This window comes from Chenopodium album, chromosome 5 (assembly GCF_948465745.1).
Source record: "Chenopodium album chromosome 5, dcCheAlbu1.1, whole genome shotgun sequence".
Classification (NCBI taxonomy): Eukaryota; Viridiplantae; Streptophyta; class Magnoliopsida; order Caryophyllales; family Amaranthaceae; genus Chenopodium; species Chenopodium album.
In genome coordinates this window covers 55,850,693-55,922,781 of record NC_137838.1, presented here as the reverse complement: position 1 = coordinate 55,922,781, position 72,089 = coordinate 55,850,693, and the positions used below count along the sequence as shown (strand labels likewise).

The 72,089-nt window shown below is 35.3% G+C and overlaps 1 protein-coding gene and 1 non-coding gene across 2 annotated transcripts; both read left to right on the top strand.

The window, feature by feature from the left end:
- Positions 1–3,490: 3,490 nt before the first annotated feature.
- LOC145633351 (small nucleolar RNA R71) lies at positions 3,491–3,596 on the top strand. Its single transcript, XR_014112682.1, has one exon. It is a non-coding gene; the product is annotated as a small nucleolar RNA R71 (small nucleolar RNA).
- A 12,294-nt stretch (positions 3,597–15,890) lies between these two features.
- Positions 15,891–31,175, top strand: LOC145632918 (exopolygalacturonase-like). Its single transcript, XM_081685242.1, has 5 exons — positions 15,891–16,088; positions 16,859–17,173; positions 19,563–19,852; positions 30,441–30,678; positions 30,957–31,175. Exons 1-5 carry the CDS (start codon positions 15,891–15,893, stop codon positions 31,173–31,175), a joined length of 1,260 nt encoding a protein of 419 aa, XP_081541368.1.
- The last annotated feature ends 40,914 nt before the right edge of the window (positions 31,176–72,089 follow it).

The following is a 72,089-nucleotide window of genomic DNA, read 5'->3' as shown; positions in this document are numbered from 1 at the left end:
AGCGTAAACGCTTCTCCCCCAAGCTAAAATGAAGCATTGTCCTCAATGCTTAGAAGGAGAAAAGAATACTTCAAAATATATTTATTATTATTATTTTTTTTTTAAGGATAGTTTGTTGTTCTCTTTGTTTTTGGGTTTGCATTTGCCTTCTTGCAACCATTTGAGCCTATTACCTTCTTTTCAAGCCACATCTTTAGTTCTTTGGCCTTTTGTTTCATTTTCTTTTAATTTGGTTTTTGTGAATCAAATTGATCATGTATGATGGAGTTTGTGGTGGATAAGTTGGAGATTTGGTTTTTACGAGTGCAAGTTTGTGATAAAGTTTTCTTTGTGAATAATGGCAAGTGTTTGAGTGAAAGCCGTCCTACTTCATAAAAGGCATGGACTAATAAATTGCATTATAGAAAAAGACGTCCGAATTTAGCAAAAGGCAAGGACATTGCAAGTTCAAGTTGTGAAAAAGAAAATAAAAAATTGAGAAATTCAAAATTCAAAAAAAAAAAAAAAAATAATAAATATATTTTGAAGTATTTTTTTCTCCTTCTAAGCATTGAGGACAATGCTTCATTTTAGCTTGGGGGAGAAGCGTTTACGCTTTTTGTATATATTTCTTTTGAGTATAGCTTCAAGTAAGCTTGGGGGTGTTGTTTTTGTTTGGTAATTTCTTGATTGTGTTGTTGAGGATTGATCACCCTTTTGCTTCACTTTTTAGGAAAATCACCAAATTTTAAATTTTAGCCTACCTTCACCCTCTATGCCTTACGTTACAACCTTGGGGAAAGACCTTTCGACCTAGATAGTTGAGTCACTATTCGGGGGAGGGAATCATGGGTCATTGCCTAAGGAAAGGGGATGCATAGTCAAGATTGTCGAGTAGCCTAAATAAAATCTCTTTTTCCGGTTCCTTCGAGGAATCATTGGGATGCTCACTAAGGGGAGATTTGAGACTAGTGGGGAGAACGCGGTAAGATCGTTTGGGATGAACGTGGATTGTGATGTCTAGTTCCTATGCCTAGCATACCCTATGTTTCAATCAACCTTAGATATCTTGAAAAGTGCATACCTCAATTACTTGAGAAAGACTTTCATTCATTTGCATTATAGTCTCTATGTAAGTCCATTTCGCAAAGGTTTTGTTTTCATTTTCTTTTCTTTTCTTTTTATGGATTTGCCTCATTGATGTTTGGTGGAGAGTTATGGGTCAAACTCTTAGGATACCCTTATGAGACCTCACTCGTCCTCATAGGCGACTTTGGGGTTTAAAGGGCTTGTTGTAGCTAAAACCAACCGTGATTCCGACGACAGTGAGTCTTAGTGTACATTCTTATCTTGAGTCTTTGTTTTTCATTTTCAATAAATTTTTCATCCTTGTTCTTTCTTGCTTTGTTTTGCTCGAAGACAAGCAAAAGTTTAGCTTGGGAATCATAATTTCCTCTTCACTAACCTTCATGCTATCAAAACTTGCAAGAACATCATCAAAATTCTCAAGAGCATTGTTAGTAGAAGAGTCAATCATACATACATTATCAATAGAACAAGAGGAACTAGCACACATCATATCTTGCACAAAAGATAAAGATTCATGCATTGGTTTCAACTTAAAACTCTCCTCTTGCTTACCACATCTCAAAGTAATGCGGCCTCCTTTCACATCTATCAAAGCTCCCGAGGTAGCTAAGAAAGGTCTCCCTAAGATGATAGGAATATGTTCATCTTCCTCAATTTCTAACACCAAAAAATCTACGGGAAAAACAAACTCCCCAATCTTAAGTGGGACATCCTTAACTCTCCCCTTAGGAATCTTGATAGATCGATCGGCCAATTGAAGGGTTATATTGGATGGTAGAAGCTCACCTAAATCAAGTCTTTTGAAAACCGAATAAGGCATGATACTCACACTAGCTCCTAGATCACAAAGAGCATTCTCAAACATCATTTTCTTGATCTTGCAAGGGATAGAAAAGTTTCCCGGATCCTCCATTTTCTCCGGTAGCTCACCATGGATAAGAGCACTAAAACATTTCCCTTCTTCTGCCGAATTTCCCTCATTACATTCCTCCTTCTCTTATAGAATCTCCTTAAGAAACTTGGAGTACCTAGGCATTTGGGGAATTGGCTCGGTAAAAGGTGTGGAAACATGAACTTCTTTAAGCACTTCAAGGAACTTCCCAAATTGCTCATCCATTTTAAACCTTAACAACTTTTGAGGGTAAGGTAGATCGGGAAATCTCTCCTCCTCACACATCTTCACAACAACATTCTTTTCCTTTTCCTCTTCCTCACAATGGATCTCCTTGGACACAACCCTTTCAACTTCATTCTCCAAAGCACTCCTCTCCTCTTTTCCCTCCATTGAACAAGAAACTCCCTCACTAAGGTCACTCCCACAACTAGTGGTAATAGAATATACGGGTTTCTTCGGTTCAACACCTTGGGAAGGCAAAGAAGAAGGACTAGCATAGTCCTTGAGAGTGTTTGCTAATTGGGTTATTTGGGTCTCAAGCATCTTATTGCGAGTCATCATCTCATTGAACTTCTTATCACTAACCGCCATGTAGGTGTTAATGATCTTAGTTTGATTGTCAATCAATTCTTCCAAGTTCGTTTTAAAAGATGATGGTTGGGAATAAGAACTCTCACCATTGGATTGGGACTTTGGAGCAAAACCGGGAGGGGGTCCTCTTTGATTATTATTTTGAAAATTTCCCCTATTTTGGTTGTTGTTCCAACTTCCTCTTCCTTGACTTTTGCCATTGTTTTGGTAATGGTTACCAAAACCTTGAAATTGGTTTTGATTGCCATACCCATGGCTTGTGTTTTGATTATTATAACCTTGATGGTTATAGTTGCCTCGGAAACCTTGGTTTCCTTGGTTCCTATATCCTCCATTGTTATAATTATCAAAACCTCCTCCTTGAGGGTGAGAATTCCTATTACCAAAGTTCTTAGGTCCTTCAAACCTTTGACCACCATTAGCATTAGACACAAAGTTCACATGTTCACATTCATTATTTTCAACATCATCACATCCATCAACAAAAGCTTGTGAACACATAGAAGAATCATGATCATAAGATCCACATAATCACAAAACACACAACCACTTGGCATGTTATTAGAAGTAGAAGGAGCAGAGTTAGAGATTGTACCTCTCCCTTTGGTTTGGGAGGGAAGACTCAAAGAATTTACGGACACACTCTCAAGCTTTGCTTTGATTGATGTCATCTTCTTCCCTAGATTTGAAATTTGGGATGACAAATTGTTGATTGCATTGAGGTGATCCACCGAATAGATCGTTAAGCCACTCTTGCTTGTAGACTCTCTCTCTCCTTCTTGCCAATCTCTATAGTACCTCACAACATCCTCAATTATGTCTACCACTTCTTCCTCCGTCCTATTCATTATAGGACCACCGACTCCTCCATCTAGGCATGACTTACCTTGAGCACTCAAACCTCCATAGAAAATTTGAATCACTTGATAAATAGGAATCCCATGATGTGGACATTCTCTTTGGTAATCCTTGTACCTTTCCCATGCTTCATAGAGATTCTCATTAGACCTTTGCTTGAATCCTTGGATTAATGCTCTAGCCTCCGTCGTCTTCTTTTGTGGGTAAAATCGAGACAAGAAAGCTCTAGTAACATCATCCCATGTCCTAAGCGAATTAGGCTTAACCTCTTTATCCAACCATTCTAAGGCACGACCAATGAGAGAAAAGGGAAACAACTTAAGCCGAATGAACTCTTGAGAAATGACGTTCACCTTGATAGTATTGCAATACTTTTCAAATTCCGTGAGGTGATTCAACGGACTCTCATTCTTAGCTCCACTAAATTGCCTCCTCTCTATTAATGTGATCATGGCCGGTCTTATCTCGAAATCATTCGCCGGTGTTGTAGGTGGAGCAATCCCACTCTCGAACCTATAAGCACCGGGAATCCCCAATTCCTTCAAGGCTACCCTATGATTCTCTCCCATTCCTCCTTCTTGCATCTCTTCTTCAAATTCCTCTTCACTTGAAGAACTATATTGCAAAGATCTATTTGCTATTCTTCTCCTTGAGAGTGTTCTCTCAATTTCCGGATCAAAAGGCACAATAGATCGAGCACGAGCACTATGCATGCAAAATCTCAAAGAAATTGTTAGAAACACGGCTACAAGTGTAGCCTAAAAGAAAGAAATAAAATCTTTTTGTATTTTTTTTTCAAATAAAATGGAATAGACTCAACAACAATACACAATCAAGACACCATTCCCCGGCAACGACGCCATTTTGATGGACGGTGAAACGGTAGGTCGTTGGGCTACCTTCCCCAGTCAATCAAACAAAATTTATATACTCAACTAACCCCTATACTAGTATAGTAGCAAGTCAAGGTCGAACCCAAGGGAATAGTAATTGAGAGTCCACTGTCTAATGCTAAGCTATTCCGAAGTCAAGAGCGGGTTTTTAAGCTAGAACTAAAGCTAAAGATGCGAATAAACTTGTATGAAATCAAAGGTGATAAACACTAGGGCTAGGATCCACATGTATTTGTAATAGAGAAGGATAATTGGGAGGTCAAATCAACTAAGTCAATCGATGCGAGGGAAGATCAAACATGCAACCAAAAGAGCATATCAAGCTATTTTCCTAGAGGTCTAACTAGCATCAACTACGATAAACTCTAGCTAGGAAACATCACAAGATACCTCAATCGAGTAAATGCAAGTCACAAATCAATGGTCCGTATCAATGTGAGCTTACAATGCAATCTAGTGCAACAATTAAAGGTGGCCAAACTTCAATCAATCACACACATGCACATGAATCATCAACCAAGTTTAATCACATCATCAACTCCATTAATTATCCCCAATTACTCTAATCCATTACTCATTCATGCTTCACCATTACCCTAGCAAGCAACCTACTCACTACTCATAGTAATTGAGATCAAAACACAACTAATCAACAATTTCATCATCAACATATTAAAAATCTAAAGATCAATACAAAAATCAATGAAACTTCAATCAAACTTCAATCAAACATCAAACAATCAACAATCATATGAAAAACAAATGAAATCAACTAAAATCAAACTTATATTGAAATCAAAGATGAGTAAACCTTACAAAACTTGATCAAAGATCAATTGCAATGAAGAAATCTTGAATCATCAACAATACACCATGAATTTCTCTCTCTTAAAACTTGAGTTTCTCTCTCTACAAAGTATGAACAAGCTCTAATTCTCTCTCTAAAAATCTAATAAAAAACTAATCAAAATGAATTCTAATGTAAAAATTATCCAAAAATAGAAGGAAATAACTATATATACAAGAGAGAAGTCGGTTATGACGTCCAAAAATAGACCCACGCCGGTGCGGTCGCACATAGGAGAGAGAGGGGGCACACGGGCACAAAACCCACATGGGTGCGCCCGCACGCGCCACCTGTGCGGCCGCACAGGACCCTTGTGCGCCCGCACCTAGGAGGGTATTCCCTCCCCTTCTTCATCCTTGCTCATCTAGTGCACACGACCTTTGGTGATGGTGATGAACATCGAAGTAGGCAGCAAGTTATGGCAATTTTGGTGGGTACAAGGCATAGATGGTGCCCCCACCACTTGCGTGCACCGGTCTTGAAACTTGCATTCGAGTTCCTCTTGACCTGAAGCTCAAAATACTAGCACAAGGCATCAAAAGCAATGATAACCGTTGAAGGGAAGCTCGGAAATCTTTGGATGATCGATCATAACCTACAAACAAAAGAAAAGAAACAAATAATAGAGAAAAACAACGAATAAACAAGAAAATGCACAAAGTAAAGAAACAAACTACGAAAAGCACAAAGTGAAGAAATAAAGAGCAAAACTAAGGAAAACTAAAGAAAAGAGCTATAAAATGAAATAAAATTCATCCCAAAAGAGATCAAATGAGTTCCATAAATGTCACTCATCAACCACATTCACAAGATCTAGAAACACCTAGCCAAGTTCGGAGTTGCCTTCGCCCTAGACGTGAAAGGTTTATACTTTTCTGAGGGTTTGGTCCCAAATCCAATCTAAACTTTTTAACTCTTTCTTTCAATTCTTTAATTTAATTCTTTGATTTTATTATTTTCATTGTAGTTTACTAACGTGTGTATTTTGTTATTAGAAAGAGGTACGAGGCTTCAAAGTAATTAGCTTACTCCCTATTTTATTTCAATGTAGAAAGCATGTTTAGATTTGATAAATTCCTAGTATCATGTTAGGATGTTATTATTGCTTCCTAGTATCATGTTAGGATGTTATTATTGCTTTCTAGTATCATATTTAGGGTGCCTCTTATTATTTCTAATATCATGTTAGGGTTAAAGCTTTGATCTTTGATGTATAGTGACATGTTAGGATTTGTTATTAATCTTGTTAGTATCATGCCTAGGATCTTGCTATTGTATTTATGCTTTATTATTAACATGATTATTATTATCATTATTATTATTATGATTGTTATGATTATGATTATTAAATATTATGTTGCTTGATATTTATTATTGTTATTTCTTGATCACGCCTTTTATTCATGCATGTCTAAAGGGAATTTGTACTTTGAATCACGCTTAATAAGATAATCAATAATTTGGTTTAGGATAATATGATTTTAATTCAAGTGATCGCCAATAATAGTTTTATTTGTGCATTAATATTCAACCAACATAGATAAACAGGTTTAAGGCTACTATAATGTTTGCATGTTAGTCAAAAAGCGCACATGAATACGAGTAGAATAAAGTAGAGGCCTATTTTATAGGGCGGGTTCTCTCTTTTGTAGATTGGATTCGTACCCTCATCCCCGAACCTTATTTGGTTCTAGAACTTTTGGAGTTGACGATCTCGTGGATCGTTAAGGGTGTAACCTTCCCTCTGTGAATGGTTTACAAGTTCCTAAAAGTGGTTGGCGACTCTTTTGCTCTTGTTTCTTTCCCTTTGGACGCCACCATACGTAAGTGTATGATCACAGTGGGGTTCAAACTTGGGGTTAGTGCTTGAAATATTCCCTGCAATTTTTGGCGACTCCACTGGGGAGGATTTCTACTTTGATTCCTAAAATTTATTTTGGCAATGATTTAGAATGAGCGGATGAGACACGAAAAGTTCTAAGTTTTCATGTGCATAATTTGACTAACATTATTGTCATATGCATAAAAAAGGTCCTCATTGGATAGACCATCTTAAATGAGTCAAAAACATAGGATTTTTACACGTAGGAAATTTGAGAAATATCTTTCACAACTAGAATCGAAATAGTACTGCAAAAACTGGAAAATTCTAAGAACACAGAAAGCTGTTGAGGCATGTAGGAACTAGCGTCAGAAAACAGGGCTTGTCGCCTGTAAAGTTCTGTCGTCTAGCGACAGGGGTACTTTTGCGGCGACATTCCATGTAGTCTGCGCCAAGTTCTTCCAATACCGAGCCAGAAGTCTGCCTTCTTGTTTTGACTAGTTCTAGCACTGTTGGCTCGATTCTACTTCCTGATTGAGTTTTTCTCACTTTTCTGAAACCCATATGTGTTCTACATATGGCCATAACCCTCTGGTGGTTCACGCTCCATCTACCCAATCGAACGCTCCTGGCAACGACGGGTACATCCGAGTTTGTGAATCCACCAAACCGTGGAAGCAAGTTTTTAACTTGCGGGGTCCCATCCATACGCGCCAACCCTTCCAAAGGTAAGGCTTCCACGTGATGCATCCGGACTCATAACCATGGACCCTCTTTGACTAACCCATATCCTTGAACTTTAGAGAATTAGAGCCATGGTTAGGTTGCAAACTCATTGCATCATATCGTGACTACTTGACTACTTGTGCATTCTTTGCTTGTGCATAAATTATATGTGCTAACCGTTTGGTTTGACTTGTGATCATAAATATGCTTAAATAAACTAACCAATGACTAAAGGACTTTGTTTAATTAATTGATTAATCAATTTAAACTAATGAATATGCCTTAAATCGAGTCATAGTTCCTTTTAGTCAACCCGGATTTTTATTCCCGTATACTCCACAAGCGTCAACTTGTTTTGGTCATATCCAGAGTTCTAAGAAGAACCACGAGTCGTACAACCTATGGATCTATAGCCCCAAGTTTTATATTTAATTTAGCGTTGGTTTCATCCCAATCAAAGTCACAGATTAAAAGTTATGACTAAAATACCATAGCCTGTCCAGTTTAATGCATATACGTGAGGTCTTAGCTTATTCTTTGCTTGAGTCTAGTCACATAGTCTAGCCACATGGTCATGACACAAGTCTCAACATGTCACCTACACTCACTAATCGTAGCACACACTTTGTGAATATGTTACCATGACCATGTTCTAGGTTCATGCATGAGTCGTTTTTCCGTCATTTGAGTTGAGGGTCCATCCCATTCCTATTCTCTTCCATATTCTCTTCCTACCCATTGCATGTTGAATAGAGCTTGAGTCAAACTAATTTCCCTTTCCACAGTACTTGGTCAAGGAGAGAAGAGTATTTAACCAAGACAACACTTTTGATAAAACAACTGTAATAATGGCTAGTAAAGAAGAAATCTTTTTAAGTAATAACGCGTCAAGTCTGAAAGAGGACGTTCATGAACTACGGAACACTATTTTCATACTTATGGGTGCGATAGAAGGACTAGAAGACCGGATAACAGGCGTTGAACAAAGTTCTCATTGTCAACACAACTTGAATACTTTCAAAACCATCTATGACATAGGTACAGACATCGAAGATGACCTTGCAAAACCAAAAGCTACTAATAATAGTAACAACAATGGCTAGACAGGAAAGAAGAACGACAATCCTTCTTCTTCCGAAAACACCTACTCTAGTAACAACGTTGGTACCTTTGACCATAACTGTGTCTTAGTCATGGATAATCGAGGACTTAGAAAGCAACTAAGAAAGGATTTCACCCCTATTGGGATTAGCTACGACGCTGCTTTCGATCAACTCCATGCTGAGGGACTCATTACTCCCATTGGACCTATCCAAGATCCCCCACCTAAGATGAGATTGCCTAGTTGGAGCCAAAATGCACACTACAAGTACCATCAAGGTAGAGGCCATACTACTGAGAGCTGTTGGAAGCTAAAGGAGGCAATCCAATATCTAATTGACAATAATAAGCTTTCTATACCTCTAGTCGGCAAGAAAACCGAGTGATGATAAGGCACAAGACAAGAGGCAAGCATTAACGACAAGATTTTGTGACCTCTTTTTTCTATTTTCTTTTTTATTCCTTCCCCCAATAAGTCTAGCAATAGACACCTTTTATTATCCTTAGACTTTATTTTGTAGGATTTTACTTTTTCCCTTTTAATAAAATGAGCATTTTATTTCTTGCATATGATCATTTCATTGCATTGCAAAAAAAAAAAAAATGCCGAATTAAGCACAAGGTATACCCATGATTAGAGACACCCCTTGTAACCATATCATATCACCATTCACCCTTCAAATATACAATCTTTTCTTCATACTCCACTTTGAGCCTCGTCTAACGATAGACCTTTCTTTTTTCAACCTACATCTACCTAACCTTGGGATAGGGATGGTGTGCAGCTTATGCAAGTTCGAAGAATAAAAGCTTGAGTAATTCAAAAGATTAAAGATGGCCAAATATAGAAATAATAAAAGTGTACAAAAAGGGCAAGTGTTCCAATGTCTTTGATATAAAAATATCTTTGATAAGAACACGTCTCAGATTGCATTTCTTATCGAGTGCTCGGTATCGTGCCTGAGAAACATGAATGCCAAGTGAGTGATAGACCGCATGGTCGGGATTGCCCACACTTATAAAAATAAAAATGCAAAAGCAAAAGAGAGAAGAAAAAATAAACAAAAAAAAAGAGAAAAGAGAGCTCAAAAGAGTTAAAGGCCTCAAGCATAAAAACATAAAGATTCAAAAGCAAGGTTGCACACCTAGGGGGCTTATCTAGGGTCTTGAGCCTTTATCCCCTTCTTCTCTAACCTTTATCCTAACCACGTTACAACCCTTAAAAAGACCTTTTTGAGGTATAAATACACTTGTGCGAGGTTCGGCTAGAGCTACGTTCGGCCTGATTCCTAAAGGATACGTAGGCAACCTCACATTGAGGTGCGACCGTAATAAAAATGCATTCATATTCACATTCACATTCACACACTCACACCATGATCATATCAAGGGATCTCTGATGCTCATCCCTATCTACTTAGAGCTAGACTTGGGGGCTTGATCCCTACATCATTAGCCTACCTAGCCTAAGAGTCACCATCATTTGACTCTTCTCGAAATAATATTTTTTCCATACACTTAGCCTTTGCAGCCTAACTTAGTGTCACTTGCACACACTGCACAGATACATGACCAAATGATACTTCCCTTAGGAACCCTTTGTCATGAATTCTTAACACAGCATTGAAGCATACATGCCTTGTCAAAATCACTCATAACTCATCATTGCATCACGAACTATGAAGTGCTTAGCCTCTGTGCCTAAGTTACCCAAATACTTTCATCATTGAGTCAACAATTGAGATAGCTTAGGAGGATTTAATCCTTGTACCTTTAGATACAACGTCGAAACATACACTTGACTAAGATCATTCAACATGCACCCTCAAACATTCACTTTGATTCTTTTTTCGGGTCTTTCTTTTTCGGGAGTAGTCGGTACCCTCCACAAAAATGACGAATTTTTTTTGCTTTTCTACATTTTTCGAGTCATATGGAACAATCACAACACAATGCACACACGAGTCACACGTAGTGAGTCATCATTAAATCAAGTTTACACTGTGAGTCATGTCAAGTCATATGTGTCAAACGCTTTGAGTCGAGTCATGTCAAGTCAATGAGTCAAGCAACATTAAGTCTTAGGTCAACCCTAAGATAACTAAAATATGAGCAAAGTCCTATAGTCCAAAATATAAATGCAGGTATACTAGGACGAGTAACCTTTACAAAAGATTTGAAGCAAAAAAAAAGGACCCAAGAAGCTTAGCAAATCAACTAGAGTTGGCCCGATTGCAGTTGGATTGACGATCGGCCTGACAATAATCAAGCAACAATCGGTCATAATCGCGAATTTCCCAAGATAGAAGATCTCTACGGAAATTAATTCTGACTCGGTAAAACCTTAAAGGATAAGGTTTACCACGGAATTTCAAGGTATAGGAAGCTATCACTTCCAAAGAACAAGCAAGCAAGAACATTCCCGGATTTTTGAAAGTTCGGAGTGAAACCGGGCAATGAACAGCAGCAGCAGCGGAAAAATGAAGAACGAATTAAAAAACTCGACCTTGTCGCCAAACGACAAGGCTGTCGCTTGGCGACAAAGCCTATCGCCTTGCGACAAGCAGAAAGCGTGGCGCCAAGCGTTTCTAGCTAGCACTGGAGCGGCGATAGGTCACGTGACCCCATAATATGGGTATGCAGACCTCGTGCAGCAGTTTGGGTTCCTTGGTACGCCAGTTAGCCCATTTAAGTAATTGACATGATTTAGTAGTTGGTCTGATTACAATCACCTTAAGTGATCGACCTGATAAAAGATCATCTCACTTAGCTTAAAGCGCCTAAACATTGGCTCATTGCAAAGGCACCAACATAATGGTTCATAAATAGCCGAAGCACCGACATAATGGTTTACAAGCAGCGAAAGCGCGCCGACGTGCTGGCGTAGCAGAATCAAAGTTCAAGCGAACTTTAATGGATTGACAAGCGTTGATCTTCGGTAATTTTCTTCGGAATATTATCACAACAAACTGAAGATGGCTGCAAGCGGAGTTATCTTCGACAACGTTCCCTAGGTTGTGGAGACTTGTCACAAACAACTGAAGATGGTTTCAAGCGAAGTTATCTTCGATCATGTTCCCTGGCTTGCGGAAGATGGTCACAAAGCGGTAGAAGGTAGTTTCAAGCGAAGTTATCTTCGATCATGTTCCCTGACTTGCGGAGGATGATTATAAAGCGATAGAAGGGAGTTATCTTCGATCATGTTCCCTGGCTTGAGGAAAATGGTCATAAAGCGGAAGAGGATCGTTTCAAGCGAAGCAATCTTCGATTGTGTTCCCTAGCTTCGGAAGATTATCACAGCGAAAATTGGAGGCATTTACAAGCATAGCAGTCTTCAGGCGGGATGATGTTCTCTAGCTTGTGGAAGGTCGTCAAAACAAAATGCAGCAACAAATTGGTTACCTAGAGACGTGTGCTCGACAGTGCAAGATACGCGTTTCTTAAACTCTCTTTATCTGTTTAACTAACGCTAGTTTGCAAGTATCAGCATTACAAGAATGATTTGGGATCGCAGAACGTTCTGAATCATTCTCCGTCCCTATCGATACTTTGACTTTTGTTTTTGAAACATGCGTTTCTCCAAACTCAGTCAAAGTGGGGGCATCTGTAGACACCCCTTTGTGTCTCCCCAAAACCAAACCCAGTGATGAATGCCTTTCGCGTCGAATCATAATCGAACAAAGTTAAAGTGTGAAAGGTCAAGTATTGCGGTTAGTTTTTTATTAAAATCTTTCTTTCTGTTTTCGAAAACCAACTCTATTTTATGAAAATAGCCAATACAATTTATTTTGGTTCTTGATAAGGGTCCAATAATAGTGTAGTTGGATGGGGCTCGCAAAGAGCTTTCCGACGATATATTATAAGCCCAATTCTGATGAATATTGTGAAAGTTATGGCCAAAATACTAAACTGGGCCCGGTTTGATCCTTACATGCAGCCCAATAATCTAGAGGAGGGCCTAATGTCAATTATCATTCCTAAAGCTATTAGGATTGATTATAGCCTTCTAGAATTCTCTAGAAGGTTCTCTTAAATCCTAATAGAATTAGGATTGGTAATTGTGTTTTTATTAGTTTTACTTGGAATAAAATATTGTTTTATGTAAAATTACGTTTTTAGCCTTCGTACGGACTCCACGGATTAATTTTGATTGACAAGTGGACTCCGTGTTGAAAGCGCGTGTAAATCCAAGCTGTCGCCAAACGACAGGCTTGTCGCCACGCGACAAGTTAGAGTTCTGGCGACAGCGTGGAGTTTTATCCCTTATCAAATTCTACCTTTTTTCCGGACTATTTTCCTATAAATAGGGTCCCTGGACCTCCGTTTTCAATAAACCAATTCTCATTAAGAATTCTTCTCTTCTGTCTTGAGCAATACATGCTTTCCTTCTCTCTCTTTCAAAACTAGCTTTTCACAAACACAATACCGCATTCACAAGATCTAGAAACACCTAGCCAAGTTCGAAGTTGTCTTCGCCCCAGACGTGAAAGGTTTATACTTTTCTAAGGGTTTGGTCCCAAATCCAATCTAAACTTTTTAACTCTTTCTTTCAATTCTTTAATTTAATTCTTTGATTTTATTATTTTCATTGAAGTTTACTAACGCGTGTATTTTGTTATTAGAAAGAGGTACGAGGCTTCAAAGTAAGTAATTAGCTTACTCCCTATTTTATTTCAATGTAGAAAGCATGCTTAGATTTGATAAATTCCTAGTATCATGTTAGGATGTTATTATTGCTTCCTAGTATCATGTTAGGATGTTATTATTGCTTCCTAGTATCATGTTAGGATGTTATTATTGCTTTCTAGTATCATATTTAGGGTGCCTCTTATTATTTCTAATGTCATGTTAGTATCATGTTAGGGTTAAAGCTTTGATCTTTGATGTATAGTGACATGTTAGGATTTGTTATTAATCTTGTTAGTATCATGCCTAGGATCTTGCTATTGTATTTATGCTTTATTATTAACATGATTATTATTATCATTATTATTATTATGATTGTTATGATTATGATTATTAAATATTATGTTGCTTGATATTTATTATTGTTATTGCTTGATCACGCCTTTTATTCATGCATGTCTAAAGGGAATTTGTACTTTGAATCACGCTTAATAAGATAATCAATAATTTGGTTTAGGATAATATGATTTTAATTCAAGTGATCGCCAATAATAGTTTTATTTGTGCATTAATATTCAACCAACATAGATAAACAGGTTTAGGGCTAATATAATGTTTGCATGTTAGTCAAAAAGCGCACATGAATACGAGTAGAATAAAGTAAAGGCCTATTTTATAGGGCGGGTTCTCTCTTTTGTAGATTGGATTCGTACCCCCATCCCCGAACCCTATTTAGTTCTAGACATTTTTGAGTTGACGATCTCATGGATCGTTAAGGGGTGTAACCTTCACCCTGTGAACGGTTTACAAGTTCCTAAAACTTGTTGGCGACTCTTTTGCTCTTGTTTCTTTCCCTTTGGACGCCTACATACGTAAGTGTATGATCACAGTGGGGTTCAAGCTTGGGGTTAGTGCTTGATATATTCCCTACAGCTTTAAAGTAAATATGTGTAAAAAAAAATTATGTGCAAGTACTTATACCTCCGAAGAAGGAAGATCATAATTTTCTTGCTGTCATAAACTTCAAAGATGAAACAATTGATCATTTAGACAGCACTTTATACGAGACTAATGAAGAATATGAGCCTCTACAGTGTTTTATCTTAGAAATGGTATAGCATCAATAGATTAACAAAGTGTCTTTAGATTCATTTTTCAATGTATCATATTACATTAATATTCATTCTATTAAAGATCATACAAATGCAAAAGTTGTTTAAAAAAAGAAAGCATCCAAAGGAAAATGATATGTTGTCCTACAAGCTGAGAATAATTGAACTTCCATTCCAAAAAGAAAGAGAAGAAAATTACTCAGGAAGCTATCTAATGCTGCACATGAAGGTGTATGATGGTGTTAATGGATAGGATTGGGAACCATAAAAGAGATAAATTACCATACTTATTTTTGAAGTCCTTAAATTTTGTAAGTTATCTGGATTACTTAATGCATAATTTATTTAAACTTAAATCAAAGCCGATCATTAAATTGTTATGAATCCTTAACATTAAAAGAAAAGCTTCAAAAACTCTAGACTAGGAGAAATCATTCCTTGGATCCTCAATGCGTAAATAAAAAATAAATTGAAAACTTTATTTTTCATTGGCCAGAATAAATGATTGACAATATAATTAATATTAACAAAGAAAATAAGTAGTATTTAATCACATAAAAAAAAAATGAAAACTCATTATTCATTCACATATTTTAACCATCTATAGTGATTTATATATGTGAGTAAAAATATGTTCATGTAAGATGTTATTTTAGAAATTAAACTTCTTTTCATGTATACATATATATAAAAATATATTTAAAGTTAAAATTAAACTTCTTTTAATGTATACATATATAATAAATACATTTAAAGTTAAAATTCTACGTGGTAAGCAATATCGGACTGCAAAAAATATAAATTGAATGTCATAAAGTAGAATAATAGTCGAAAACAAATTTACATATGAATGGTTGTCATCAACATGGGAATGTTGCAACTTAATTGATACACGCTAAAACAAATTTATAGGCAATAAAATAGACAACGCGTGCACCCCTATATTGTAGCTATAAGTTGAAACATCGAAATATTAGGAAATTACAGTACAGGAAAAAGATGAACATTTAAATAAACACCCACTAAATATAGGCTTATACCTACCCATCAACCAATTTTTTTGGTATGCGTACACTTAGGGGATAGCTTCCACAAATGAAATTAATGGAAATAAATTATGGATTTTGGTTTCAAGGACAATGGTTTATAGAAAGGAAGGAGTGTAAGGAAAACATCTTCAAATCCCATCAAATTAATACTAGCCTCTGCAAGGAGGCAGTACCTCCATCTTGAATAAAAAATTAATAAAATAAATATATAATAACTTTTTAAAATTTTATTTAAATAAAAACCCCTCTAACCAAGGCTCTTCGCATTAACAATAATATTATTGGAACTATAAAGATTGCCCATGGACAAAGATGGTTGTTACACGAAGATAGTCTTCTTCGTGGCTCTTTTAGGTATGTTCATTGTCATAGCGGAGGCCAAGGGAGGAGGTGGTGTGAAGGATGGGGATGGTATAAGCGTTATTCCAGCGCCTGATGAAAAAACTTTTAATTTAGCAGATTATGATGCCACGGGTGATGGAGAAACAGATGATGTAGAGGTAAATTTATATTTTTCGGTGGATCATTATACATGGATTACAAAAAAAAAAAAATTAAAAAATTTTGAAGATCAACTAAAATGTTAATAATTTATAAATAGCAAACTATGAAAGATCAAATATTGAGATTAAAATTATTCGAAATTATTAAGTTGCCATAAGCATATGTAATTAATTCTCTTATTCTATGGGAAAATGATTGTGTAATATTGATCTTATTTATGCATACTATGATCTTATTCCATGTATTAAAATCACATTAAACTAAAATCTCCAATTCACTTATAATCTAGGAATTTGTAAAATCATAGAGAAATTTGTAGTGCATTGTAGTTTATACTATATAAGAAAATAATTATATAAATATATAACATTATTATCTTAGATTAGTTTCTTAGAATTTTTAGAATTTTCTGCAGATAATGACAAATTAATTTTATTGTATTTTTTTTTTTTACTTTTAAGATGTATAAAATACAAGTACTTATAAATTATTTTCAAACACAATAATTCTAAGAATTTCATTTTGTCCAATATATGAGCTTATTAGGAACACAATTCATTCTCTTGTTTAAAAATGCCTTCTTGATGTCATACAATATTTATAGTAAAACTTATGTGTTATTTTTGCTTCTTTTTTTTTTCTGCAAAAAATCTAGTAGTTCACCTTCCCTATTGGTAGAAATACTATAAAATGTTTCGATATGGACTTATATCTTGAGAAATAGAATAGACAAAACCTTCTATATATAATGAAGTCATTATCACAGGCCTTCATGGGAGCATTTAGGGCAGCATGTGATCATCCTGGTAAGGCAAGATTCTTAATTCCTCGAGGACAATTTGCTGTTTCACAAGCAGTATTTGCAGGACCATGTAAAGGTCCTGGCCCTATAGTTGTGCAAATTACAGGAAATGTGAAGGCAATACCTGATATTTCAATGTACCCAGAACCTGAATGGCTGATCTTTGAGCGTATTAATGGTTTAGTGATTTTTGGTGGGGGTACTATTGACGGCCAAGGTGCACAAATGTGGAAATATGCTGACTGTAATCAAAATTCTAATTGTGCACGCCTTCCTTCTGTAAGTAAACTGTGATTTTCTCTTTTCATCCCAATAAATTTTTGTACCATAGTTAAATTACGGAGTATTAATCTAATAAAACTTGAAAAATCATACATTCCATTTATATGTCCATGTGATAATGTCAAATTGATTTATATAGGTAAAGATATAAATATAAATGTAATATTTGTCTTCATACATTATTTATAATAATGAAATATGTTATCTAAATAAAAAAATGAAGGTGGAATTGAGGGTATCATTTTTAATGTAATACAAATGATGAATTTTTTAAATAAAATTAAATGGTTTTTAAAGTATATAAAAAATGGTTAGTTACAAGTAATTAATTAAATTGAATCTTTTGCTCCCATGTTTAAGAAATTATATACTTCCGTTATCTATAAGGCCTATAAAGTTTTTGAGATCTTAGTTTTTCCATTGTTATCTACATACTTGCTTTGCATTCGTTCATTTCTTAAAATCCTTTCTACTCTTCTCTATTTAATTTTTGTCAAAGGGATAATGCTTGTTATCCCAATTTGCCCATTAGGTATCTTATCTTACTCATAAATTTTTCTAAAAAGTAAATACATTGATCCAAGCATACTATATATTAAAATAATAAATAAATAAATGCTTCCTCTGTTACAAAACATCTGTGATATTATGACTTTTTCATTATTCGCATACACGGCTTTTGAGCATATGCTTTTGTCTCCAATACTATCTATATTCCATTTTAGTTGACATGTTTTGGCTTTCATCATTATTCACTTAAATTATTTTGACTTTATTTTATGATTAATTCTTAATAAAAATAAAACTTTTTTTTTTGAATAGTTAATAAAAATAAAACTAGTGTAGTAAAGTCTTGTTTAATTTGTCTCTTCTTCTATTGTTCAAATATCAAGTTTTTTTTATATAAATATTTGATGTACATAATTGAAGATATTATTTGAAGTTATTCATTGACAAACCCGCCAAAATGAAATATATCAACTAATGTGAAATGAAATAAGTATTGAAAACAACATTTATTAAATACAATATTGTTGAATTAATTTAATTTTATTTTTTCATAATATCTAATTTAATTGTTTTAATTTGAAATTGGAATTTTATCAAAAATGGTTATATGTTTGTGTTTGACATGTGTGTAAAAGTCAAATTATTACTATTGAATTTGAACGAAAAATATGCAGATTCTTACAAAAAGTATTTCATAATATTTTCCTCCTTATGTTTTTTTATTATGTAAATAGGTAAGGGTATTTAATGTAAACAGTAAAAGTGTGACTTCAAAATTGATTAAATCCTTAAATTATAAAAGGAATAATTGGTTGTATTAATGTAAAAATGGGTCATTTGCAAACTATATAATCCCAACTTTGGGGGGTACTGACTTTTATCAGGCGTTATCGGTTATCGAACCTGTAATAGCATGTCATTTTCCACGTATCAACACTCTATATGTCCAAAACATAAAAATAATAATAAAAAAACCCAGCCAAACACCCCCAACCGTCGATTTTCCACCCAATCCATGACGTTGGTTGGCCACTCTCACTACTATCCCCCCCTGTGTCGGTTTCCCCCCCTGCACCGGTGCTGCGACCCACCCCCACGGCCCACATCTCCTTCTTCGACACTTCCCAACAATCGAAACTCCCTAAACCCACCTCCAACACTCCACTCCCTCCACATCGAAACTCCCTTTAAATTACCTCCCTCACCATCGAAAACCTCCAAACACCCCTCCCTGACCATCGAAAACCCTAGCCGCTAGGGTTTCGGGATGAGGGAAGGGCAATATCGAGTTTTTGGGAGTTGGGGTTGGGTTTCCTTGGTGGTTGCGTAGGGGATGGAAGTGGGTTTTAGTTCTTGGGATAGGGTTTGGGTTTGGGTTGGGTGGCTCATCAGGATAAGGTAGGTCGCCGGTTGAGGGTGGTTGTGGTTGCGGGCTGGGAGGGTGGAGTTTTTCGGTAGCTAGGAAAGGGATGGGAGGAGTTTTCAAATGTTTTTTTTTTTATTTTTTCTGTAAAAAAAGATTTTTTATTTTTTTGGCCATTTAAATGTTGACATGTGGCAATATATAAAAAAAGAGTTCACCTTTCTTTAGGTCACCGGTCATTTGAACCTGATACAGGTCAATATCCCCTAAAGTTGGGATTATTCAGGTATAATCAATACTTGAGATTAATTAAAGTAAATGGCCCAAAGTTGGAATTAATAATACTAAATTTTTCAATTATAAAATGGAAGGGTTATCAAAGGCCTACTATTTTATCTACTTCATAATTCCCTATTTTTAATTTTTCTTATTTTATCTTTCATAATAATTGAATTTATATAATAAACATGTTTTAATTTGCAGCAAAATTTCTTCTTCATTTTGATTTTGTAGTCAATTGTTCTTAAAGGCGTTACAAATGCATCCATTAGAAGGATTACAAGCTTAAACCCTATGGGATTCCACTTCTTCATCACCACAAGCAAGAATATAAGATTACAAAGGCTTCATATTACAGCTCCAGAAGATAGTCCAAATACTGATGGTATCCACATCAGCTCTTCAGACCAAGTGAGGGTCTCACGATCGCGTATTGAGACGGGTGATGATTGCATTGGTATTCTCCAAGGATCAACTCGACTTTCCATCAACAAAGTAACATGTGGTCCCGGCCATGGCATCAGGTATAGTTTTATGCAATTTCTGTTTCAAATAGAAGGTATAGTTTTTTTCTTCATACTTCCGTTATTTTCATCTATTTCTTAAAGTTTCTCTAACTAAAAAATTTCTCAACACCTCATTGTTCAATGCACTTAAAAACACATTTACTCTCCCATCTAATCCCCTTCTTCTTTAGTTTTTGATGTTAGACTTTATCAGAAAAAGTTTAATATATTAGACAATGTGAAAGATTTAAATATTCCTCCCATTTCTTATTGATCTTCTAGTATTGTATTTTTGGTGTTTCAAAAAGTTCTTGATTTGAATCTTTTTTCTTTTAAGTATTTTTTTCCAAATTTACCCTCATACTACAATCAAATTTCCCATTGTACTCCAATAAATTTCATGTGCTTCCATCCATTTGTATATTTTTTCATTGATTTTGTTGTTAATGATGCTACGTTGCACATTCCACTCCACTTACCCATATCATATAATTCATCCTCATCTCACTGATTTCTCCATAACTCACTATGTCTCTACATTACCTTTGAATTTCTTCATCTTCTTCCTCTTTTAAAGGAGTGAAGAACCCCAAAAAATAATGGTCTCTCTCTCCTCAAATCTAGGGTCAATCATGGTGTTTTTTCTCTGAAATTTTCATTTTTTACGCCTCACATAACACCATCTAACAAAAGTCGTTTATCAACTTGTTGATGACTTTCTTCCCCTCATTCATATACTCTATGATATGGATATCTCAAGACTTACAAGGCTCCCAAGCTATAATAATATTGGATCTTCAAATTTTAGCAAGAACTAAAGAATTTACTTGAAAATTAATTGGATAGTATTGTAATTCTTGTAAGAGCAGAAGGTCTCTTCCTAGTAGTAACTAGAAGATCATCACAAGATGTAACAAGTGATGTTTATTTTTATTAACAATCAAACAATGCAAGCAACACTCAAAAGACTCATTCACAAAACAAAGTACACCAAAAAAAACTTTATTGATATGTGTGGGGAATATTTCAAGCATTACCCCAAACTTGAACCCCACTGTGATCATACACTTAAGCATGGTGGCGTCCAAAGGGAAGGAAACAAGAGCAAAAAAGTCGCCAACAAGTTTTAGGAACTTGTAAACCGTTCACAGGGTGAAGGTTACACCCCTTAACGATTCATGAGATCGTCAACTCCAATAGGTTTAGAACCAATCAGGATTCGGGGATAAGGGTACAAATCCAATCTAAAAGAGAAAGAACCCACCCTATAAAATTGGCCTCTACTTTATTCTACTCGTATTCATGTGCGCTTTCTGACTAACATACAATCATTAGGTTAACCCTAAACCTGTTTAATCTATGTTGGTTGAATATTAATACACAAATAAATCTATTATTGGCGAACACTTGAATTAAAATCATATTAGCCTAAACCAAATTATTAATTATCTTATTAGGCGTGATTACAAATACAAATTCCCTTTAAACATGCATAAAAGGCGTGATCAAACAATAACATTAATATATATCAAGCAACATAATATATATCATAATAATCATCTTCATCATCATAATATAATCATAATCATAATACTGCATAATAAAACTTGATAATAATAGCAAGACCCATATTAATCATAATAATCATCTTCATCATCATAATATAATCATAATCATAATAATGCATAATAACGCTTGATAATAATAGCAAGACCCTAGGCATGATACTAACATGATTAATAACAAATCCTAGCATGTCACTAAACAATAAAGATCAAAGCTTTAAACCTAACGTGATACTAACATGATATTGGAAAGAATAAAAGGCACCCTAAACATAATACTAGAAAGCATTTAATAACATTTAACATGATAATAGGAATTAAAAAAATAATAAACATGATTTCTACAAGAATAGAGCAATAAGATTACATACTTTGATGCCTCGTGCCACTTTCTAATAACAAAATAGACAAGTTAGTAAACTTCAATGAAATAATAAATCAAACAATTAAATTAAATAATTGAAATAAAGAGTTAAAAAGCTTAGACTAGATTTGGGACCAAACCCTCAGAAGGTATCAACCTTTCACGTCTAGGGCGAAGACAACTTTGAATTTGGCTAGGTGTTTCTAGATCTTGTGAATGCGGAATTGTGTTTGCAAAAGGGTTGGTTTAGAAAGAGAGAGAGAGAGAATCAAGAAATTCTTGATGAGAGTTGATCGAAAACAGAGGTCTAGGACCCTATTTATAGGAAAATAGTCCAGAATCCGATAGAAAATAGTCAGAATTTGAAGAGGAATAAAACTCCACTTCGTCTCCAACAACAAGCTTTTCGCCAAGCGACAAAATCGTCGCAAGGCAACAGGTTTTGTCGAGAGGCGACTGACTTTGTCGCGAGGCGACAAAACTGTCGTCTAGCGACGAAAGTGATTTTCAACGCGCTTTAAGTATGGAGTCCCCTTATCAATAAAATTGAGTCGTAAAGTCCGTACGAAGACTAAAATCGTATTTTCATATAAAACGTTATTTTATTCCAAGTAAAACTCGTATACATAATTATCAACCCTAATCCTTCTAGATGATTCTGGAAGACTATAATCAATCTTAGTAGTTTTAGGAATAATAATAGGCCCTCCCTTAGATCATTGGGCCGTATGTAAGGATCAAACCGGGCCTAATTTAGTATTTTGGTCATAACTTCCTCATTATTCATCAGAATTGGGCTTATAATCTATTGTTGGAAAGCTCTTTTTGAGCCCTATCCAACTACACTAGTATTGGACCCTTATCATGGATCAAACTAAACTGGATTGGCTATTTTCATAAAATAGAGTTGGTTTTCGAAAACGGAAAAAAAAAAAAGATTTTTAATAAAAACTAACCGCATCACTAGACTTTTCACACTTTCGCTTCATTCGATTATGATTTGACGCGAAAGGTATTCATCACTGGGTTTGGTTTGGGGAGACACAAATGGGTGTCTACAATATGCAACCATATATAAAGGGTTAACTATACTAAGATAAGATAGACTTGAAACTATAATCATAATCCTAAGATAAGATAGAAAACTAAGAACCCTAATCTTAATTATCTCTTAAACATATTTGTAACCAACTAATAACCCTATCTTAAAACCTAAATGTAGGAAAAACCTTTTAACTGAAAGGTAAAAACTCATAGGCAAAAAAACTTAATAATTAATGATAATTAACTTAAGGATAGTGTCGCTTCTCAAAAATTCCATGAATCTTCAAGATTTGCAAGAAAAACGAAAAATTCCTTAAAATACAAACAATTGAAGATTATAAGAGTCTTCAGGAAAACCCATATTGGACAATTGCTCCCGCATTACTCTCGCTTCAAATTTTTGAAGATCGAGTCAAAGGATTAACACAGTAATTTTGTTAAATTTGGCCTAAAAAATCTTTGGTTGGGTTTGTTCCCTTTGAACACATTTTCTTTATCTAAATTTCAAAAATTTTGAAAATTTATCGTATGAATATAAAGTGACAATTATCTTTCTATATTTTAGTTTTTACATTCGAAAATCTTCAAATACCTTTTCTCTCTCCTCCAACCTTGAAAATTTTAAGAAGTTTTGGTTTTTAGATTTTTTTTATTTGTATTTGTTGGAGTAATCTGTGTGATCTAATCCCATTGGTTGAATAAGTATATTCTTTAATATATATGATTGGCCAATAACATTAACAAGCTAAAGATTGAGTTTAAAATTGTAACGTCTCTTTGTAGAATCAGGCAAAGGGTGTGAGTAATGATTATATATAGAAAAAAAAAAGCGAACAATATATAAAAGAGCTAGCTCAAAAAAATATGTATTTCATTTGATGCTTAATTGAGTAACATCCCTTTCCTTAGTTCACATAAAAGATTCCAAATAGGAAGATCAATAAGGAATAGAAGGAGTACTAATTAATTAATAATACAAGCTTGAGAATGCATATTCTAACTGTATAGTTTTATTGGTGATTATCCCTTCAAAGAAGACTCACTCAACCTATGCAAATTGAAAACTAATACCAAGTTATCAACAAAATCTTTTACAAATACTTGCACTTAATTCACTACTCCTTATTATAAACTTCTTCATAATTTCACAAAGGTCTATGAAGTAGCAAAACAATTTTTACAAAGAGTGGAGTTTCTTAAAAACCCAAACTTGACTTACAAATCCCTTCCTCACTATTTCTACATCATTTTCTAGCATAAACCAAAGTGCATATGTCAAGTTTTTCTTAGGGGCTACATCTTTATATATATCTCAAAGTAGTTAATACCCTTAATCTTGTTTTACTTCCAACTTAAAAGTTTAGAAAAGTAGTAAATTTTGAGTAAGATTAATCTCCTTTGCAAAACATTATTAGGTCACCAACAACTGTTTAATGATTAAGCTTGAGATAAACACAATGGTATAAGTTATATTTCTAGCTATTCACTAATTTTAATTAAAACTTTGCTAAAAACTCCATAGATTTCACATATTATAGAGGAAAGAAGAGGTGTCCTTAATTTTTGTAATCTAAACCTCATGCAAATTTCTATTAAATTTATATAAAAAGTAGTTGTGGTATAAGGCGTGACCTATCCAACATTTTTTCATTTTATAAATTCAAGATTATCATTAGTTCAAAAACTCTAAATCGACAAAACCAATAAAATTCATCAAATACATCTTCATAAGAAGCTTATAACTAAAATTTTTATTCTTGTAATGATTGATGGTGTCTTGAAAAACATAATATCCATAATAATTAACCAATAAGCAACAAAGACACATTGATTTGTGACAATAAAATTTACGAATGACTTATCCAATCATATGATACAAAAGTGTGGACATACATTTGTTGATCATATTGCAACCAATAGTTAATCTTAAATAAGATATACTATTTAAGGCGGTCACATTAAGGATTGGAAGATAAAAGACATGTAGCATTAATTTCCTTTAAATTCTTCTAATACATAAATTATGTAACACAAGTTAAGAAATAAAGTTCTTGATGATGACTTTTAACAAGCTTTTAAAATTTTACCAATGCAATCATCGTAACTAATCACCTGAAATTGAGGATAAACCCATATAAATATGCATTTTGATAATGAACCATGACAATCCATGTGAAAAATTTTCATGTTCACATTCTGCTTAACTATATAATAAGTTAGTCTTGTTAATTTTTGTGATACTTATTAATGAATAAAAACATCCATCATTGATGCATCCAAATATGTCATTTTTTGGCCTTTATAGTATGATTATTCAATAGACATTACTACTTAGATATACTAACTTAATAGAAGTAACAAAGCATTTAGTAGATATTTCTCATTTTTATCAATATACTTGAAACATGCTTTCAAGTATTGATAGTTAGTTCAACCACTCTTTCATTTTAGTACAACAAGGATATGCATAAAGTTATCCTTGACAAATTGACAACTAAATTTAATCTCAACCTCCTTTCAATCTCACTAAATAATTTTTCCTTCATATGTTTCAAAGCTTTAATTATTTAATATACAACATATGTGCTAGATTTTGATACACACGTATCATTACCTCTTCACATAGTCCTCTAACATTTCAGATTACACAACATACTGAAGAGATAAAAATAAAGTAGGGAAATTCTCTTTGGTAAGACTATACTTTTTAATTTTCTCATTGGTGAATTGCGAAAAATCTTATTATCATTGGTAAACTTGAACTTTTTATAATTTTTCAATGGTGAACTTGATGAAACAATTTAGTTAATTCTTAACCATAGTTAACATTCTTTTAATAAAATTCCTAAAATATCCTCACTTAATACAGTAAAATCCCTAAAATGTCCTCACTCAAACCCAATATGTTATCATCAAAATCATCATCTTCATCCTCCTCTCTTTCTTCCTCCTGCCAACACCGAATAGCCATCATCTTCATCATTAACACACTCTCCTACAACCAAAACCGAACAGCCACCGCAATTAATTAACCACCTACCACACCTTGTTCCATGCCACTTTTGCCACGCCACTTAACCAAACCAAACCACCCTCACTCCCGACACCTCCACCCCCTCCCTTTCTTGCATTTCACATAATTTCTTATTCAATTGTGTAGCTTAGGGTTATAATCGCTTAAAAAATTTGCAATTTGGCTTGATATATGTTTGTATGTTTTGATGATGGTGAGGTGAGAGGAAGGACCGAAGGAGAGAGGGTAGAGAAAAGGTCGTCGGCGACTGGCTGGGGATTTCGTGAGGGGGAGATGTTGTTAGGGTATTCGGGGGGAGAGGGAGGTGGATTTTGGGGAAGAGGGTGCTAGTTCAGGGGGATGTGCGCAACAGGGCAGGTGATGCTGGCGCACCGGCGAGGGCGGAGGCTAGGCGCCGGCATGGGTTGGGGCAGCTGGAGTGGTGGCAGCCTGGTCGCCCAGGGAAATGGGGTGACTTTTTTAAATAGAAAATTATTTCCAAATCATTTGAATGTAAAAAAGGCTTCAAAAAATATTTTAAATGCAAAAAAAAATAAAAAAAGTTAACAACAGTTAAATATTTAGTTAAAATTTATCATTAATGTTATAGTTGACTTAATATAAAAAGTTCAAGTTTACCAATGATAATAAGATTTTTCGCAATTTACCACTGAGAAAATTAAAAAGTAGGGTGTTACCAAAGAGAATTTCCTAAAAAAGTATAATCTATTTCTGATATCGACATATAAATGATTAATTTAAGAAATCTTAGGGAAAATCATCAACAAACGAATTTATAACTACCTTGTCAAATTTTCATAAGATTTTGAACCACCATTTAGGCTCAAATAAACTAAAATTAGAATCACAAGTTTTTATAATTAAAAAATTTCAAAGATCATTAGAAACCGCATTATTATTATTCTATCACACCAACCCAACATTACAACCAATGGTAACAAATCCAATATCATTCATATGTTGTACCCACAATCTATTATCTTTTAGAATATAAATTAAGAGTTAGATAATTTGGGGTTTTTCACCATATGCCTCTGAATTTTTTGTTTATTCACCATATACCCCTAATTTTTTTTAAATTCATCATATACCCTGAGTTTTCACAAAATAACATCATATACCTTAATGACTAATGATTGTTAATTTCGTAAATCATTAGGATTACGTTAATTATGAACCAAAACCACCCACATTCCTTTTTTCCCACCCCCAAAAAAACCACCCTAAATTTTCTTCTCATCCTCAAAATCAATCATACGGATATGCTTATTGAGATTTGGAGTGGTTTTAGCGGATGGAGAAAGGAGACAAGTGGTTTTGGGGATGAAGGGAGATATCTAAGGTGGTTTCAATGAATAATTAACCAAATTCTACTCATCTTATTTTCATTAGGAGAATATGGTGAATTTTTATAAATTTTCATGGGTATATGATAAAAAAAACGTAGATAATTTAATAATAAAAATATTAGGATTGGTGTGCGCATGAACTATTTGAAAACTAACAAGCAACATATAATTATACATACATACATACATACATACATACATATACATATGTACATATATATATATATATATATATATATATATATATATATATATATATATATATATATATATATATATATATATATATATATATATATATATATATATATATATATATATATATATATATATATATATATATATTTGTGAGCACATTGGTAACTAAATTAACAAATTTTTCCCTAATAACGAGTGTAATTAGAAACCGAACTTTGGCCACCAATATAATAGTCACATAGGCCAAGTAAACTCTTATTACAAAAACAACCAATTCAAGTAAAATTACATTTTAAGGATTATATTTATTATTTAGATTTTTTTTGGTAATTTAATTAACAATCATTTTTATTCCACAATTCATGGATAGAGAAACTATATAACACAATTAAAAATAGATTTCTACACAATATAAACTATATATATTCAATTTATAATAGAAAATAATTAAAATTTAAGGTTTGTTAGAGAAAACTGTTAGATCTACTAAATAATAGATGTTGGTTGACTTGGTTCACTTCATAAAAAAAATTGGGTAAAACATAAAGAGATAGTGTAAGGTTAGGAAGAGAAAAGGTAAGATGAATAACATATGTACTTTCTAAAAAAGAGTAGTAAATGGAAAAGTGTGCGTGTTAAAGGTGTAACATAATATACTAGTTTTATTTAGAGCACTCTCATTAATGGTAATAAAAATGCCCATGAGGAGAAATTCCCGGTAAAAACCAAAAACATGAATCCCACTCAAGGGCAAAAAGATTAAAAAAAAAAATGCCCATGAGGAAAATCAGAATTGCCCATAGCAATGACACTTTTAAAATGCTACAGTATTAGTGGAGCCCACTAAATAAATCTAAAAGCAACTAATTTAACCAATAAAATAAAAAATTACAAACGTTCATAATTTATTTTTCTCTATAAGTAGATACCCATTTTGCTATATTTTTATACACTTTGAAAATCACATTTTTCTACTAAATTTCGTTATTATTAAAACTATTATTATTATTGTTAGTAATTATCCTATTATTACTTTATATAAATAATATTATTAATTATAATAATAATAGTAATTGGAGAGTATGGTGTGGGTTTTTTTTAGCCCATGATTTTGTGAGGATTTGTTAAAATAAAATGCTCATGAGAAAACGTGGAAATAAAAAGTGGAGTGAGAAAGTGGGTAAAGAGAGAATTAAATCTTGTTTTTTTTTATCATGAGTAAGAGCGGTCTTAGATAGAGGACAGGTGCAAATAAATTGTATAAAAAAAAAGTGAGTAAGAGAAAATATAATTAAAGGAAGAATGCATTATTGGGACAAATAACATAATCGGGAAGTCAATTGTATGTAGAAGGTTGGTGAAAATAAACTACTCTGAATTTCACATATGTAAATTGACAATTTTCAAAATAAAGCTTTACATATATATAGTAAATTCTCAATTCTATAGCCTATAAGGCCTAATTTTTTTTTTTTGACAAGATATTTACTTATTCAAAGTTGTTTAAGAAGCTAAAATAAATAATAATTTGGATTACATAATAACATAGTGGCAGAGTAAGAACTTTTTTTCTTAAGAGGGCCAAACATAATATGTATAGTATATATCGTGCAAAAAAACTAACATAGAGTATATTGATAATGACAAGAAATTATGAGACCAAAAAGAAAAAGTGTTACTGAGCGCTTTCGAATTTAGGAGCTATAAAATGAATTCAATTTTACCCAACACGAACTAAGCTAAAATCATCTAATGGAAAATTTAACAAATAACCAACATCAAGGGGAAGCCAAGTTCCACCCCAACCCCCTTTGATTCTGCTAATTGTAACATGATTATATATATTTTCTCAGTAACAAATTTTTTTTTTTCATCTATTGAATTTGACAAAAAAATTCCATTTAAGTTGAAATTAGATTTCTATGAATAGTTTTAACTTTATAGCTATATCACATGTGTTTTACAAAAAAGAGAGCGCAATGTATATTATGTAACCTATTTTTTTTTTTTTTTTAAAGAAATTCAATCCTTCCATCCAATAATTGTCTAAAAACTTATTAGTGCATAAATCTTTAAGAAATAAGTTGTATGTGGTCAAATTAACTATCGTTATTTTACTAAATTAAATTTGATAGGAGTTAGTAAGATATATCTACATTTGTATTGATATTAATTGAAAAGTAGGTTTGAAAAGGGATGGTGGTTTCAATAGGAAGAAGAATGTAATAATTAAAATCTCGTGTCACTTTGTTATATTAAAAAAAAATTGTTTAAATTATCCTAAAACTTAATATGTACTCATTCAAAGAGATATAAGATATGTAAATTAATGCTAAACAAATTAATATCTTTAGAATATCTTTTGTGCTATCATTTCTAATATATGTACTTTCTTTTTTTCAAATTAGTTGACATAAATTGAATTTTGACTAGATTATTAAACTCTACATAATCATATGATATCTTATTAATCTTCTCTCAAATATATATATATATATATATATATATATATATATATATATATATATATATATATATATATATATATATATATATATATATATATATATATATATATATATATATATATATATATATATATATATATATATATATATATATATATATATATATATATATTTATTGTAAGCTTTGCTAATGATTATTTAAGTAAAAAAGATAACTCACCATTTTAGTATTGTACCGAATGTTAAATTAGTTTTTAGTAATTTGTATTTTGAACAAGGCTAAAATAAAAAATTGTAATAAGTACTAAACCTTTAAGTCCAAAGTTTTTTTTTTGAGGCCTTTTGTTTTTGTTTTATATTTTTACCCATGTTAGGCGACTGGTATATCATATCCTTCCTTTAATATTTGTTAAATAGGTTATTTGAACAGACTTTTGAAATTATGACTCCTTTTCAAATCCTAATACATTCGATCTCATGCCTTAAGTTGTAGATTAATTATATATCGAAAAACATTATTTAACATATTATTATGAGATATATTTTTTCAATGGAAAGTTTAACATACGTTTATTAAATTTTAGCATTGGTAGTCTTGGCAAGTATGAAAATGAAGAGGACGTAAAAGGCGTTCAAGTAAAAAACTGCACGCTTCGTGGCACAACCAATGGTATTAGGATAAAAACTTTTCCTTTCAAGCCTAATGTCATTCCAATCAAAGCTTTTGGATTCCTTTTCAAGGACATTGTTATGGAAAGTGTTCAAAATCCTATTATTATAGATCAAGAGTATTGTGGAGGAGGCCATTCTTGTGTGAATGGGGTAAGCATAAATATTTATCAACTATTGATATTTATCTCTTCAATTTTAAAAATTAGAAACATTATCAAAGTATATAATTAAGTAAAGTTTTATTATTAATATAACTAATACCCCTAGCTCTATAATAATTTTCTTAGTTAAGGTTGGGAAAAACTACAAAGTAGTCACTTAATACAATAACAAAATTATTGAAAGAATATAAATAAAAATCAACATTACCTTATGATTTTTAACAATTAGTTAAAATGTATATTGATCATCTTAATTATGTTGTACAGCCATCCAAAATAAGGCTTAGTGATATCTTCTTCCACAACATAGGAGGATCAACAACTTCAGCTCAAGCTATTAACATCAAGTGTAGCTCTGCAGTACCATGTCAGAATGTCCATCTCCACAACATTAATTTGATTGGTTTAAAGGGACCATTGTCTGCTTCATGCATTAATGCTAAGATAAACTTCTTTGGACTACAAGTACCAGCTTTGAAGTGTTAAGTTTGATTAAATATATTTTTATATTTAATTTTTTTTATTCAATTACTTGATTTGATTGATGTTCAAGATGCCGGAATAGAAGTTCAAATTTTAGTAATTTTGAAAAAAAAAACATATTTCCCTAGCTATATATTATCCTTCGAATTCTAATCTACAGTACAAAATCATTAATCATCCTTGTAATTGAATCGAAAAAATTTACTTGATTTAAAATCATGTATCCCTAACTAATAACACTCAATGACATAACAAATTGTCTTAATTGGTTCAAGAGGTAAGGAAGGAAACTCATTTGATGCGTTATCCAAAGCTATTTCTTAATAAATAATAATGCAAGTTAACTTTGACTCATAACAATCCAAATTCAAGTAGATCAGATTTTATGATTATCATCATTACAATTTATAACCATTTTATCAAATTCAAACATTCCACTTGTTTTTCCAAGATTTCCAATAATGAACCTTTTACAATCAAGAATAAATGTGTATATGACTCCAATATTGATTTCAAATATTTTCAATAATAAATCTTATGCAATCAAGTATAAATGTGTATATAACTCCAATATTGTACTGATGGTCAATTCTAGTGCAACACGTATTAAATTGCTCATATAGTCATATTGACATGAATGATGAGCAAAGTTTAAAAATTCAATATATGCTCATTTCTACATATAGAAAACATCACAAAACAACCACATAGATTTTCCTTGTCATTGAGCTTATTTACAAAAAATGAGAAAAAATTAAGACAACACAACCACTAATTTCAATAAGAATTACATATGTAAACCATACAACTTAACACAAATCGAAACCATAAATATATTAAGAATGAGCAATGCTTTTCGTACGATCAACAAATATAACAATATTAAGCATAAGACACTACATAAACCAATAACAAAATCTAGGATAATACCTTATTATATAGGATTCTAACTTTGTCCCCTTCAACTTGATTTAGGTACTTTTTTGCAATTTACATGACCATCAACAGCATCACTACTGGGAATCATATTATCACTTGCTGATTATAAAATTGGAAAAAAAAAAATGTGTATTTAGATATGTAACTTAAAAAAACAAAAGTAAAACTAAGACTTAACAAATAATTATAATATACTTTTCCTAAAAAAAAATAATTATAATATACTTGTTAATTTAAAACAAAAACACTTAAAACACAAAAAAAAAAAAAAAAAAAAAAAAAAAAAAAAAAACCTCAAATCACAAACCACTATACATTATATAACCTAGGATATTTTATTGAAACAAACAACAAATTACACAAAATTATAATCAAATAACACAAAATTATCTCAAAAACAGTAAATGCAACAATTAGGGTTAACAAAAATGAAATCATATATATGAAAATTAATACCTTTATAATGAAAGTTAGAAGCTAAGAAAATGTTTTAGGAAAAATAGAAAAAAATAATCTCACCTTTGCTTAACCTTCTGAAAACAGGCCAACCTTTGCATATTTTGGGATTAAACCTACCTTTCACCCCTATTTTCTCAAAAAAATCACTTAACCGTTTTAAAAGTTGGTGACCTAATTTAGAAGGTGACATGCCAAGTGTCACCTTCTCATTGCTCCTTTTTATTTTTAATTTGTTAATAATTTAAAAAATTATTTAAAATAATTTTTATTTTTTTTTAAAAGCCACCCCCACCTATCAACCACCTCTCATTGACCCCGAAACCACATATACACACCCCTACCACCACCGCCTTGCCCCCTTACCTTCAAAACTTACCCAAAAAACCACCTATCTTTGTGCTGTTCGGCGTGTGCGAGACTCACCCGCCGCATACCCTTTTCATCCGTTGCCCCCTCCACCAAAAAACCAACCCACTAGCCATGAATACTCCCACCCCATCGAGCATCACCAACCCCAAAATGAACCCCACCACAAACCACCTCCCTACTGACGAACCACCAAAATGAAATTCAAACCCAAAAAACTCAAAATGAAACCAAACCCAGAGATAAAATAACATAATGAAGCATCCATCTTTGTCTAAACTTAGGTTTAATTGAGCTGAGATGAAATAATATAAGTACCTATCAACTTAACACATAATTATCAGCAAAAGTAAACAATAACCCAAAATATCATAACATTTTCATTCATGCATTTCATCGAACAATTGGTGTGCAACACAAGTTATATAGTTCCCTGAGCTAAAAAAATCAAATATAATCATTCCGTTAAATAACAACAATCTAAATCAATCCCAACTCAATTAATAGCAATAATCCCTAATTAGAAACCTAACTTATCGAAAATCGAAATTCGAGGAATAGGAAGTAGGTTTAGACAACATTGAAGACGGTGGTTTTTTGGGTGAAATGAAATGAGAGAGAGAGAGAGAAGGGAGGTGGGGGAAGGGGAGGGGGCGATGAGTTGGTGCCTGTTGGGGAGCCGGGAAGGAAAGGGGAAGAAGAAAGAAGATAGTTGTATTTTTTTTACTTTATTTATTAAAATTTCCTTTTTTATTTATAGGTAAAAAGAGTTGTTTTGAGAAAATAGGGTTGAAAGGTGGGCTTTTTACCAGATTACGCAAAGGTAGGTCGGCTTGTTTAGAGTGGATCGAGAAAAATTAAGATTATTTTTCAATTTTCCAATTTTTTTTTATTAAAGATGAAAATAAGAGAAGAAATGCATAATTGAAGACGAAAGTAAGAGATCAAAAGAAAGAAATTTATACCACAATTGAAGATGAAAGAGAGGAAAATCTATACTGTATATTAAAAGGCGTTCCTTTTAAAGGAACGGTGCCATGTGGTACCCTTCAAAGTATGTGTGCTATGTCACAATGCCACGTCATCATCCAAAGTATATGCCCCACGTAAGCTAGCCATTTCATTTAACAAAATAAAATATGATTTGAACAAGAATTCGAACCCATAACCTCCAATACATATAGGTAATACATTTACCATCTCAACCAACTATTATTAATGTTTCAAGTTTCATATAATATTATAAATTCCTTTCATTTATTAAGTAGAATAGAGGTCAGGTAATATAATTCACTTATTTTTCACTAGATTAGAATATAAATACATATGATGTAAAATACGAAAAAAAAGTGACATCCGATGTAACACCTGAACCACTATACACACTAACTATACAAATAGTTGAACATAATTGTTAAATTAAAGCAAGAAGTACACAAAATAGTAATCTAGAGCATCGCCCGAGACACACACTAGTTGAAGATGAAATCGCAAAAATTAAGGATGAAGAGAAAAGACACATAATAATGATGAGAGAGGAAATGCGAATGTGTTTGAAAATTATAAATTAGTATTACTATTACCAATTTGACTTATAATGAAATGAATTGGGGTGATTTATGTAGAATATAGTTTGCTTGTTTGTTTTGTTTTGTGCTTTTTTTTTTTTTTTTTTTTTTTTTGGTTTTTCAATATAAAAACCCTCTTAATTTCACTTATCTAAGTTGTGCCCCAACATATATTACTTTCTACACTGTAACCCCAAATACATTTTGTTTTCATACGGCATACGATAACCTTGCTGTAATCCCGCTGTTAATAAATTCCGTTAGAGGGGCCCACTTTCTATTAATTAATATTATTTTATCGATTTGCGCGTTAGAAAGTGTTCCGCTAAAGGTTTTGGGGGGCTATTTTAGTCCTTTAGGATCCAAATTGAGCTCAGATTTGGCAAAAAAATAACGTAAATGCCTCATTTTACATATTAAAATATAAACACGCAAATCGAGACATTACTGAATAAGCAAAACAAGATATTTACGTTATTTTTTTGCCATATCTGAGATCAATTTGGACCCGTAAGGGCCAAAATAGCCCCCAAAATCTTTAACTAAATATTTTCAAACGCGCAAATCGATAAAAAAATATTAATAAATGGAGAGTGAGCCCCACTAACGGAATTTATTAACGGTGGGATAACGACAAGGTTAGCGTATGGAAATAAAATGTGTTTGGGGTTACAGTGAAAGTGATATACTACCTCCGGTACGAGGAACTAGAAATGGAGGAAAATTATGCATTTAGAAATGCATAACATTGGAAACGGGGTGGGTAAGTAACGGGGGGGCCAAAAAAGCATTACGGGTTCAGAAGAATTGTGGAAAAAAAAGAGAATTGAAGGTATTTGTTAAGAGCGTATTATACGTTTATACGTATACAAAAAACACTTTTTGACTCTCTTTATGACTTCCTCACACTTAGGTTTTATTCTTCGTTCCCCTAGTTTGACTTCCCCATACTTTCCCCCCTCAACTCCTTCGAAATTTGAGAGTGAAATTCTGTATGAGTCCAAATGGCAAGGAAGATGTTAATATTGGATGATCCATTTTTACAAAATTGTATAGAGGTTGAATGTGGTTCAGTAGGGGGACATTGGGCAGCAGGGGAGAACGTTGTCGTTGCGGAGGAAGTCGAAGGTATTCCAGCAGAGGGAGTCGCTAATGTCGGAAATTTAGAGGAGGAAGTCGTTATTGTCGGTGGTTCAGAGGAGCAAGACGGTGCTGGCGAAGACGAAGCTCGTGCTGCAGCAATTGAAGAATAGCTAAAGGAGGTAACTTTTTCGATTGTTCTATTATTATGTCGGTCGTCAGTATATCTATTTCGGTTCTTTGACCTGTCTATTTGGTGTGGGCGTTAATTTCAAAATCTGTGGAGTTAGGGCTTGAAATTATGGCTTGATTTTATGCACATTTGGGATTGATTTTACTGATGATTGGCGTGTAAGCATGGAATTCTGAATTGTGGTGTTTTTGATTGTTTTTTGTTGGGGGATGGGTTATTTATTGATAGATTTTTAACTGTATGGCTCGACAAAGAAATGGTAGGGACAACATGCAATTCACACAGCAAGATCTTCACGAAGAAGTGGCAAAAAAAAGAAAGGAGCAATTTGAGGAGGGCGATACAAAGGCCATGTTTGCTTACTTTAAGCGAATGGTAGATGATAATTCTAATTTTTTCCACACGTATCGTGTTGATGAGTTAGGGCGTCTACAAGATGTGCTTTGGGTAGATGGAAGGAGTTGGGTTGCCTACGAGGAATTTGGCGACGTAGTGGTTTTTGATTCCACATACCTTACGAACGAATACAAGTTACCATTTTGTAACTTTGTTGGGGTCAATCACCACGGGAAAACAATTTTGTTTGGATGTGCACTGGTATCCCGTGAGACTTCAGAAACTTTTGAGTGGGTTTTTTCAAACTGGCTGCGGTGTATGGGGGAGAAAAAGCCCATTGGTATTCTCACTGATCAAGACCCGACAATGAGGAAAGCGTTGAAGGTGACCATGAAGGAAAGCACTCACCGATGGTGCATTTGGCACATTACTCAGAAATTTGGCAAGAAATTGGGCAAGCTCCCTAATTATCCAGCTATGCATGAGGACCTCGAGAATGCAATTTATGACAGTCTAGATTCTGAAGAGTTTGAGAGTAATTGGCAAGCAGTGATCAAGAAACATGAATTAGAAGCTGATGAATGGCTAACAGGTTTGATCCTGTTTTTGTATTAAAGTCCTTGAATATTTAACTGGATATGTATTGCTGTTTAATGTATGTCCCCTCTTTTGTTTTGGCTATTATTAGATGACCTTTTTATTTGTAGGAGGAAGTTTTCTGTAAATGCCTTTTTATGGAGACCTTGTAATGGCTTGTGTGCGTTGTTGTTTGCTGTGTTATTGTCTTTGTTTTCTGTTCTTGCTGTACTTTTTTGTTTTTGGTTTGTGGTGTCTGTGTTCTGTTCTGTTGTGTTTGTGGGGTGTGTCCAATGTGGAGGACCTTCTGGTTTGAACAAGGCCCTACATACATTGTGATTAATTATAGTAAAATGTAATGGACAGGGTTGTATGAGGAGCGTCAGATGTGGGTTCCTGTATATCTGAAGCACTTGTTTTGGGTTGGCATGAAAACAACGCAGCGTGTTGAGAGTATTCATAGGTTTTTTGATGGATACCTGAGCAAGCACACATTGCTGTCTGAGTTTGTTGAGCGGTATGTCGATGCCTTGGAGGTTAGATCTACTAGTGAGAAAAGGGCTGATGACAATAATGAGAGGTATAATCGACAAGCATATAGTGACTTTCTAGCTGAATTGGTCTTCTAGAAAGTGTACACGGATGCCAAATTCAAGGAGGTGCAAAGAGAGTGCAGTCGCGTAATGTATGTGAGTGAGATTCGTAGAAACAAACTTTCTGATAACTTGACTGAACACATTGTTGAAGATCGAGTTTGGTATAAACCCAAAAACTGTAGGAAGGAGAAACCTTCGAAGAGGAAGAGGGAGTATAAGCTTCTGTATGATAGTTCAAGTAAAGAAGTTTCGTGTGGCTGTAGGATGTTTGATTGTGTTGGCATCATCTGTCGCCACATGATAAAGGTGTACGAGATGAGTAAGTGCTATGAAATCCCTGATAAATACATCTTAAGGAGGTGGAGGAAAGACGTCATAAGAAAGCACACATGGGTCAAGGTTTGTTACCATGACCCTAACAAAACAGCAGAGGTATGTAGGTTTGATAAAATGATGGTCAGGTTTGGTTCGTTGTGTTCCAAGGCATCGGCATTTCTTGAATCTACTACACTGGTCATGCAAGCATTGCAGCTTCTGGAACTGCAAGTGGATAAGAAGATTGTAGTGGTTAGTAAGAAGGGGTTAGTTGGTACACCCTCGTCTGTTTGCAGGGAAAAAGGAAATGATACTACACCTTCGACGCAAAGACAAGGTAGTTGTGACCCCCAAAATGGTGTAGAGGAAGATCCTCCGGTAATACCTAAAGATCCTCCACTACCTAAGAGGCCTGCTCATCGCACCACTGATTCAAGGTATAAGTCGTGCCTTGAGAAACCAAGAAAGACAGCCAAAAAGTCTAAGACCACGGAAGCAAAAAAGAAAGCAGGTGCATAGGTACCCTTTGGTACTCCAAGTTCAGCAACCTTGCTCCAAGTAATTTGTTTTGACTTTGTTGTTATTATTTTTCCATGTTTGTGGAATTAAAAATATTACTTTAATTATGCCATGATATGTATGCAGGCAACTCAGTCGAATATGTTTCCGCACCACCCTCATTATCAATACAGCCCACATTCTGCTGGAGGTATTCAAATGGTGGATATGGATGGTTCAATTGGGTACTTTACCTCTGTTGGTGGCAGTGTTGAGCAATTTCATGGTTCCCAGATTTCTTCCCAGGGTGGCTACTTTCCTTATTCTAATTTTCCAGTTGCCAATGCTCCTTATCCGATCCCCGTCTGTGGGTGGAGAAGCCTCGTGTCCCCCGCATCAGCTGCATCCAGGCAAGGAGGGTTCGTTCCAATACTGCCACGTCCTAGGCCTCCCGCTACTCCACCACCAACTCCTGGTGCATCACGTAGGAGTTAGAATCAGTTGTGTAGTCTGTTGTATTAAGTGATAATGCCATAATTCTGAATCTGACAAATGTAACCAAATTTGGGCCTTTCTTTTTGATACTGAACCCACGATTGTAAAATGTTGAATCAAATTTGGGCCTACCTTTTTGACACTGACAAATGTAACCAAATTTGGGCCTTCCTTTTGGTTTCTAAATGAATGTGATGTACTATTTAGTTTTAATTTAATTGATAGTCTTTTACATCAAAGCATGTGGTACCACTGAGCGCATAAAAGTGGGTATGGTGGGATCCAGTGGATATCAAAGGGTACCACTTAAAGAGTTACAGGGTATCACTTAAAGAGTTACAGGGTACCACTGAAAAAATTAAAGGGTACCACTGATCACATAGTAGACATCAAAGGATACCACTGAACATTTGAAACGGTACCGCTGTACATATGAAAGGGTTTAGGGGTTTAGAAATGAAAAGGGAGGGAATTAGTAGAAAGCTAGTGTTAAAGTTTTCTTTGTTGCCGATTCCAAATGTCTAGTTTGTTTCGTGTGTTTTTTGACTCCCGTTTATTTTCTTCCCCGTGTTTTTGTTTAATGCTCCTAGTGGTAATGATGTTGTAATGTGTTTGGGTATTCGTAACATAATTATGAATACGGTGTTTTTTCATTTCTATCTACACGACCAATTCCGGTAATTCATTTCTCGTAAGCCCTATGGTATTGCAATTGTATACTTCACAGTTTAATCATTGTAATTGTGGTTGTTACTACAAATTGAACCTATAGCCTTTAACTTCGTTGAGTTTAAAGTTTTAACTACGTACATATGCAAAATTGGAAAAAAAATGGCCAAGTACAATTCTAGGGTACCACCAAACGGGTAAAGGGAACCACTCATATTAGCAAACACCTACTATCTATACCAAAGGTAACACTGACATAAATTTCCTGCTCTAGGGTACCATCTACGTACCGAAGGGTACCATTAAGGTAGTACAATAGCTACTTTGTGGACTTAGTTGAATTAAACAAAAATTAAATGGGATAAAATGATCATCTTACTAATCAAGCCCTCTATGACTCAAAATGCATTTGCACCTTCATTGTATTTGATTTAAGTTAAGGTACCCTTCATTTTTTATTGCACATTAAAGAGGTTATCATCAATATGATTGGTATGGGGTTGTAAAGGATAAATACTTTACAACAATGTCATGTGTGCGTAGTACAAGGGAAACCTATTGTAATTTTATTGTGGGTTATTGACTGTTACATATCGTGCTTAAGTGACCAATTGAATTTTTTCTCTTTATTAACGTGCAAGTGATGATGCGAAATTTGTATATGATGTACTAACCAGTTGCCATTATTTAGTGTCAATTAATTTGGGTGTTAGTCATCAATTAGTGCCATTCACATCAAACACATTATTCATTCACTAATCATACAAAATGACTTGTAGTTCAACTTTTTATATTATATGTGACATCCACTTTTAATATACTACCACTGAAGCAAAGCAGGGTATCATTATGTACATAATTCCACCTCAACATGTACATTAAATAATGAAGATGGAATTTGTTAAATTCCACCTAAAAATGTAAATGTCCGATTGAACTTTATATTTAGTCGTTGTGACGTAGCAAAGGGTTTGATTCCCTTTGTTAGTTCAAATTTTAAACTTTCATAAGGGCGGGATTTAGTGATGGGCTTTCCGCCAAAATCAATGATATCCAAAGGCCTATAAATAGTGCATCCTGTCAAAGAAATTTAAAGAAAAAACCGAACAAAAGGCTTATAGCGTATCCCCAGAGGGTTTAGAAATATACACTTCACGAATCTTCACGAAACTTAACTATGAGTTCTAATTCAACATCTGTTTTTAGGGGAAGCAGATTTCATAACTCCAGCATTGACATAATTTGGGTTGCTGGGAAGAGATGCAGTTGTGGAGGGGATGTGTTAGCTGAATTTCGAATTTCCCTTTCCGAAGCTAACCCAAGGAGGCCCTACTACAAATGTAGATCTTGCAATTTCTTGCAATGGGCACGGGATGAAGATCTCATTCGGAGTGTCAACAACAGTGGATTTGACAATTTATGTCATAGGTTGATGTATTGGAGCAATTGTTGGTCAAAATTGTAAAGCTTTCTCTCACTATTTTGGTGGTTGGCCTTGTCATGTACTTTAAGGGTTGACAGAATTGTATCCCTTTCAATTATCAATCATCCAAAAAATTAAGGGTGTAAAATATTAGCCTTGTATCCCTTTCACTTATCAATGTAAAAAAATATGAATTAGAAGTAACTTCGAATCCTATGAATGCGTGGTTGATTAATTAATTTCAATAGATAATGCTCATAGTGAATGTCAATTTAAGCAAGTAATTACCTTGTGTTTACTAGTTTGTTTTGATGGCATATATTGTATTGGGGTTCCCTTAGAACCAACCATGGTTCCGCTATTAATGTATTGGAATAATAAATACGTTTAGTGGAATTAAAACTACAAATTAGTTTTCTGTGACTAACATATCAATGGAAGGAGGAATTATAACATCTTTTCTGATAGTGGTAGCCTCAATTTAGGTTATGGTTCCCTTATTAACATACAATCCTTCCTCTTAAGTTGTAGTGGAAGCCTAACTAGTTTCACTGGTACTGTAACCAAACTGTAAATGTATCAGAAGTGCAGGTGTAGAAGTATACATATGTTTGTAACTTTCCTAACAAGGGGGTTGCTGAAGTTTAAAATATCCTACATGTTTGTAATCGATCGTACCTATTTAAAACCTTTTTTGTGGCTATTGGTTTGATATATGGTTCATCCATACTTACACCCCCTTTGATATTTGTTTCAACCATACTTATACCCCCAAAATATCTAGTGGTACCCTAACAAAAGTTAATTTTACCCTATTTTCTTATAATTGGACCTAGCTATTATGTAGTGGTACCCTGAAATTATTTTATGAATCCCATTGTTTTGACAGTAGTATATCATTTCTAGTTGGCAGAACCTTTACTATTGTAATGGTAATCAACGTTTGGAGTCCCATGAATAAAGGGATACTAACCTACACATTTTAGCCGCTACACATCAAGGCTCATTTGCCTACACCAAAAAGCCAAAGTTGGCTCACCTAAAGGCCAGGTTTAAAGGCTAGTTATCCAATTTACTTAGCTTGTTTCACTTAATCGTGGCTCATTTGCCTACACCAAAAAGCCAAAGTTGGCTCACCTAAAGGCCAGGCTTAAAGGTTTAAAGGCTAGTGATTGGATAAATCCATTGCTACATATCTCCCATCCACTTACTTAGCTTGTTTCACTTAATCGTGTCAATTGCCAAAAGTAACGGCAATGAAAACCCTACAACTGTGCCTTGTATGTGTTTAGGCAAGTGGGTTCACATAAAAGACTCTTAATGTGACCTATTGTCACAGGGTATGCATAAAGAAGGACAAAGACTAAAAATAGAGCCATAGAGTATATGTAGAATGTAAGGAACTTATTTCTAATCATGTGAATTGATGTAGTGGTACCCTATATTTTATAAGTGGTACCTTATAATTTATCAGTGGTACCCTAAATACATTTAGTTGGATATTTTGAAGTGCAATAGTGGTACCCTTTAGTTCAATAGTGGTTTCCTTAAAGGATTAAATGGTAGTTGTTAATTGACTATCAAATGAACACTATAGTAGTAAAATGGTTGTCAGGAATTGGTGGCGGGAGTTTTAATCAATATGGCACTAGCGCCCTTACTAGCAACTTAAAACAGAGAACCCAAACATGGTAGACTCAAACACAGAATACCCAAATTAGCCTAACAAATCTGAAACCATACTTATCCTATAATACAAGCAACCAGACCAAACTCATGAGAACAAACACTGAGGTATGATCATCAATTCCAGAATCACATCAACAATTCAAAATAAACATAAATAATATCATAACATTCATATGATCATCAATTCAACAAAACCATTTCAAATTAAAGTTAATTCAAATTACTTACATCACATATATACGACATCCAAGATATATTGTTTTAACACATTCAGAACAAACTGCATAAATTATTAACTAAAAACATCTATACGACACAAAAGATATATTGTTTTAATAGCAGAAACATCAAAAACCAAGGAAAACCAAAATAAAAAGGAAAGATGCGGGTTAAACCATGTTGTAGTAGTTGCGGGGAGAGCGTTCCTGATCGGAGTTGCTTGATGCAGACGAGGAAGACGAGGCCTCTATTTCGGGCCCAGAGTCATAGGGCGGGACATCAGACGATTTAAGACCCGATGGCTCATCAAAGTTTGGAGCCATGCCAAAGAAAGGATCCTGAAGGGCTGCAGCATCAGCAACACCATCGTCGTCCTCGTCTTCGTCATCATCATCAGACACAGTGTCTGGCTCTTCCTCCACCTCCCTGTTTCCTCCTTCATCGTCAGCGTCATGACCTTCTTCTCCCTTCGCTGGTGCACTCCCCCCTAGTACTTATGTCGGTGCTCTGTCATTCCCCTCTGTTCTCCGCCTTTTCGAAACCCTCCCACCCGAACACTCAGCAACTCCCTTGGGGATTTCCAACTTCCTCTTTCTCTCTATGCACTCCTGAAGTCGACTTTGCATTTCTTGTAGTTGGCTTTCCTTCTCAGCACGACAACTGTCCATCCATTTCAATTCTGCTTCTAGATACTCCACCCTTCTCTGTAGGTAACTTTGTTCGTCCTCTGAAGGCAAAGCAATGTTTTTGTTTTTGTTGTTGCCTTCCATTTTTGTTAAGAAATTAAAAGCTTTAATTTTGGAGAAATTGGGAGATCAATGGAACTGAACAACCTTTCAAAGGGTTTGAAATCTGAAATTATAGATGAAAAAATTGGTTTATGTATTAATTGTGATGTAAGTGAAGTAAGATGTTTTGGTGCAGTAAACGAAGTTTCGCGCGAATCAATGCAATTAGTAATGATGACTTTTCAAAATCCTTTTTTTTTCTCTAAGTTTATTTCTCTAAGTGTTAATTGTGAAAAATTTTGTTAAGGGTTGGTTACCTTCACTATTTGGTTTTTAATCTTTTTATTTTACAATTATGTTTAATTCCTTTTTAATTTATTATTGTTCAACATTGATATTCTAAATAATAGGGAGTTAATGACAAATATACTTAGAATTTCCATTTTCTAGACTATTAATTAAAGCTGTGTTACATAATTTGCATTAGAAAGAAATAAATGGCAAATATAGTGGTAAAATTTGTAGTTTGATTAGAAGATTCTATTTGAGTCCTAATTAATGTTTAAGTTAGTTTCTACATTCGTTTATCTACTTGTCGTCACATATTGCAATATGCGACATTCTCTTTGCGTTGTTTCATGTTAATTTGGATATCCCTTTAATTTGGGACACAAGAACCACATATCAACTTTAGTAGTTCAAATTGAAATTTCACAAATAAAGTAACCCACAGCTAAAGGGGGCTTCCTGAAACATTTTAACATTGTTTAATACAAAAGTAATCCAACAAGATACTTGTCTCAAAACACAAAGAGTTCGGTGCATATAACCGCTCACACAACAAATATAAGCATTTCCAAAAGAGGTTCACATATCAACCCGGAGCGGCACCATCCTCCAAAAACGAAGATCAAGAACTCTCTATTACACCTTATGCATCTGGATAGTCATCCTCGTTTTCCCACAGACGAAACCTATAGTCGGGCTGTGAAAATAGTCACATAAAACAACCGATTCAATTAATTACTATGACTTTTAATCAAGGATCAAACGTAACAAATAAAAGTAAGTGTGACATACAAGTTGGCGTATTTCTACAATTAAAACTGAAGCCACACTACTTTAAACGTACCACTGCGCTAGGATGTAGTATTACTTAAGGACATTAATATACCATTGATTAGAGATATTTCTTGAAAACATGTTCTTTGACCAATTTGAACCATTTTTACGTATAAACTTATTATACCAAGAATTAGTTTACATATCTAATTTGATCAACCAATATAACATATGACATGATAGAATGATTCAATCTAACCACTAACATCATCAAATTGAAGTCTCCTCAATTAATTAGCAGGAGTAAAAGAATCAAATTTCGCCTCCTCACACCTCAATTTAACACCATGATTCAAGGCATCGTATGAGTTCAACTAGTTAATATTAACTGATACAATACATTCATTCAATAAATAAAAAATTGTCACAAATTACTAACATCATAAAAATTGACTCAATAACAACAAACCATTAAAATTAGACCCCTGATTTAGTTAATTGAATCATTTACAACACATAAATTGAACCATTGGTTGAGTAAATTGAACCACTAACGACACAAAAATTGAACCATTGATTGATTAAAATGAACCACTACCATCACAAAAATTGAACCTTTGATTGAGAAAAGTGAGCCACTAACATCAAAAAAATTCAACCACGGATTCAGTAAAGACATCATAAAAATTGAACCACTGATTTAGTAAAGTGAACCTCTAACAACAAATTGCTTTAAAAAATGAAAAGAAAAATAACCAAAAACACACAAAATATATTAAGTTTAAATATACAGCAATAACGTCAGAAATTACCTCAATGGACACACCCATCTGGTGACCGAAATAGCTTTTACCCCGCTTGAGAGTCCATGGGTACGCATCTCTCTTGGCCCAAATTAGCAGAACACGACTGAATCCATTCACAGTACAATAAGCATCTACACTGTACACTCCATTGAGTTTTTCAGTGATGTAGTGGAGCATTGTTTGATCAGCTCTTGCCTCAGTAATTATCACCACTTCTGGGGAGAAAGCATAGAAGATTTTTTCGAATGTCTCATTGAATGATGGTCGGTTGATGTTTCTAGCATTCCAAGCAATAATAGTAGAGCCAATTGGAAAGCTACCAGATCCAGGAACATCGTCGTGGGGATTACCACAAATAGAAACGCGGTGGTACTTCACCTTGTGGACAGGAGTTATGCAGCTAAACACATTCACCTCCAGTAGCTTTACAGTACCTTTCACCTCCATGACATGAATGTCAGCAGAATTCTCCCAAAAGAAAATGTGTCTTTCTCTAACAGGTAAGGTGTAGATTGGTAGGGATGCAGGGTTGATTTTTGGCTTCATGTCGAAGATGGGAATGAGCTCCTCTAGAACCAAAGGACAGTCATCTGTCTTTGTGTCCTCACAGAATCACTTAGCAAAGGCAGCTACCCCTTTGTGCAGATAGCCATCCAGATCAGAAAGGGGAGGGTAATAGGCTGGTTGACAGTCATTATCGCCTACTTCCATGACATTTCTAGGGATGAAGGTCATGGTGTTGTAGTCAAGAGAGTTTATAAGCTGTTCACGAAGTTCAGTGGTGGGTAAGGGAGGGGCCATTTGATAGTAGTCCATGTGGTTAGCAAAGTACTCAATGGAGTTGAAATCAAGCTCTGGGGTTTTTGATGGGTTGAAGGGAGAGAAATAAAGCACGGGTTCAGTAGGGTGGAGATGCATTTCCCTACCAGTAATGCTGAAAATTTGCTTATTGTTGTTCATGATTCAAGTAGCAAGCCAAAAACAGGGAATTGAGAGAGATTTTTGTTCTGGTTCAAATGGAGAGACAACTGAGGAGAGTGAGAGGGTAATATATTAGACAAGGGGATGGTTAAATTTACAAAACTCTATTTTATAAACTTTGCAAATTCCGGGTAAAATTTTGAAGAGAAAAGGCCTGTTACCCATCACCTACTATTGTGAAAAGCCTGCTGCAGTTGAGTGTGGTTAGAGTTCAGCTGTGCTACGTTTATTTAATTTAGTTTAGACGTGGTTCGAATGCTGAACAATTGACAGGTTAATACCTACTACTTTACAAAAATAAGGAAAACCCAATAGGGAGAAGGAAGGATAGTACACCCTAAATGTGCTAGCGTTTGGCTCAAGGCACCACCCCTCTCTGCAAACAGATATCCCTCTTTCTTGTTGTACTATTGCCCTCAATTTTTGTCTTTTTTGTAGTATGGTGATATGAAATCACACCACCTCCCAAATTCCAGATTTTAAATTGTTATTTTCATAAACCCCAAAAAAAACACAAAATTCCCTTAGAGACAGTGATCAATGGGAAACAAAGGTGAAGAAATCATATTCCCTTCCCAATAATTGTTTTGTACAAGGAAATCACTTATTTTAATATAGTATAAACTCACTTCCATTTTTGTTTTGTTGTTGCTGGTTTTTGCGACACTGAGGAAAGCAAAGCAAGAGAGGAAGCGGAAAAGGCTCTTAAGAGTTGTGAAGAAACTCAAAGACAATGGAAGTCATGACGTGAATTCTCTTATAAGGAACTTCCACATCCCTAAGAGGAGCAGGGATATGATGTTCAGTCATCAATTGGCTACTATTGCTAGAGGGGGTGTAGTTGATGCAGTGAAAGGTATTGACTTTCATCCTGATTACCCTTTCTTATCAATGTTTCAAATTGGTATGGCAAGACATTTCCGCAAAGAAGCGTATTGTTTCATGTTTTATTTGGTAGATGTTGCTAAAATTGTTGTTAGCTTCCACTTACGGAGACTCTTGAAAGCCATCATGGATTGTATGGCGTACCTAGAGTACACCAAATATTTGAGGTGGTTTTTGGAGTTGTTTGATGACCACATAGAAGACTGGTACTACAATGTGGAGGACGCAATCAGGTACAACTGCCAAAATGGAGAGCAATATGGCTTGGCCCTGCTTGGTAGGTGATTCACTGCTACTGAACGCCTAATTAAGCCAGACAAAGTGAAGATGGAGATAACACTAGAATGGCTTAACTTCTCAGTTGAGGACCCAATAGAGCTGATCAACAACGATAGTGAAGAAAGAATGAAATTCAGAAGTAAGATGCTGGCTGAAAATGGGTACAACGAAATGGATAACCTTCCCCCTGTAATTGCTGAACCTTTCACATACGAAGACTACCCACCAGCTTACGTCCAACGTATAGAGCATGCAAAGCACTTGTATGAGATCAAGGAGGGTTCGTCAAGTGCTGCTGGTTTTGGGTGGAGTAGCGATAGCAGTGCCGAATGGTTAGCTTGAAAGTTGTCGATGAAGCTTGCACTGTCTTCTAGTTCTACCTCTATATGTTTATGTTTGAATGTGGTAACGTTTTGACTGTGTGCGTCTACTTAAAAACTTTGTTGTTATGTCGTTGTTAATTTTAATAAATTTGGTTATCATAATAAACGTTTAAGCTCTATTTGTTCATTATCCAAACACGCACAAAAATTGTAATGAGTTAAGCTCTTTATGTTTGGCAAATTATGTATCCCATTTGAATTACTTAACCAAATAATAAATATGAAAAAGGAAAAATAAAATCCAGATCCATATTCAAAAAAGGGCCATATTAAAAAAGGACCATTTTCATACAGGGCCATATTAAAACAGGACCATTTTCAGAAAATACCACATTGATATCCAGGACCCATTTTCAAAAAGGCCCATGTCTTCAAATCCAAACCCAAATTCTAAATGAGCCATCAAGGCCCTAATATAATAAGGAACAAAATATATCTTAACAAGGCCCACATCTTAATAGTCAATTAAAACATAAGTATCAAGACTCTGAAAATTCAACCTTGAAACATTGTCTACTAGAAACAACTAAGTCTTCTACTGAGTTGTTGTTACTGAACCATTCCTCTTCCCTGCTCCTCTTCGATCTTCATTAATTAGACCCTCCAGGTTCACCTTCATGGCATTGAACTTGCTATGCAAATCTTCGAGAAAAATCTTGGTCCGTATATTGACAGACTTCTCCTGGCATTGAAATTAAATAGCGTATAATAAGGAAACAACCCTACACTTTAAGTCACTTGACAAAACGCAACTTCTTACCAGTACATGAGGAGTATCAAAAGTTACAGCGCAATATTTGATGCATGACAGCATAAGCACACCACAAGAGTAACTACGCAAAAAAACACAGATTTGGACAAAGGTTAGAATCAAAGCAAACTTGCATGTTCCGTTACAAAAACAGATGTAAACAAAGGTAATACTCACGTGTCCGTTTGCTGGGGCATTTCCATTACTCTACGTGGCCAATTGCACATCTGATCAAGGACCCATTGCGGATTTGAACCAGCAAGCACATCCAGGCCCTGAACCTGTATATTAATAGAGCACCACCAAATCAAATGCCAGAATTTCAACATGAACCCTGTAATTGTGTTAGAGAGACTAACCAACTCCGTAACTATGTCTGCATGAGCTTCAAAGGGTTCTTTCACCAGAGAATCAATTATCTAAATTTGCTTCTCCACAAAATCTACTGCTAAGCACCACTAATGGTCACCATCCTTTACAGACAAATCAAGTACCGGCATGAATACCTACAATAAGCTCAAACTCAGTGAAACATGAACACAATAATTAAATTACACAAGAACAGGTGAGGAACCTCACAACGCGTATATCGTCCAGGGCATGTGAATAGAAGGCCTTCCCATGGATCTTTGCCGAATCCGCATAATCTTTTTTCTTTTGCATTAGCCTTGTCTGGGAAAACAATTAAAAATTGAATTACAACAACAACTAGATGTTAAAAACCCTAATAAATAAGCAAATAACATATATGCTGTTGATATACCGCATAAGTAGGGTCCAACAGAATTCGCTTGCCAGACAACGGGAATTCTGTTTCACTCCATTCCTTTATGTAAAGCACAGAGGCCATGCGGACATACTGATCACCAAGCCGCGCTCTCCCCCCAATAAGCCGATAACAATCTCTTTGAGTAGCATCCATACCATCGCACTCAATAATTGTCGGCCCAGGGCTACAAACAAACAACAACAACAATAAAATACAATGTTATCTACACTAAATTTTATATCACTGCTTTTTTTGGGGTAAGCTTGCTTACTAATTTTCATCCTTAGCCTCCTTCCAAGCCCTGACAAAAGCCAACAAAGCTTTGTCAAAAGGAGTTTGACGACTACGCTCAACACCATCTACAACTTTTGACTTCGGAACCAAGTCCTCTTCACCGCCTTTTTTTATTAACATCACCATCGTTCGGCTGATCCTCTGGAGCAACTATCAAAACGTCCTTCGGTAGACCCTTAATAAGGCTGTCGTTTGTTGCGGTGTTCGCCTCATTGTTTCTGTTACCACCAGCACCATCACTCACATATGAACCACCTCCACCACCACCACCACCACCAAAAGCTCCCATGGCTTTCCCGACAATGCCCTCTACAAGGGTAATCAGTCTAGGAGCGAGCCGTGTCAAAACCTAACACACAAAATTTATGGACACCATACATAACTTGTTACTGGCATGTTTCATATCCACCAACCAAGGATTATATCGACAAAATTAAATGTACCTTGTCCACAACATCATCTTGTTCAGAGCCTTCATCTTCCCTTGGGATCATGGGATGCGGCTCCCCATTGTATGCTATATCTATAGGCTGCACAACAGTGTATTCAGTAACAACATTCATAAACTCAAAGAACTGTACACTATAACACGCCTTACCATCAACTTTCCATAATTATCCCTTGTCAATCGATCCTCAACAACAGCGGGGCGAATTTCTTCTGATGTCCACACCTTGATCCTTGGATAGATACCCCACTGCACTGGAGCGCGTTGCAGGTGATCCAGGTAGTAAATCTGAACCATATATATACACACACAATCAATCAGTTAAATAATCACCAACCCACATAAATCAGAACTAATTTAAGCAGAAACTTACCAGCAGAAACACAGGACACCCACCGCAACCAGACCTAAAACCATCTTTTAAAAACTTCTTCTGAAAGCGAGCAGCGGTATCACACAACCATGCTAAGGTAAAGGAACACCAGTCAAAATCAATTGCTCTAGTGGCAACTGTCACAGCAGGGACTAGTGCCCTAGCCATGTTCGAGCTATTTGTAGTTGTGCATATCAGTTTTCCAAGCACAACTACCATAAAAGCAGTCATGAAATCCTCTTGGTCCTGCTCATCATCACCCCACGACAATATTTCACCAGAATCATCAAGTGGACACATTACCCTTGAAGCCGCATAGTGATATTGTTTCCTTCTTAGACCCAACACCATACAAGTCAATGATCCTATTAACCTTCTGGAACTCCTCCTCACACTCCATATCAACATGTGTGGGCACTAGATTGGCTCCCATAGGTATACCAAGTATATACCTAACTTGTTTTGCACCAAGAAGCAACATGACTCCATCACCAAAACAACTGTTCCATTAGCTCCTACCCTAGTCATCAACCAATAGAAAAATTGCCGCGGAATGTTCTTCATATCCAGACACAACAACCCTTCAAACCCCATCCTTCTAACTAATTGTCGTCGGTCATCATCAAACTTCTTCACTGCAACACAAAATGACTCCACTCTACAGACAATATTTGGTTGCTGCAGGTTACAAAAACAACACATAACACAATTAAAAAGCCACATCAAATGTACAGCCCCAAATACCTAAACAATTATCCATCATTGTAACATTACACAATGAATATAAATACATACCTTCCCGACATTCTCGAAATGTGTCATAATCACCTCACCCCTAGCACACACTCTATGTCCTTCACTTCTCCTATGCTCTTGACTTCTCCATTCCTCCTAAAAACAACAATACCAGTCCATTATCAATTAAGTGAAAAAAGGAAAGCACAGCATTTTCAACTACAAATCAACAACACACAAAAATAAAGAACCAAACAGAATAATACCTTATGGATTTTCATTGAACCTGTATCAATATGTTTTGACTTCCTCTTCTTACTGTCTCTCTGTAAGAAATGAACCAACAATCCCTTCAACACTTCAGAGCTTGACTGTTCTTCATCACCATCATCCTCAGCACAGTCATCAGATTGGGAATTACTTGACGCTTGATAATCCACATCCTTTTCATCCTCATCACTTTCAGAATGCTTGGAATTCCTTTTCTTAGCATTTGTTTTGCTGTTAGGGACAACTACTTTAGAAGGGTCTTGACCATTAGGTATTTTAGCAGCCCCTTGCCCCTTAGATAATTTAGACGACCCTTGCCCCTTTACAGATCCTTTACAAGACTTCAAACTGACCTATACCCAATTCCAAACCAACAATTCAATATCAACAGTTTTTAGAATAGATTACCCAAAACACAAAACAGTATAAATGACTTACCCCCTTTTGCCAACCTAAATTCCGAACCACAGACTTTTTCTTCATAATTTAATTCACCTACAGTTTCAAAAAAAGTGCAAATAAGTATTCCACATCCTCCAAAACCAGCACAAAAAAAAAAAAAAAACAAAATCACACACACTAAAATTAAATCCAACCACTGCAATCTACGCAAAGTAACTATAACCAGTGTAGTCCATTATATAACAACCTGAACCAAAATCCACCGGCAGCACAAAATTTATTACTAGAACTAATTGTCCAATGCAAATTGGTGAACGACACATACTACAGTCAATTGAAACCCTAAATTGCAATGCTTAATGAAGCTAATCATAAACCCAAATTACACCGTGTAAAGGGAAAGGGGGTCTATTACAGGAGGAACACAAACTACATTCAACTGAATAGGAAACTACAATCAATTGCAAACGACTAAATTAATAATCGCAAAACCTAACTTTAACATTACCCAATATCAGACCAAATCAAATCAAATAACGATTAAACCCTAAATCGATTCAATTAAGCTACAACATATGCTTTAATCTTTAGCGACGCAAAATAATAACTCGACTAAGGGTTCTAACAATTACGTTTTTTTTCATAACAATTGCTAATTACAACATCGAAGTGGAAGGGAAGAAGGACTTACTCGTTCGCAGTGTTGAGCTAGTCTAACAGGAACCGTACTTCAAGTACCACCACAACGTCGTGTATAACTTAAGAACAAAGTGGAGAGAATACGTCCGGTGGAACGAACAGAGAAAGAAGAAGAATTTCGAGCTCCAGAGGAGAGAGAGTGAGAGAGAGGGAATAATTGAATTCGAAATAAGAAAAAGAAAGCTTATAGTAGGTATTTCATACAAGTAACATCGTAGATACGAAATGAAATACGAAAATTATACAACCAAAAAGCATAACGGTGTCAGACGATTTCATAACGGGAGCCCAGCTGTTACTAAACAAAATAACGTGAAATTACCGCAATGCCCCTAGTTATGCATTTAGAAATGCCTAACAATCCTCCCTTTAAAATTCCTCCCTTCGGTACATATTAATTATATGCAATTTAGGAGCTCTCACGGAACCCAAGATAAAATTTCACAATAGTAAAATAATGAATTAAAGAGTATGTATTTAAGGGTAGGAGAGAGAGTGGAGATGATTAATCACCATCACCACCACCAACAGCAGTCACCCCACTAGGCTACAACAATAGTCAAACAGCAGCCTCATCGGCACCACCTCCACTCACCCCAGAACCACCGCAAAACCATAATACTCACCCAGAACCACCGCAAAACTACCACCACTCACCCAGAACCACCGCAAACCACCGTATTCGCCTAGAACCACCAAAAAAACCACCCAGAACCACCGCAAAAGCACCGTACTCATCCAGAACCACCCCAAAACCCACCACCACTCACCTAGAACAACTGCAAAACAACCCTGCTCACCCAAAACAACTACAAAACCACCATGCTCACCCATATCTGCCCCTTTACCAACCCGAAATCACCCCTTTACTCACCCCAAAACACCAAAAATCATCAATTACCACCCCGATCCACCTTGAACCCACCCTTACTTACCCTAACCACCCTGAACCCACACCACCACAAACCCAACCAAGTCCCATCGAACCAAACTCAAAAACCCCCAAAACCAGTCAAAACGTTCCACCACTAACCTCGATCTACTCGAACCTACCCTAAAAACCTCTTAAACCACCCAATACAAGCCCAACCACCCCTAGTTCATGAGATCTGAAGATTTGATTGAAGCTTTAATTAATAGAAGAAGAGAGAGAAAAAGGATCTACGCGATAGAGAATGATAGCGCGCGTGACTTCGAAGGTGGTGGTGAACTGTGGGTGGTCGGTGACGTTGAAGGTGGTGGTGATCGGTGACGTTGAAGGTGGTGGTCGGAGGAGTTGTGAAAGATGAATGGACGGTGAAAGTTGAATGGATTTTATTTGGGGTGAATTGAATTTGATGAGAAGAATTATGTTTAATTAAGTTAAATTATTATCTAATGAATTCTGATTTAGTTGTTTAATTGTGTTTATGATATTTTGAGTAAGGGTATTTGAGGAATTTCATTTAAAAAATTTACTAAAAAAGGGAATGAGAAAGTTTCATCTAATGTGAAATTTCCGTTTTTGGCAAAATTTGCATATAATGTGTACCGGAGGTAGTATATGTTGGGGCACAACGTAGAAAAATTGAAACTAAGAGGGTTACTATGTAGAAAAACTTTTTTTTTTAATAGCAAAAATATTTCATTAATTATAAGTTATGTGACATCTATAATAGAGATCCGACGTTAACAAATACATAAGATATTGAATCAAATAAAATTTTCCTTCATAAAAACTACGATTGTCGAGTAGATCTTGCACTGTGGAACATCTCCTACTTATATTGCTGGAAAATACAGCTTTGTTGGAGAGTGGAAATTTGTCACCCAAAAACAGGAGATAAACCTTGTATTTCGAAGGAGGTTGAAAAACTTTTGTCTTTCGAAGGAGGTCGAAAAACCCTTGTCTTTTGAAGGAGATCGGAAACCTTTTCTTTCGAGGGAGAAAAGTTTCTCCCCCAAAAGAAGTAAGCATTACTATAAACCTAAACAAACTTTGAAGAAACAAGGATTAGGGCTTTCCACTGGTTAAAATCAATGGAAGCCCCCTTCAAAATTCAACTATGGAGGCTATGGTTTTGGGGAGAGGAAGGAGGAGAGAGGAGGTATCTATATGGTATGAATAATAATTTAAATAATTATGTAAAATATAGATATGTAGCCTTCATATGTGGGATTAGTTGTACCAACTCTACCATATAAATTTCAATTTTAAAATCCTCAACAAACCCCAACTATATAATATTTTGACAAATACAACAACTTAATTGCCTTAATCTTTGTTCCAACCAAAATATGCAATTTAAGAAGAAAAAAAAAAGAGATTGTATTTTAAAACATACTAACTCATTTTTGTATTCATCTCAACACTTTCCTTTTTACATCCATTTGATAATAATTGCAACACTCCCTTATTTAAAAAAGGAAAAATTGTCTGGAATAATCTTAGCTTTGAGGCGTCCGCTAAAAATAATCCCACATTTGGATTATTTTTAAATAATCCCACCTTTACCCCTAATCCCTCCGCTCCCAGTGGTCCGAAGTGACCGGTTACCTGTTAAAAAGGTAAGTTTTTTAGGGTTTGAAGTACACGTGTCACCCTACAATTTGTCTAAAATTTTAAATTAAAAAAAATGAATTAAAAAAAGAAAAAAAGGGATGAGCTAGCCACCCCTCCACCAGGGACCACCAACCATATGCCCCCAACCACCGCAATACTTGATCACCGAATTGCAGCAACCATCATATTGGAGCTCGCGTGACGGAGGAAGGAGAAAGGTGGTCTAGGCAGCTAAATCAAGGCAAGGGAGGGTGACGGGAGGCAGAAATCGTTGTTTCGTGAGGGAGGGAGTTCGCCTGGTTTCTTGAGGGAGGGAGGGGGTTCGAGGGTGGTTTAGGGGAGGGGATCTGGTTTCGTGAGGGAGGGGGTTCAGGGGAAAGGGTTCGATGGTGATTTAGGGGAGAAGGTTCGACGGTGGTTCAGGGGAGGGAGTTTTGGTTTCGTGATGGAGATAACAATTATTCGATTACGAAAATAGGTCCTTCAATATTCTCATATGATAATATCTTATACTCCGTAAAATTCTTTGTATCTTTATTTGGGTTAAGGAAAAATATCTTCTTATATTTGTACAATAAGATAGTACTCCCACCGTTCTACAATGATGTTCCTGTTTGGAATCTTTGACTTTTAAAAATAAGAGAGAATCTTTTAAATTTCTCTCAATCTATAAGAACAAATATAGTCATGTGAGATCTAGTTTGATTCTTCTTGGTGAATACATTATTAATATCTAATTTTTATAATTTTTACCAATGTGAGATTAGTTAAAGATAATTGCGGGCAAAGATAAGTAAAAACTTGCATCGATTTACGTAAATAGGAACATCATTTTGAAATGGAGGGATTAATACTTTTATATTATGTTTTGTACGACAATTACAAATTCAAAGAAAATTCGTGTATGATTTTTTTGGTGTATACATATATTCTACTTAATATCCAATTAAATGTATTCATAACTTTAGTCTATACTAAAGTATCCAAAACAATTTTAATTGATCTATGCATGCATTATTTTATTATACTAATATGATTTTGTTTGTCAAAAAAAAAACAAAAAAAAATGACTTTTGCTGGTTATAAGAATGACTATTATTTAATAGTTTTGGGTAATATATTTTCAGAAAAAATGATATTATTATATTGTACTTTGTATAATGATAATATTTTGAAACCACAAATTTTTATAGTTTAAATTATTTTATACAATGGAAAAATTGATATAAATAATCCCCTGATTCGTAAAAAATAATCCCAATTTTTTTTATTATTTTTTTTATAATCTGAACTTTGATATGAATTTGATTCCAATGGTCCCAACCGGTTATCCAACTTGTTATAACAAGCTATCAGATACGTGTCATTTTAGGATTGGTCTAAATCAAACAAAAAAACAAAACCCAAGCCCAACCTTAACAGGCGGCAGCCCCTGTCATCTTTGTCAGGTGACATCGACAACCTCTGCTTTTCTGGCGACCAACAGCTCCTGCCACCCCTATCATCATTCCCTCCGTGAATCCGGCACCCCTATCATTCCCTTGCTCGATTCCAGCCACCTCCTCCCTTCCCTTCCTCGATTCTGACCACCCCTCCTTGATTTCGGTCATCTCCTCCCTTTCCCTCCCTGATTTCAGCCATCCCCTCCCTTCTCCTCCTCAAATTCGACCACCCATTCCCTTCTACTCCTCGATTGAATTCGATCTTGTGGAGATATCTGGTTGTGTAGATCGTGGCCTCATGGAGTCGTGGGGGCTGGTTGGATCGACGAGCGGGCAGGTGGCTATGGTTATCGTGGGTAGGGTTTCCGGGATGGTGGGCTTCGGCGGGGTTGGGGTTACCTGGTGGGGGAGGGGTGGTTGTGGCTAGCGGAAAGGGTGGCTAACTGGTTGGGCTGCCGGTTTTTTGTTTCAATATTTCCTTTTGTTTTTTTTACCAATAACGTGGTGACACGTGTGCAAATAATCCCAAGTCACAAATGTTAACCGGTTTAGTTAGTTTCAAGTCACTAGAGACTGTTTAAAATTGATGGGGTATAAAGTTGGGATTATTAAAAAATAATCAAAAGTTGAGATTATTTTGGGAGAATGAGGCAAAGTTGGGATTTTTTGCCAATTTTTCCTTATACAATTACATGGTGGTGGATTATTTAAAAATACTACACTTTTCATCGTTTCTCTTAGTCATTTACTTATTTTAAATTAATAATCTTCAATAATGTAGCTAGACTTTTGAGAATGAAAGGAAACTAAAAGGGCAATAAAAGTGAATATAAGAAAATAAACATTGCATTAAACCAAACACTACCTTACAAACTAATATATGTTTTATATATTAAGAAAAAAAAAGTTCAAGTTAAATACATGAATAGTAATAAAAAAAAAAGTCAAAATGAGTAAATTGAAACTGGAAAAGTATAAAAAAAAAAAATTTATTATAGGGATTTTTTAGAAAATAACCACAATTTTGATTGTAACACCACCAAATTTCAAACTTTTATTATAACACCACAAAAAAAAAATGATTTTACCACCACTCACTAACGCCATTCAAAAAACCGTTAGTGGGCACCACAATTTACGTCAAGAAGTGTTGGTGACATCAAATTTTTTGGTTTTTTTTTTTGTGGTGTTATAATAGAAGTTTAAAATTTTGTGGTGTTATAATCAAAATTGTGGTTATTTTCTAAAAAAAACCCATATTTTAGACTATCTACAAATTTATCAATGTAATTAGTAAATCGTGCATCACACGGGCATTATACCAGTATTTTATTATTTTTCTGTCTTACCAACTCTACTTAGATCAAATCCAATGTCAAGCTAATTCTCAAATTAGCTTGTCATGCCACATAAGTTTTTAAGCTAATTATCATTTTAGTTACTTTCAGCTTCAATGGCTAGCTATTAGCTTACTATTAAATTAACCCTCATTCTTTAATTAACTTTTTTATATTTCATTTAATTTATTATGTTTTGGAAAGTTTTTTTCCTAGCAAATTAGCTTGTTTGGCTAAGCTAATTGTATTTTCTAGCTCCAGGGATCAAGTTAGTAGCTAAGGATTATTTAAAATCGCTTGTAAGTCCCTATCAACCATTGGAGTTTCTCTTACACTATTTATTTTTATTATTTCTCACTCTTATTAATTATACTTGCTTTATAGGAAAAAGATATATGAAGCCCATAGGGCTTCATATTTGAAGCTAAAAATGAAAAGAATTGACAATAAATAAACATTTTTTTACATCGATTTACTCGTGAATTGTTAATAAATTCCCAACTTAATACTAAAAAAGGAAGTATATTAAATGCTTATATGCATCCATATGGGCTGCATACAACATTATACTACTTTATATTAGTACTTCCATTCCATATTATTTACGGACTACAACATTTACTAAAAACAAATGCTACATATTATGCGCAACAAATGTTTTATTTCCTTTTTAAGTTTTCATTTCTTTATCTCTCCCTTTATCACATGCATCTCTTTCTTTCTCTTTCCATTTAATATTCACAAATAAATTTTTTATTCCATTTAACACTCATAAATAGATTTTCCCTAAGAGTCCGTGTCAAGGCACTAATTGGCTATTGCACATAACATGAATCGGAGATAGACATATAGTATAAAAAATCAATAACATAATACGAAAATAGATAGCAGGAATCACACGTGTCATTTTCTGGTGCTGTTTTTCACCTCCAACATTCTTTCTTTCTTTTTTTTTTTTTAAAATAACAAAATTTAAATAACACTAAATATCTATAATTTCAATATGCTTTGATTGATTTTCATTCCTCATATAAATTAATCTTTATTAAAATATTAAGTCTATAATTTCAATATATTTTGATTAAAAGATTTTATACATTTATACATCACAATAGGAAATATTACAATGATATTATATCGTTTAGTCATTGCGAATTTTGTTGGGTTTCAGAATGGCTGACATCCCGCGGCAGTAAAACCCATCCCTACGACCCGCTCATGATTAATATCACTAATACATGCATAATAACATAATTAATAACACAATTAACAAAGAGAGAGAAAGACGATTTTACCCTTGTAGCGTGCTTCGCTCCTTAAAGAGTAGCTCGTACTTGAAAATTTACTCGAGTTTCGCAAATGCGAGAACCTCCTACAGAATCCACCCACAAGCACGACCTGAACGACCCCTACCCGGAGCTTAGCTAGCCTAGACCAAGAAAAACTTACTTGAGTATTAGAGCGAAAGTGTTCAACCTTATGGTGATCCTTTTAAGCTCACAACTCAAGTGTCTTTCTAATCCCAAGACTTGGGTATTTATAGAGGAAATCACTTGAGGCTTTCACTATCCCATCAATGTGGGAGAATAGAAAAGATGCCTCCTAAAAAATCAAATAAAAGTAAAGGAAATCAAGAATCAACAAGTGGCATAGCAAGAGAGAAGAAGTAGGTGAGGACCACCAAGGGGAGGGGACCATTTCCTTCCTCCCCAAGGCTCCTCACAAAACCGCCACACACATAGCCTCGGCCAACAGCCGCTCGCCAGCTGGCGATGCCAGCCTAGGGCGCCAAGGCTGCCCAGCTAGCTGCCTGGCCCCTTGGCTGGGCCTTAGAGCTGGTCGCATGGGCTAGGATCCCGCTCCAGCAAGCCGCGCATTAATGCGCGGGCTGCTGGGTGCTGCTGCTTGCTGCCGCAGGGAGGTGCGTGTTGTGCTATGCTACCACGCTAGCATGCGCAATGCATGCACATGGCTAGCATGGCTGCCCGCACCATCCATCGATGCTAGCATTGCTTGGCATGGTGCGACTGCCATGCTTGGCTGCCATGCCCCTAGCACTCGGTGTGCTCGAGGCATTCCGATGCTAGAGGTGTTTATGACTTGTTGATTGCTTGATTTTACCGTCACATCGTTTCATAAATCCAACTCGTCTAGAGAAGCTCGGTTTCGATGCTCCTAGCTCGATATCCGACATCTTTGCTCATTATACTCAAATGACTTATTAATTCTTTTTTAGATTAATTCGTCGTTACAGATCGTTAACTGGATTGAGTGTGACCAGAAGGGTTCAGTCAAGATTAAGCTGTATTATTAATTATACTCTAATTATATATATTACTGATCAGTAGCGGCCCAGACATTCCAATCACTTGACCTCACTGAATAATTAGCTTTCTAATGATTCTGAACCCTCTATTGGAATAATACACTTGTTCGAAGGACACCATCCCAATCAATTTTTACTATACCATATTGCCATACAATGTACTCTGTAATATTTATTAGTCATTGTGATTTTTTTACTATCCACGTATTAGTCATCATTGTGATGTAGTTACAATAAATTTTATTTAAAAATATTTTGTACAACTTTGTGACTGAAATATATTCTTCCTTATACTAAGTTACTAACTAGGACCACTACACGCATTAATACATTATATATAGTAGCTAGAACTAGAATATAATTTACATTAACATAATCAAATAAAATTCTTTATAAAAAAAAAATAAATAAATAAAAAAAAATCATTGCAAGCATATAATTTAAAAAAATCATGCATAATTTTGTGATTGAAATATTTCCTTCATTACTTTTAATTAGATCAGTGCATGAATTTTTTCATTATTGTAGTAGCTAGAATATTTTTTTACACTAACTAAATCAAATAAATATTCTTTGTTAAAAATAAAATCAAAGCAATATTCAATATTTGAGTTACTTGTGAAATTATACTATTTTTGGTAAATTACCCATGATATGAAAGTCATCCCCATTCTCAAAACTATACATAATTCATTATACGACTATCTTAATAATTTCGTATTATATGATTTTTATACTACCCAATTGAAATAATCCAAACTTTTTTTATTATACTTGAATAATACTATATATGAATACATGTGTATTGGAGCCACAAGCACCCTTAATTTCACTAAAATTAAAGGTTGGTATCCTAGTTAAGCTACTTCGAAATTAAGAATGATTATAGGCTAGTGGGGCAGAGCTAGAGGGGGACATGGGGGGACAGTTGTCCCCCATTTAAAATTTTTTTTTTTTTAAATACAGTATGTTGTGCAGATAAATCATCATAAAATAAGTTGGTGTAGTGGTTAATACCTTGCATTGTAAAGGCAGCCACGGGATCAAATCCCACTGGCTTCAATCAAAACTCATTTTACTATATTTTTATTTTTATTTTATTTTTAATTTTTAATGTATTTCCTTCCTTTTTTTTTCCCTTAATAGTTACTCCATATAGTCATATCTTATTTGAATAATTGTCATTGTTGTTTGCATTTTATTATGACAAATTGACAAGTGCATTAAATTATTTAATGTTTAAACTCTTCAATAATTCTAAACCCATAAGCCAAGAAACGGTAGCGATCAAATTTGTTCTTAAATTATTGAACATAATGTTGTCTCTAACCTACGAAGTATATTGTTAAATTAGCTAGCGATCAAATTTGTTCTTAACCTGACGATTAAATTTATTCTTTAATTTTACTTCAAACATTGACGACAGATGATGAATGTGAATTAGACATTTTATTTTTTGAGAAAATATTTTTTTATTTTTGGGTTTGACGTAGCTGACATCATTTCAAGTCGTGGACTCTAGGTGTATTTTACTTAAAATACTCAATGAAATAAATTAGATGAATAAAAAATTGTAAAATAATTAGTGATCAACTTTATTATATTTTTACTCAATTTAATAATTTATGTAATACGTTTTGTTATTCATAAATTAATTAAGTCTCCAATAATTTGTTCTATATCTTTGATAATTTTAATCATATTATGTTTATTATACATAATTAGGTTTATTTTTTTTTGAGAGTTTGTTAAATTTTGGACCTATAGTGCATGGCACAAAACCTAAACTAGTTCTCTATACACCTTGTTTGGATAGCAAAGAATGAAGGAAAGGAAGGAGAAGGAAAAGGAAGGGGGAGGTGAGCTCCATTTTCCATCCATATTAGAGGTGATAAAAATTCAGGTCGGGCCTGGCCTTAACACAATTCCTCGTGCCCAAACCCGCAAAAAAGTAGCAGGCTTGTCGGGAAAAACAGGCTTTTTGGGCTTTTTCGGGTCGGGTTCGGGATTTTTAATTAAAAAATGTGTTTTCATGCTTGCCCAAACCCACCCTATTTTCAGGCCGGTCTAGCAGGTCGGGCCAATGTTGATCATCTGTAATCCAAATCTCTCCAATTTAGGAGGGATTATGCTTAATAAAAAGAGAGGGAAAATGGATCTCTCCCTCTCCTTTCTTTTCCTTCCCTCAATCCTTTACCCAAACAAGAGAGTTTGTCTCCCTCCCTTTCTCTCCCCTTATTTTCCTTCCATTTCTTTCTATCCAAACAAAGTGTAAGTCTCGAATCTATAATTTTATTTACCTGTGCATATCGTAGTGTATAAATTATTACGAAACAAAAAGAGTATAAAAAAAGGTTCATATCTCTTTTTCTTCTTTTGCACTTGTTGGGAGGACAGAGACAATTTGATGTCCTTGGGGTCGGCTTCATACAAAGGAGCTTTTATTGTGTTCAAAGCTTGAAGAATGGGGTCAAAGGTTCTGGATATCAACTTCTCAGAAGCTTCTATTTGGATTAAAGTGGATGGAATTCCAACGGAAGAGTGTCATCCCCATGTAGCCAGGAGAATGCTTGAGAGACTGGGGAGAATAATTAAATTTGATCAACCATCCTTGGATGACAGACCGCACAACATTATGAGAGCAAAGGTAGATGTTGATGAAAACATACCTTTAGTTCCAGGTTTCTTTTATGAAATTAACTCGGAGAAGGTGATGTGGGTATGGTTACGATATGAAGGGGTGTTCATATTCTGCCATGGATGCGGCAAAATTGGACACAGACATCCAATGTGCAGAGCTCCGCTTGAGGTTGCTCACAGGGAAGTAAGCTATAGTATCAGAAGTCTGTGCGGCTCAACTTATGATCTGCTTTTGTCAAGACCCCAAACTCCCCTGTTTTCCAAGAAGGTTATGGGACTAAAGACATTGAACGCTTTAGAATGACCAGAGTGAACTTAAGAGTGTTCCCTCACCCAAGCCCTACTTCATGCACATCTAAACATACTCCTTTGTATCACTCCCCGGGGAACCAATCCGAAAGCAGAGAAGGAACAGGGGAGAATTCAGGGAACACGTTGAACAATAAGCAGGACAGTTCGAATTCATCCTCTTCGCCGGTTTCTTCTAACAATTCGGGGGACTCTGGACCAAGCAATAAACCTCCAAAGAGAACATGTTAAATCAGGGAGAGATGGGTGAGTCGAGTGCAGGTCAATTGAAGAGAACAAGATACAATGAAGTTATTTATTTAGAGGAAGGTGATAGGCAAGTGCAACAACATATTCCTGAGCCGGTAGAAATTAATATAAAGATTAAATCCTTAAGGGAAAGCAGAGGCCTAATTCATTTGGATCCAATCATTATTCCGGCACTCCAATCGGCACCAAACAGAGCTACCTTATGGAGTTCCTATATCCAGCCAATCCAAAAGCCTGTAAGAAACAAGAGAGGTTATGCAACGACTTGGTGTCAAAGAACAAGTCCCCTTACCTCGACGGGAAGTGAAAGGGCAAGAAAGAGGTGGCGAGAAAACACAAGTTCAAGCAATTCTAGTTCGCCTAAATCTCCCTCGCCACGGGGAAACAGAGATGGGAACCAATTAGAAGACAGGGTAGCGTCTCCGGAACAGGGGGAACAGAACGGAGTTCAAAAGCATAATACAATTAATCAATCTGGGGGTCCGACGGATGATGTTGGTCAAAGTGCGACGGAGCGGAGTTATCTCAGTCAAGTTAAACACCTATTCGCCGAACTTTCCAAATATCGATTTGATTCCTCTAGGTATGACTGTTGACTCCTCTTCCATGTATGATTTGACCGGCTTTGACTATGGGGGGGGGGTGGGAGGAGAAAGAGTGCCACGTTAGTTTTTTCGAGACTTAAAATTTTTTAAAACTGAACATTTTATTTCCTTCGGTGAGCTTGCATCCATGAGCATTCAATATACTCTACTTCCATCACTAAAGCTCTTTAACTCTCCACATTTAAGCATTCCAACTACTTGCTATTATTTCCACTTGGATTTAAATTCTAATATACCCTTATATTCCCTTAGTGATAATGCTAATCCCCCTATTATCCCGCATCAAAGCTCCACCAAAAATCCCTTTCACAAATATTTCCTTTTCCAGCCCCAACCACCAATTGTCACTTTTAGTCCCTACATGTCTTCTACAAAAGTGGGAGTTGCTGAAGAGTTGGAAGTCCTTTTGAACCAATCAAATAGGGTATATACCAAAAACCCATTTTTGTACCACTTTCACCCAAAGAGTATTTTATTAGATCCAATTATTAGGGAAATAGAATTTTCTTTCCCACTGATAATGATGAACAAGGAGGAGCTTAAAACCTACCGTGAGCTTCAAGCTTCTCACTCCTATGTTTCTCTCCGAACCTTATTGGGTTCACCATCCCCAAAAAGAGTGAAGCTTCCCCTTATTCTCACTCTCATAACCCAGCCCATGACTGGCCTAAGTTGAAAGGTCCAGTAGCATGCTCCCCTGCTAGCTCATGTGGAAGCATGGATATTTCCTCGGAGGGAGTGATAAGTCCTCCAAACTCTCTCATTTTGGTTGAATCCTTTGCTATGACACCATATTCAATTTCTTCAGACTCGCTTCTGTCTGGTTTGGGGTTGGGAAAATTGGAGATAAGTTCGGGAGAGGATTCCTCAGATTTTGAATTTGAATACTACTCACATGAGGAGAAAAAATTGTTGTTCAAAAGGAGAAAGGGAAAAAGGTTTTCGGAAGAGGGGCCAAGGAAAAAGAAATGGGGAGCAGCTGTTGAGAAGGAACTGGGAAGAAGTCAAAGGGGTACTGATCAGGTCCTTGAGTTGGGAGATATGCGTAGAACTTTCATGACAGAGGGAACAAAAGGGAAGCTAGACAAGGTGGAAGTAAAGTGCGAGAACTTCAAGTTTAGAATTAGTAGGGATGATGATCTTTGGGAAAAATTCACAAAAGTAGAGGAAACAGGGACACTCCTTGTTCGTATTCAAGTGCTAATAATGGTGGTAAAGGAGGATACTATGGACTCGGATGACGAGGTTACTAGCAAGGAACCTATCTCTCCTGGAATTCCACCTCCGGAGGAACCTCCACTACTAAAATTTGGTCAAATTGCGACCGTTTTTCTACCACCGTCACTAAGACGGTCGCAAAATTTGAAATCTGCAACCGATTTTTATATGGTCGTAAAATTGCGACCGCTTTCAGAATGGTTGTAAATCTGCAACCGTTTTTGGGTATTTAACGATTGCAAAGATATTTAAACATTTTTTTAAAATAAAATACATGTGAAAAATAATTCAAAATTAAATTAATTCTAAGCGGTCGCAAATTTTCTAAATTGCGACGGTTAAAAGTGGTCGCAAAATTGGCACCTTTTTTTAAAAAAAATTAACAAGTATAAAAGGGGTGCACCCTAACCCCAGTTTCGAAAGCGTCGCTCCTCTCTACTCTTTCCTTTCTCTTTCTTCTCACGTTTCTCCACTTCTCATCCCTTTCTATTTTCTCACTTTTACTCCTTCTCTTTCTCTTTCTTTTCTTATGCCCCCCATCTCATTCTCTTTCCATGGTCTTTCTTTATTTTTCTTCGTATCTGCTCCATTTTCGCTCTCCTCTTCTTCTTCATTCTTTCTTTTCTTAAATTTTCGTCATTAAACGAATTGTGGTGTGTGGATTTTCGTCAACAAACAAAGTTTGGTGTTTATGGTAAAATTCGACCAATAAAATTCCAGATCTAGAGTTTTTGTGGTCGAATTTGACCATATAAACCTAAAGAGGAAGAATTATTGGAAAATGTAGTTTTGTTTGAAAATTTCGATTGTTTTTGTTTATTTTCGATGTTTATGGATTGATTTTGTTATTTAATTAAATTTTCATGTTTGTTTGGTTATGAACGATTTTTTTCTATTTTTGTTTGAGTTTTGGTTTGAATTCGTTAATTTTGGGTTTGATATTGATTTTTCGTTGATTTTGTTAGAATTTTCATGAACTTTGTACATATTTTGTTTGAATTTCTTTGTTTTTGGGTTTGGTTTCGAGTTCTCATTAACTTTGTTCGAATTTTTGAGAGATGTGGGGTGTTGTTTAGATCTGTATTTTGTGGGTTTTTTTAGATCTATTTTTGTGTTTTTTTAGTGCATTTTCATGGTAGGTGGCGGTGGTGTAATTTTAGTGGGCGATGGTGGTGGTGGGAATTAGCTGTGCCACGATCTGTGAACTACTAGCATTAATTAGTGCCTTTTTTTTTGGTTTTTTTTTTCAAATTTTTAGCAACCGTCTAAAGTGGTCGCTAAATTCTGGATTTATGACCGCTGACTAAACAGTCGTAATTACTAACATCTGCGACCGTTTGGATAACGATTGTTGAAAATAATTAAAAACAGTCGCAAAAAATCTACGATCGTCAATCGGTCGCAATAATGTTTTTTTTTGCGACCAGGTAAATAACGACCACGCCGTTACGACTGCTGACGGTCGCAATTATGTTTTGCGACCGTTTTTGCTTTTTTCAGCGACCGTTAGAGGCGGTCGCAATTTGGCCGAATTTTAGTAGTGCTCTCTGATGATGCAAACCAAGAAAGGTGGTGCGGCTGGCCCGGAACAGTCTTTGGGTGGAAAATGAAGGTCACGAGTTGGAACTGTAGGGAGATGAGTAACCTAGCGTCCCCTATTTTCCAGTACATGTTCATGTTATCTGATAGGTTTAGCGTAGATTTTATTTTCTTAACGGATACTAAGTATAATGTTAGCTTACTTTAACCTACTTTTGCTAAACGAGGGTTCAAAGGGTGTACGGGGACTAATGGAATTGACGGTGGAACTGGCAATTTTTTGTGTTGGTCCCACCCGTTGTAATGTAGAAGCTGTTAGTACTAACCAAAATGTGATCCTTTGTAAAATATTATTAACTAGTGGAACTCCTTTCTATTATACCTTTGTGTATGAAAGGCCCTATCTCATTGAAAGAGGGGTGATGTGGGAGAACCTTTTGGAGTTAATGATGGGTATTAAGGAGGGTTTAGCACTAATCGGAGACTTTAATCAAATTGAGTCCTTAAACCAGAAATTGAAAGGAAACAACTCAATCTTGGGTCTAAACAATTTTTTGGACTAGAAAATCAAATTGGGCCTATCCTCAATCCCATCTAAAGGGGTCTAGTTCACTTGGTGCAACAACATATCAGAAAACCCAATATACGAACAACTAGACCGAGCCTATGCAAATGAATCATGAAGGTTGAATTTTCCGAATGCTTTAGTTTGGAATTTTCCAATTATTTTTTTGGATCGTGGTCCAATAATTTTGGACCCATGGCCCAATAGAAGGAAAAAGAAATCTCCATACAAGATGGGTGCATGGAGTTTGAGAAGGAAAGATGTGGGCCTAGTGATTGAAAAGGGTTGGACAAAGCAAGTAGTGGGCTCACCATTATTTAAGGCCCAAAGAAAAATTAAACATGTTAGAGAAGATCTGAGGAATTGGAGTATTGAACATAAGTTGAAAATGGGCTTTGATTGGAACAAAATACAAGAGGGTGTGAGGAGATTAGCTTGAGAAAGAAAGCGGAAGAGGAGTTGAACAATAAATGGTGGTATTGGAAGCAAAGAGCCAAATGCAAATGGGATACTTATGGGGATCATTCTAATTCTCTGTTCTACAAAAGTGTAAAAACAAGAATGTCAAAAATGGAAATTAGAGCTTTAAAGAATAGGAATGATGATTGGATCTCGGATGACAAAGCGATTAAGGATGAGTTGTTCAACTTCTTTAGCCACGGCTACGAAGGAGGGGAGTGCACTACGACTGATATGTGGACGAGTGGCTACAAGATCTCCCGACAATATCTCAAACCCATGTCACCATGCTCATGAAACCTTTTGGAGAGGATGAAATTAAGAGGGCTGCTTTTGCACCGCACCCACTAAAATCCCTTGGTCCGGATGGTGCTCCACCTATATTTTTTCAACAACACTGAGAAGTAATCAAAAAAGAGGTGGTGAATGGAGTCCAGTCCTTTTTTCATCAAGGGAATATGTTGTGAGAAACGAACAGGACCTTCTTAGCTCTCATCCCAAAATGCTCCAATCTAGAGAAAGTGACAGGCCGACAGGCCTTTGCAACTCGCTCTATAAGATTGTCTCAAAGTGCATGGTGAATAGGTTGAAGCCGATTCTAAAGGAGGTCATTAGAGAATTCCAAAATTCTTTCATTCCAGAACGAACGATGATGGACAACTGTTTCATTGCTCATGAAATCCTACATGAGGTTAAGCATAGGAGAAAATAAGGGAGATTTGAGGCAATCTTAAAAGTGGATCTAAACAAAGCTTATGATATGGTAAGATGGGATTTCCTCAAAATGATCTTAAGAAGAATGAATTTGCCAGATAAATGGATTGGATGGATACAAGAGTGCTCAGTCCTTGTGAATGGGGAACCCTCAAATTATTTTCTCCCAAAGGTGGGTTTTAGACAAGGCGATCCCCTGTCTCTATATCTTTTCATCCTTCAACACTCCACCACGGTTTGTGAGAATTCTCAGACAACCTTTAGGTGTAAGGAGCAGTACTGAATTAGGAACTTACCTGGGCTGTCCAATGGATGTTGATGGGAGAAGATCTTCCAATCTTAATTTTGTGCAAGAGAAGATAACAAATTTAATCTCTTCATGGAAATTCTCCCATCTCTCCACGGCTTGGAAAATTGTTCTCGTAAATGGTGTTCTTGCTGCTTCTTTACAACATATCCTATCAGTGTACTGGTGCCCCAAATCTCTGGCTAATTCGGTTATGTCACTCCTCTTGATATTCTTATGGAGAAAATCCAATGCAGCCAAACCAATCTATTGGGCAAAGAAGGAACAAATATGCTCTTATAAAGCGAGCGGAAGGCTAGGGATTAGAAGTGTGATGCGCCTGAATAAGGCTCTACTAATGAAACAGGGATGGAGAATGATCACAAACCCAGGTCTGCTGGTAACCAGACTCTTCGCAAGTACATATGGAAATGACCCTATTAGCTTAGGAAATAAAGGCTTAATACCAAAGGTGAGTTCTTGGGCAGCAAGGATCATGGTCAAGGCTGCAACTGAGTTCAAGCAACAAATAGGGTTTTCTGTAGGGGATGGCAAGGGAATTGATATTAAAGAAGATGTTTGGGTGGGTAATGGTAATGACGAAGGTGGCACTAGGTCATTGAAACTAACTCTACCCTAGGTCAAACAAAATTTATAGTCTCTCAACACACCCTTATACAAGTATAATGATAAGTCGAGGGTCGAACCACTAAGGAATGCAGAGCGATTATCTATTGTCTAAGTCAAGCTATTCCGAAATAGTAGGGTAAGGTGTGTAATGCTAGGAAAAGGACAACTAAAGCAAACGAGTTGAAATCAAGTATATAAAACACTAGGGCTAGGATCCACATGTAATCGTAACGGGTTCAACTAATTGGGAAGTCAAAATGACTAAGTCGAATGATGCGAGGGAAAACCAATCATGCAATCAAAAGAGCATATCAAGCTATTTTCCGAGAGGTCTAACTAGTGTCAACTACGAGAAACACTAGCTAGGAACGTCACAAGACACCTCAATCGACAAATGCAAGCCACAAATCAATTGTCCGTATCAATGTGAACTTACAATGCAATCTAAAGCAACAATCAAAGTTTGCTACTCTTTAATTAATCACACACATGCACATGATCAATCAACCAATTTAATCACATCATCAACTCCATCAATTTTTAGCATTAATTCATTACTCATACATGCTTCACCATTACCTTAGCAAGGAAACTACTCACTAGCCATTGAAAACAAGATCAAAACATAACTAAGCAACAAATTCATCATGATCATATCAAACAAGCTAAAATCAATCACAAATCAAACAAACTTCAATCAAACTAGAATTATCAACAAAACAATTGAAATCCAACTAAATATCAAACTAAGATTGAATTAAAGCAAAGGAATTCTTAAAAACTTGGTCAAAAACCAATGAAATGTAGAAATCTTCAATCATCAACAATCCACCATGAAGTTCTCTCACTAAAAACCTAGAGTTTCTCTCTCTAAAATCTCTCTAATTAATCTCTAAAATTCTTCTCTAAAACATTCTCTCTCTAAAAATAGAAGGAAAAACTATATATAGGAAAGATACAAAAAAAGAGTTAGTTAGATCGTCCAAGAGAAACCCGGGAAGGTGCGATCGCATCAAGAGAGGCGCGGACGCAAGAAAATGGGTACGGAAACAAAGACCCAGGCAGGCGCGCCCGCACCTACACCAGGCGCGCCCGCGCCACCTGGGTGCGCGAGCGCACCAACATCGTGCGCGCCTGCACCTGGTATTAGGGGACCTCCCTCTTCTTCGATCTAGCTCATCCTCGTGCGCTCCACTTGGTGATGATGATGAACACTAAGGTAGGCAGTCTTGAAATGGCTTCCATGGTGGTTCAACACCAAAATTGATGCCCCCACCGCATGCATGCACCAACTCATGAACTTGCTCCTTGCATTCCTTCAAACTTAAGCTCGAAATGGCAAGCAAGAGGCATCCAAAATGATAAGGAATATGAGAGGAAGGCTCGGGAATCCTCGGGACACGATCATAACCTAAAAATACACAAAAACAAACAAATAAAAGGGAAAAAGACCAAATAAACTAAGAAAAGCACAAAGAAAGAAAACTAAGGAAAGCACAAACTAAAGAAATAAAGAACAAAACTAACGAAAACTAAAGAAAAGAGCTATAAAAGAGCATGAAATTCATCCTAAAAGAAGCCAATTGAGTGCCATAAATGACACTCATCAAATTCCCCTAAGCTAAACTTTTGCTCGTCCTCGAGCAAAACAAAGCAAGAAAGAATAAGGATGAAAGACTTATTCAAAAAGAAAAAGAAAGACACAAAATGGGAATATACACTAAAACTCACTGTTGTAGGAATCACGGTTATTTTTAGCTACAACAAATCATTTAAACCCCTAGATCGCCCTAGAGGACGAGTGATGCTCTCGTAAGGGTATCCTAAGAGTTTACCCATAACTCTCCCCCAACATCCGAGAGGCAAATCCATAAAAAGAAAAGAAAAGAGAAAAGGGAAAACAAAACCTATGCGAATTGGACTTACAAAGTGACTACATTACATGTGAATGAACATCTTTCTCAAGCAATCAAGGTATGCACGTTCCAAGATATCCAAGGTTGATTGAAACATAGGGTATGCTAAGCGTAGGAACTGGACATCACAATCCACTTTCATCCCAATCGATCTTACTGCGTTCTCCCCACTAGTCTCAAATCTCCCCTTAGTGAGCATCTCAAAAGTTCCGCGAAGGAACCGAAAAAGAAATTATTTTAGGCTACTCGACATCTTGACTATGCATCCCCTTTCCTTAGGCAATGACCCATGATTCCCTCCCCCGAATAGTGACTCAACTTCTAGGTCAAAATGATGGCTTTCCCAAAGGTTGTATCGTAAGGGCATAAAGGGTGAAGGTAGGCTAAAATTTAAAATTTGGCGGTTTTCCTAAATAGTGAAGCAAAAGGGTGATCAATCCTCAACATCACGATCAAGAAATCACCAAACAAAAACAACAACACCCCCAAGCTTATTCAAAGCTATACTCACAAGAATATGTACATAAAGCGTAAATGCCTCTCCCCCAAGCTTAAATGAAGCATTGTCCTCAATGCTTGGAAAGGGAGATGAATTCACATCAAAATATGTTTGAATTTTTCTCTTTTTCAATTTTTTTGTTTTTTCTTGATTAATAGTGCTTTGTCCTCGCCTCTTTTAACTTTGGAAGACTTTTTCAATTTTGCACTTATTTGTCCTTGCCTTTTATAACTTAGGACGACTTTTACTCAAACTCATTTGCCATTATTCACATAGAAAGCATAACACAAACTTGCTTCAAAGAAACCAAATGTCCGAATTTCTCCACCACAAACTCCAACAAGAATGATCAATT

Bases quoted from the DNA above. Each gene is read 5' to 3' on its own strand.
- LOC145632918 (XM_081685242.1), top strand. From the start codon at position 15,891: ATGGACAAAGATGGTTGTTACACGAAGATAGTCTTCTTCGTGGCTCTT. The intron at 17,174-19,562 runs GTAAGTAAACTG...TTGATTTTGTAG, and splicing joins ATTGTGCACGCCTTCCTTCT to TCAATTGTTCTTAAAGGCGT. The intron at 30,679-30,956 runs GTAAGCATAAAT...TATGTTGTACAG, and splicing joins GCCATTCTTGTGTGAATGGG to CCATCCAAAATAAGGCTTAG.